The following is a 72,089-nucleotide window of genomic DNA, read 5'->3' as shown; positions in this document are numbered from 1 at the left end:
GTCTACACTGCTGTCATGTTTACCTGGAAGTCCAGCTAAGTAGTATTTAAAATTAAGAAGAACTTAAATAAGTTAAGAATACATGATTTCAAACCTAGCTTCAGAGACTTACTAAATCTATGACCCTGGGCAAATTACTTGAAATCAATATACCTTAGTTTATGTATTTATAAACTAAAAATAAGGATAGTATCTACCCCCAGAGTTGTTGTGATAAAATAAAGCAATACCTGTAAATCATTCTATAATACTTAAATAATTATATAGTGTAATATTTGCTGGGAAAGGAAATGAGATTGGAAAAATGAGGGATAATAGGAGGTTTGTATGGGGTATGGAGGAGTTAAGGGAGAGAGAGGGAATATTCGGTGAGGCAAGGGAGGGAGATGCCCCCTGATGAGAGGAAGCAGCAGGGGTTTGATAAGGACTGTTTGTTCTGGAATGACTGAACTGAAGTTCAGCTCCCTCTATGACCAGAAAAGATAGTCCACTTATCTGACTGCAAATTCAAATAATATAAAGTTTAATAACCAGTTGGAATTGGAGTTCTTTCCTCAGCTTCAGAGTTGAGGCCAGGCCAGAGGCTGGCAGACAGTTCTCCCACTCCCATCTACTCTATATCAGTCCAGTTTTGTCTTTTTTAGAATCTTAGCAGTAGACAGAAAGCAAACAAGAACAGATCTGACCTTCAGAAGCCTGTGTCTTCCAGCTGAACAAAGAAGAGGCTCACCACTCCAGACTAGGCTGAACAAGCTCCTCTCTCCCCCAACACCAGGAAGCAAGTCCCAACCCGGCAGCAAGGAAGTGCTAGTCACAAGACCCAACTGCCACTCCCAGCAGGAAGGAAGTACTAGTCACAAGATCCAATTGCCACTCCCAGTTTCCCCTTCCCCCACAAACTGTCAGTCTTGTTTCCTTTCCACAATCTCTATGGCCATTATTAAAAGGATTTTTTTTTTGGCTTTTACCATATCTAACACTAACCTTCCTAGAACAAACCAATCCAATGTAGAAATTTCAGAGTTGTTATCAGAATTGTACTATATAGCAGAAATCTTCCCCAGTATATAAATAGCTTCAAGGCAATTATAGGAACGTGACCAGTTTCCCCATCAATGCAAAGACGATTCCATAAAACAAGAAAGACAAATAAACCTCTCCCTTTATACATTGCTTATATTCTAGTCCAGGTTACCTATTCAGTATTGTAAACCTTAAAATTTCTTAGACTTATAAATGTTGGAAATTTCACCATTGGGAAATTTCATACTTGAAAATTTTCCTATTGATAGTGGGAACTCTATTGGAATGTGAACCCCATTGGCATAGGAGGTTCCTCCTCCTCCCTTCTTAAGAGTACTTTAGGACAGAAACCTTTTGCTGAACAATGGAAAGGGCTTTGACCTATGCTTAAGCATAGAACAGGGATTTCTTTGAGTCATAATTGATTTTAGAATTGATACAATAGAGATACTTGGAATGACAGAACCAGGTCTTGGAAAATACAATTTCCACCCCACTCAGTCCTAACAGGATTTAGGAAGGGCTGCAGCAAAGGATCAAGATTTAATTATTGAGAATATAACCTTCAACAGACATGTGCAAAGCCACAGACCTCTGGGCGGTCCTGGGTTAAGCTAGAGCCACCATTGGCACAGGGAAGACATGGACAGTGATTGGTAGATGTGAGAACTGAGGGGAGGGAACTTGGATGGTTTCCTAAAAGAGAGAGGGGTCTGAGGACTGTGGGTGGTTGGTTGGAGAGGTTTTTGGTCTGAGAGGTGGTGCTTTGAGGATTGGCTCTGAAGGAAGCTGGAGGTGGAGGCCCTGAGACTGTTTCTCCATTTTGGTCACATGAGTAATAGGGACTGATCTCCTTTGGAGACCTGGTTCTGTCATTCCAAGTATCTCTATTGTATCAATTCTAAAATCAATCATGACTCAAAGAAATTCCTGTTCTATGCTTAAGCATAGGTCAAAGCCCTTTCCATTGTTCAGCAAAAGGTTTCTGTCCTAAAGTAATCCTAAGAAGGGAGGAGGAGGAACCTCCCATGCCAATGGGGTTCACATTCCAATAGAGTTCCCACTATCAATAGGAAATTTTTCAAGTATGAAATTTCCCAATGGTGAAATTTCCAACATTTATAAGTCTAAGAAATGTTAAGGTTTACAGTATGCAGCTAATTCTGATTGAAAAAGCCACAGTAAGCCTAGCAATATTCTAAATTTGTAAATAAAGGATTGAAAAAAACATCTCTGAATTTCAATAAATAAAATATTTGGGATTAGGTTGCCTAGTAAGGAAATAAAGAAAAGAAAATGTGTGCTTGAACAAATGAATCATATTTGAAAAAATGGGTCAGATTTTACATATGCTGCGAAACCTCACAAGTCATATTTTCTCTCTGTGTAATAGCTTCAAATTGCAGACAAAAAAAATAGGCTAAATGACTTGTCTTTTTCCAAATCTGACTAGATAAGACACTATCCTTCAGGCTTTCAGATGCTATTGGTTGAAAGGAGTCCAAGGAGTTGAAATGACCTTTTTTTGTCATTATAGCCACAAGGATAAGCTTGTACTCTTAAATTGGGCAATGGACTACCTTTTCAAAGAAGGTAGAAAGGAAAGCTTGCCCAATACTGTTCTTTCATGATGAAAAGGACATTACGTCCACTTCCTCACCACTCAATCTCTTCTCAACCACTCTATAAATTATCTTCTGACACCACTGCTTAGCTAAAATTGCTTTCAAACATTCTGAAAGATATATGATTTCATTGGTATGGGTAATTTTTCCCTGATCCCAGATCACAACTCTACCACACCTTAAAAGATGGCTTTTATGTATTTTTCTGAATAAAAAACAAAATCACAAAGTGGCCAATTTTCTGTTGATGAATTTCTATATATTTTGCTAGGCAGCCTGGTGTGAAATATTTTGTTGGTCACTAGAACTATACTCATTACCTTCTAGCTTAGTAAAACCTATGAGAACTTGTACTCCACTAGGAAGAGAACTTCAATTTGCTTTCATACCACAGTAAGTCACTGCAGTTGGATTTTAGTGGAGGCTAACTTCTTCAGTACTTCAAAGTATGATATCAACAAGAACCTTGGATAGTTCCCTTTTGTGATAAAGGTTAGAAAGGTTTGCAATTTGAACACCTTTCCATCCTTTATCACACTTTGTAAGTCTATACAGGGGAATAAATGCATATTTCAGACAGGATAAGAAGGCATAACAAATAAAATCATGTATTCATAAAGATAAAGTACCATTAGAGAGTACTGGTCTAGGGGTCAAGATCAGGACTTAATCCAGGCTCTGTTACTAATTTCCTGGGTTATCTCTGAAAAGGCCTCTTCATATCACAGGGCCTCAGTATAGTTATCTGTAAAATGAAGGCACACTTGAGTTGTGCCTTGCTTATTAATTTGCAAATCCATCTTCAAAAACTTTTTGATGGTCTAAATAAAGCAAGAGGTATCAGGAAAATCTACATTTTTTTCTATATACTGTGGAGGAGAATAAATAGGAAAAGTCTGCAACAGAGCTGGAGTAGCTAGGACTGCTGAGCTGTCACTCAAGGAAAACATTCTAATTGGAATGGTGACCAGGAAAGACTGTTGAGGAGGATCTGACAAACTGAAAATCTTGGTCTCTTTGCCTGGGGTCAGAAAAAGGACAAAAGTCCAGCTCTCTAATTTATCTCTGCTGTACTACAGTAACTGAATTTCAAGATCTGCTAACCAATTTTCCCATATCTGAACTATATTCCACCATCCTCCACCTAGGAATTATTCTAGTATTAGGGAAACCCCAAACCCTCTTTCCTTCCATCTTCATATCTTTCCCTTTCTCCCCAATAAACCCCTTACTTAATCTTAGAGAAGAGAAAGGAGTGATTTATTTGATACACCATAATACTCACTCTGAGTTGATTTTAGAGAGACCAACAGAAGAATCAACTAGATGGGCAGGGAGGAGGGACAGGAAGTGAGGTAAACCAGGGAGGGTGAAAGGAGGAAGGAGGAAGGAAGGGAGGAAAGTGACAAATCTGCTCTTAAATTATCATTTCTACTTAAATAATTCCCTATTACCATACCTCTGAGCCCTCTAACATGTGTTCCAGTAATTTGGTACCTGCTGATAGTAAACACTTAACAAATACTTATTGACTTGACTCAATCTTTAGAAATACTCTTACTCTTTAAGTAAAGCAAGGGATTTCAAGAAAATCTAAGTTTCTTTCAAACCTTTAAGATTCCCAGGTGTGCCTGAGTTCCCAAAACACGTTGGGATTTCATCACTGAAGTCATAGCATTATAAAACAGCTATTACCGTTTTAGTCAGTGACCTTACATAATCAGATCCATTACCATCTTGTAAAATCTGACATTGATTCTCATTTGAGCACATAAGGATCCAGTGTGTGTCCCATGATAAATCATTCAAGAATCACCTGGACCAATAGAAGTAGGATGGATAAACTGGTTCACTAGTAGCAGAAGTGATAGCATCTGGAGCATCTGTTTGAACAGATTGCCCTAAGAGATTATACATGGGTAATATAGAGAGTCCTTTCACTGGGTCCTAGAAAAAACAGCTCATCTCTCTCTGGCATGTGACAAAAGAGGCCCTTTCTTTTATTGGCCCATTCTTGGAAATGACAGTCAGTGACCAACATGCCCAGAATTCTACTTTCCTATATCAGCATTTCCAACATATGCAAGGATACATTCATTAGAAATTTCCTGTGGAGACACATTATATTCCTCTAAAGTGGTTTCATAGCTTTGGAGATCAGATTTTTTTCCATTTATGGTTAACATGCCAATAATTGTAGCATCTTAAATTTTGAAGATTTTGCTGATATAACAAATGCTTTAACTTTCAAAATTCTTTTATTTATTTAACTGATTAAGTAATTTAGAATACTTTTCCCTGGTTACATGATTCATGTTCTTTCCCTCCCCTCCTCCCTTCCCCCTCTCATAGCCAACAAGCAATTCCACTAGGTTTTACATGTATCATAGTTCAAAACCTATTTCCATATTATTATTTGCAATAGAGTAATCATTTAAAGTTAACATCCCCAATCATATCTCCCTCGACCCATGTGATCAAGCAGTTGTTTTTCTTCTGTGTTTCTACTCCCACAAATCTTTCTCTGGATGTGGATATGCATATTTCTCATAAGTCTCTCAAAATTTTCCTGGATCATTGCATTGCTGCTAGTAGAGAAGTCCATTACATTCAATTGTGCTACAGTGAATCATTCTCTGTGTACAATGTTCTCTTGGTTCTGCTCTTTTCAATTCCTGGAGGTCTTTCCAGTTTACATAGAATTCCTTCAGTTCATTATTACTTTCAGCACAATGATATTCCATCACTATCAGATACCATGATTTGTTCAACCATTCCCCAATAAATGGACACCCCTTCATTTTCCTTTTTTTTTTGCCACCACAAAGAGCACAACTATAAATATTTTTGTACAAGTATTTTTCCTTATTATCTCTTTAGGGTAAAAATCCAGCAGTGGTATGGCTGGATCAAAAAAGCAAGTAGTCTTTTAAAGCCCTTGGTGCTTAGTTCCAAATTGCTGTCCAGAACAGTTGGATCAATTCACAACTCCACCAGCAATGCATTAGTGTTACAATTTTGCCACATCTCCTCCAACATTTATTATTTTCCTTTGCTGTCATATTCACCAATCTGCTAGTTGTGATACCTCAGAGTTGTTTTGATTTGCATTTCTCTAATTATGAGAGATCTAGAATACTTTTTCATGTGCTTATTGATAATTTTGATTTCTTCATCTGAAAACTGCCTATTCATGTCCCTTGCCCATTTATCAATCGGGGAATGGCTTGATTTTTTGTATAATTGATTTAGCTTAACTCTCAAAATTCTGAGAGAAAACATGTAAAGTCAAATAGAGCCCAAGCCTAAAGAATCAGAAAACAATGAGTTTCTGATTTTTCTACAGAACCTTAGTATCCATTTATAAACAACTGAGGCATTTTTTCAGATAATTTTAGTAAAAATGAAGATTGAGGAATAAAATATCCACACTGATTATCAAACAATCCTAAATTGTAGGATACTGGGTCAGCACTTGCATTTACTTGTATTTATTTTGCACAAAACTTGTATTAACTAGTATGTATACAAATTGTTCCCCTTCCCAATAAAATATATTTCTTGATGTCAAAAACCTATTTTAGTTCATCTTGATATTGTAAAGCCTAGGAGAATATCCTACAATAGAACATAAGCTTCTTGAGGACAAAGACTCTATCAGTTTCATCTAGTAACCTAGGAGAGTACCTGTCCTAGAAACTTACTAAATGCTTGTTGAGTTTAATTGAATTGAGTCTCATTAGAACTAGATAAAGTTGAGGGAAGGAACAAATGATTATGGATTGAAGCCAATAAAAACTGCTAAAGGTAAATTGAGTAATAAAATACTTATAAACATATGAACTCTTTCTCAGAATGTTTTGTATATACTATAGTAGTGGTAGTCTCTCGGTGATCGAGAATGACTATTGTCTTTGTGCAGTTTCATCTACGGTGTACCCTCATGTGGCTTTGAAGTCCAAAGGCTGAGGTGCACAGTTTGTGGCACACGGGGCATGGGACACCAGTTGTTACGGGAGGTGCGGTTGTGGCCTGGTGTCGGCGTTCACGCGCAGCAGCAAGACGTCGACGTTGCTCATCTTCAAAGGTGGCGGCGGCATGGTGAATGTGGGTTCGCCAGCTGCTTCTGTCAGAGGCAGCGAGTTCTAGTTGCCTTGGTGTAATGCCAGCCCACTTCAAGTTGGACTTTAGCTGATCCTTGAATCTTTTCTTTGGTCGACCTTGTTTCCCGAGTCCAGCTGACAGTTCACCATAGAATAAGAATAATAATATAATATAATAAGAAGAAGGTTCAACAGCTGAGAGGGCGATGCAGCAAAGCACTGTGGAGTGCTTAGGGCATGTTGGAGCACAAAGGACAACAGGGCCATCCAATGCAGCTGAGGAAGTCTCCAGACGTAACAATTTTTCGTACCACTGGACCCAGGCTTCCAACGCCGAGAGAGTGGGACTGTCACTGTGCATCGGCTTTTCCACTTAAATCTCCTCCACACACAAGTGTCTTTGTGCACACTCATCTATCCTAACCCCGTCCACCCTCTTCAAGACCTGCGGCGATGGGGGAGTGGCGACGCAACAGGTGGAGGTGACCACTGGCAGTTGTAGTCACGATCCTGCACGTAGGCGGCCCATGGACCAGTGGTCGCTCGGCCTTGTGGGCAGCAGGGATGTTCGGCAGCACCCTGGGCGACTGAGCAGCCCTCTCTAGGACAGCACATTTATATGTATATATGTATATACTATATATAAAACAAAACACATAGAAACCCACTATATCAAAATACAGTTATCAAAATAATTTTTTAAAAGAAAAAATTTCATGGATCTTCAGTTAAGAATCTCTAGCCTAAGGTCTTTTGGTTGATTGATCAAGAAGTATTTTTTTTTAATATGTTTTATTTGATCATTTCCAAGCATTATTCGTTAAAGACATAGATCATTTTCTTTTCCTCCCCCCCACCCCCCATAGCCAACGCGTAAGTCCACTGGGCATTAGATGTTTTCTTGATTTGAACCCATTGCTTTGTTGATAATATTTGCATTAGAGTGTTCATTTAGAGTCTATCCTCTGTCATGTCCCCTCAACCTCTGTATTCAGGCAGTTGCTTTTTCTCGGTGTTTCCACTCCCATAGTTTATCCTTTGCTTATGAATAGTGTTTTTTCTCCTGGATCCCTGCAAATTGTTCAGGGACATTACACCGCCACTAATGGAGAAGTCCATTACGTTCGATTATACCACAGTGTGTTAGTCTCTGTGTACAATGTTCTCCTGGTTCTGCTCCTCTCGCTCTGCATTACTTCCTGGAGGTTGTTCCAGTCTCCATGGAACTTCTCCACTTTATTATTCCTTTGAGCACAATAGTACTCCATCACCAACATATACCACAGTTTGTTCAGCCATTCCCCAATTGATGGGCATCCCCTCGTTTTCCAGTTTTGGGCCACCACAAAGAGCGCAGCTATGAATATTTTTGTACAAGTCTTTGTGTCCATTATCTCTTTGGGGTACAGACCCAGCAGTGCTATGGCTGGGTCAAAGGGTAGATATTCTTTTGTCGCCCTTTGGGCATAGTTCCAAATTGCCCTCCAGAATGGTTGGATCAGTTCACAGCTCAAGAAGTATTTTTTACCTAGTTAAAATATTAAAATTAAAGTGGATGAAGTTAGCTGCAATCAGTCCTACTCTAACAAATCTTTCAATCTTTTGCTTCACTTTACCTAAACAGAAGACTAATTTAGCAAGAGAATATGAGATTTTCCTAAAATTACATGAAGAATTCTTCAATATACCACTTCATTACACTGTTAGATAGAAGAACCATAGCAAAACTCTCTCACCAAGATGGAACTCCTGCCAGACAAGAAGGGAGTTTTGTCAAAAGTTTCTGAGATTTGTCAAAAGTCATCTTCAACTCTGAAGAAAAGATGCTTCCAATGGGAAAGGGTTAGATCCCCTTCTGAAAAAGCAGAACTTTTGGTTAGAGTAAAATTCTTTCTAATTAATTTTAAAAAAAAGAGCCTTCAGCTATTTATGATTACTTCTGTCCCTCAAACGGGCATACCTAGAATATAACAATTGTCAAGGGAGCAAAAAAGACAAAACAACTAATGTCAGATGCAGTTCAAAAGCATAATCTGATGGTAGATGCATAAAGAAGATTTTATTGATAACTGTGAACATTGCCCATGATCCAAGAGCAAGACAATGGGGCAATCTCATTTTAAAAAAAAAAGTGTCAATGTCACAAAAGACCAGAAGAGATCATCAGTTTAACCCTAATCTGACAGTTTGAAGAAACAAATGATTCTATTTAACTGAATAGGATAGTTTTAGCAGAACAGTGTAGGAACAGTTCAATCATCACAATGCTTGGCAGCAAATATAATGAGCCATTTTGGCAATTCCTTTTATCATATTTTATGAAAGTATAAATGTTATCCACAGACTCTAAACTTCTTTAATTGTCTTTTTAAGATGTAAGATAGACTTTTTTTAAAAGGGATTCATGTTTTTTAGGGGCACCTGGATAGCAGTGTATAGAGCACTAGGCCTAGAATCAGGAAGGCCCGAGTTCAAGTTCAGCCTCAGACACTTACTAGCTGTATGATCCTGAGCAAATTCCTTCTCCCTGTTTGCCTTAGTTCCCTCATTTGTAAAATGAGCTAGAAAAGAAAATGGAAAATCCTCCATTATCTTTGCCAAGAAAATCCCAAATGGGGTCATGATAACTCAGCAACAATAAAAACATATTTTTCATATTCACTTCTAAAATAGCAAGTTTTGAAGAAGTCCACTGTGAAGTAAGCATTGCTTTCATTGCACTTTGTGTCAGCAGCTATAATTGGTCTGAACTCCAAGAAATAAGATGCCCTTCTCAGGGTAATTTGATGACCTGAAATCTTAAAATGCTGTTTAATTTAGCTCTGAATTCTCAGCACCTTCACAAGTACCTCAACCTCCTCTCCCCTCTAATTGGAAGGCTGGTGGGTGGAGTACTAACATCCAGGTGATAGCTGACAGGACTTGAACTTTACAGCTCACTCTACTTCATATCTGCAGCTATGCTTAGTCTGAATTCCTCCAAACAAGGTGCTCCCTAATATTCTTTCCCCACCTCTACACTTCACCCTTTTCCCATTTGTGTGTGTTGAATTTAATTTGTGGTTGACTCTGAATATTTATATAGCTGGTCACCAGGGATTTAATTTCTAAATCCCAAAATGAATTACTAAAATAAATGGAATTTATAGTAGTTTATTTACAATAGACGGAAGATATTAAGGAAGAGAGAAAAGGAGGGAGAGAGGAAGGGAGAAAGAGAGAGAGAGAGAGAGAGAGAGAGAGAGAGAGAGAGAGAGAGAGAGAGAGAGAGAGAGAGAGAGAGAGAGAGAGAGAGAGAGAGAGAGAGAGAGAGAGAGAGAAATCTCTGACTTCTTCTAATATCAGTTAGAATTTCTAAGCGCCAGGGGGAAAAAAGTCTTAAGACAATGAGCCTTTCTGGGAGGTTTAGACCTCCAAGGAAGGGAGGGTCAACCTTTCACTCACCAATGGTGACTGTCTAAAATAGAAAGAAGTCTGGGTGTCTGTCTTCTGGTCACTTCTCAACTATCTGTCTTCCAGTCTCTACTCTGAGTCAGGGAGCTTTTCAATCTCCTCAAATGGAATATATTCTTCTGGCCTCTGGTCCTCTTTTTAAAGATCTTTTTCTCTTGTGTCACCCTCCCCTAAATTTCATGTCTACCAATCACAGCAGATGCTTTGCTCCAGGACTGCCCACTCTTTAGTTCACACCTTCTTTGGTTAGATTATACCTTTTTGGGTTACTTAACACCTTGTTTTTGGTTAGTTTACCTTTTGTAGTTACTTAAGACTTCTTTATAGTTAAAATGGGTAGATCTACTTAAAATACTGAGTTATCACCTTTTGGGGATTAAAATCTAAAAATAGATTGGGGATTACAATTCAATTTTCCCAATAAAGGAAAAGCTAAGTACCTTCATTGTTACAATCAGGGGATAGCTAAATCCAATCTTTGTGTGTGTGTGTGTGTGTGTGTGTGTGTGTGTGTGTGTGTGTGTGTTGTCCTCCATCAGTAGATTATAAACTTCTTAACTTCTTGAAGCTGTAGCTTTCTTTTCCTTATTTGTATCCACAACACTTAGCACACTGCCTGGTTCATAGTAGGCACTTAATAAATGTTTATTAACTTGAAATTGTGACTTGCCTAATGATACATGGGCTGCTTAAAAATTCCTTTGTCTCCTTAAATATATTCCCTACTTAACACTATCCCAAACCATAGTAACTCTAGTATATTTCCCTCATGCTGTTCTGATAAAAAAAAATGTGATAAAAAATGCCTATATCCTTTTTAAATAAAAAGAGTTGAAATAGTTGAAAGCTAAACTTGGATTTTTGGGATGCTCCATAAAATCCAAAGGAATGACAAGAATTCATAAAAACTTCCTTATGAGAGAATTCCCTGCCCAACTTGATCAGAGGACTTCTGTTAACATAGGATAACCCATCATTTGATTTGTTTTCACCATCTGGCTAATTCTTACAGGGAAAAGTAATGACCAGCTTCTCCTTTCACATGTTTCCCAAAGGACAGAGAAACAAATCAAATAGTGTCAGAATACCCATTTGACAGCTGTAATGAATTAAATTGCATTCAGCACTTTAGTACATTATATCCTCCATTAAAAAGTATATAAAATGAATGATTTAAAAAGACATTCTGAATCTCCATGAAGAGAGAGGCATGAAGTGCTCTCTTTCTACAGGAAAAAGCTAAATTTGCTGTTTCCAAACCTGAATGTCATTTGCTGAAACAGCCTGGTTCGCCCACTAAAAATAAAGAAATAATGTCAGGTTCAGGAAGGTGTCCCTGCATCTGACTGTCTTGGAAGCTATCAGTCTAAGAAAAATGGTTCATGAACCTGCCCCATCTGTACTGCTTCATTCTTTCGAATATGTAAATCAATTCTCCCTGGGTAGAGGAGTACTGTTGCTCACTGCTGCCACTTAATGGTCATCATATATACTGCCGAGGGTGGTTTTTCAAGTGTTTTGTTTTTCAAAAGCAGTCAGATTTCACCTCCTGTCTGTAGAAAGGGCTGCTGTAGAAAAGTTGAGCTGGTAGATAAGTTCAGTGTTTGTCCTTTCTCATTATTTAAAAGAAGTAGTGTGAATTTTTTTTAAAAGGACTAGCCTGAAGATCTGCATTCAAAATCTTGATTCTGCTACTTACAAACCATAAAACCAGGGGGATGTCAGCCCCTGAAAGCCTCAATTCTTTCATGGGGATTTTGAGAATAATAACAAATGCACTACTTGCCTTATTATGATTCAGCGAGATACTCTGTAGGGTGTAGCCAAAATCAACTAATCAAATTAAAGTTTAAAATTGCACTAAGACTTTGTGGACACCCTATATGTCTAGGGAGTTAACTGACAGAAGTTTGCTGATCAGTTTGAGGTCATATGGAGGAAACCTTTTGTTTAGGACTTCTGATTATATATACAGTGGTGTGTTCTATTTACAACCCCAGTAAAAGGATTATGGGGCAACTAATGAAAATTCCCATTAAAAGGGAAAATTCATTTTGGATAGGAACTTACTAATAAAACTTGCCTGAGAATGAATAATTGAGTTTCATTTGCTGGGGATAATGTATTTGGCTTGAGCATTTGTGGAAAAAACCAACCAGACGTGTGTCAAAGCCTGTTAGAGCTGGCTAGGAGTCCATTGTTAAATTTTCTTTTTTAATTTTTTTCTTTCTATTTATTTAGAATATTTTACCATGGTTACATGATGCATGATTTTTCTCAACCCTCTTCCCTCTCCCCTCCCAGAACTGACAAGAAATTCCACTGGGTTATACATGTATCATTGTTCAAAACCTATTTCCATGTTATTCATATTTGCAGTAATCTTTTAACATCAAAACCCCAATCATATCCCCTCAAACCATGTGATCAATCATATGTTTTTCTTCAGTGTTTCTGCTCCCACAGTTCTTTCTCTGGATGTTGATAATGTTCTTTCTCGTAAATCCCTCAGAATTGTCCTAGTCATTGCATTGCTGCTAGTAGAGAAGTCCATTACATTCAATTGTGCCACAGTGTATCAGTCTTTGTGTACAATGTTCTCCTGGTTCTGCTCCTTTCAATCTGCATCAATTCCTGGAGGCTGTTCCAGTTCACATGGAATTCCTCCAGTTTATTATTCCTTTGAGCACGATAGTATTCCATCACCACATATACCATAATTTGTTCAGCCATTCCCCAATTGAAGGGCATCCCCTCATTTTCCAATTTCTTGCCACCACAAAGAGCACAGCTATGAATATTCTTGCACAAGTCTTTTCCCTTATGATCTCTTTGGGGTATAAACCCAGCAGTGCTATGGCTGGATCAAAGGGTGGACAGTCTTTTAAAGCCCTTTGTGCCTAGTTCCAAATTGCCCTCCAGAATGGTTGGATTAATTCACAACTCCACCAGCAATGCATTAGTGTCCCAGTTTGCCACATCCCCTCCACATTGTTAAATTCTCAGTGAGCATTCACATTTAGAAATTCACACACTACAAATCAAGACTTGATCTATTGTTTCTTAGATTGTTTAGAATTAAAGTGATGGAGAAAGTGTTAATAATACAAATTACAACTGAAAATGTGGTTTACTTTTTTAATTGACTTAAATATTTACCTACATATTCTTACAGTCAATCCTTTGTACTATATAAAAGGATACATTCATTATAAATGTGTAATATATATAATGAAATTATCCTTTTACATATATATTACACATATTACATATATATAGTACACATTTATATACATATACATTTACCCATTTCCTTCAGAAGATCTAGAAAGAAGTGATACTTGAAAACAAACTTTGAGTTCTTGGGGGCACCTATATTGCTCTACAAAAATCAAGCAATTAATCTTTCTCAGCACCAAAGATAACAGAACTCTTTTTTTGTCCAATATGTGCTAGCATTTGGTTTCATGGGGGGTAAATAAGGGATTCTCTGAGGACTAAAGAGACTTAGATTACTTATTTATGAGTCACTGTGTTTCATGAAATTTACACTCTGTCTTTGGGGAAAAATAAGAGATTCCTGCTATCCAATATGTTTTATTACTTTAAGCCTTTTCATGAGAAACAGAGATATTTTTATCCACATCTGTGGAGACTAAGACAAAACTAGATTCTGAAATTTCTCAAAGGAAACTCAGGGTAGAGGAAAAATAAGTCAAATTATTTTTATTTGAAAGGAAGGGAGCCTAACAAATATTTAATTTGGTCTGTTTAAATCCAACAATATCTGATTGATAGAATTAGACTCTGTGATCAGAGAACCTGAGTTAAAATCTCTTTTGTGTTACTTCCTGGGTGACCTCAGAAAAGTCACTTAACTTCAGCAAGAGTTCATTTATGAGGCAACTAGATGGCTCAATGGATAGAGCTTCTGGCCTGGAGTTGAAAGGGCCTGGGTTTAATTTGACCTCAATACTGCCTAGCTGTGCAACCCTCCCCACATTACTTAACCGTGATTGCCTAGCCTTTATCCTTATGTTTTAGACTTGTTACTAAGATGGAAAGGAAGGATTAAAAAAAAAGAAAAAGAAAAAGAATTCAGTTCAGAGTCAGTCTCCTTAGCTGGAACATGAGGTGGTAAGACTAGATCAAACTTAAAAGTTTCTCCTAATTCTAAATCTCTGATGCTATGAGCCAAAATATCAGCTATCATTATTAGGAGATTTTGATACTAAACTCAAATAATTACAAATAGTAATGATAACAATAAAATAATATTAAAATAATATATGGTTTCATAATTTTATATATATATAATTTTATAATAAAATAATAGCTAGTATTTACATAGGACTTAAAAGTTTGCAAAGTGTTTTTTTACAAATATTATCTCATTTTATCCTCACATCAGCCTTGGGAAGCAGGTGCTATATCCCCAGTTTATAGATAAGGGAACTGAGGCAATCAGGTCATGACTTGCCTGAATTCCCCATTAGGTGTCTGAAACTAAATCTGAGCCCAGGTCTTCTTGACTTCAGTTCTTACACATCCACTGGGCCACTTGACTGCCTCAGTATTTCTGATTAGTCCAGTAAGTAACACAGAATAAGTGAGTGAATAGGTACACAGACAAAAATCAGAATTTAGTTCACTAACTTCTGACAAATTTTAATTCAAGCTTGAAATAGTGTTGAGGTCTGTGCTACCACTCGTGTGTTTATGCCAAAAAGGGCTGATCTTTGACAAATTCCCTACCTACTCCCAGCCCAGAAAGCTCAAAATGTAATCACTGAAAGACGATAGATAATGAGGTATTAATCTTCATGTTAAAATGTGACCATATCCAGAGATCACTTTACTGAATGTGACTATTTCTCCCTGATTGAATTAGGTGATAGCCATTGACTTTTTTCTCTCTCTGTCTCTCTGTCTCTCTTTCTCTCTTTCTTTCCTTCTTTCTTTCTTTCTTCCTTCCTTCCTTCCTTTCTTCCTTCCTTCCTTCCTTCCTTCCTTCCTTCCTTCCTTTCTTTCCCTTACTGTTGTGCAAATAGAAATTTGACACACCTAAACTACATTTACCCAGCATCCTTTTAAGTTATGTCCTCACTTTGCATCCTGACATTTGGGAGATAAATTTTGCTGAAACCCTCGCTTTAGGGTTTTTTGGGCTTGGGCTTTGGTAAAGCACTGCAGGTGTGGATCTCTGGTTCTGTGCTCTCTGCTCACTTGGCTGAAGGAACCCCTTTCTCATTCTGTTGTTATTAAATCCTATCAATTTAAATACTTGGAGTATTCATTCATTTTTACTCTCACACTGTCTATCTTAGTAGCAACTATAAGAAAGAATGGCAAGGGTTAGGCAAACAGGGTGAAATGACTTTGCCAGGGCCACAGAACTAGAAATGGTGGAGGGTAAAAAATTTGAACTCTAAGCCTGGCTCTTGATCCTCTGAGCCACCTACCTGGCCCTATCCCACCCCTACCCCCACCACTGACTTTCTAAAAAATTAGCCATGGCTCTAAGTGGCTCTTGGAAGACAGATTAAGGTTGGTCAGCCCAGATCCCAAGCAGCTTTGTGGAGTGGGGATGCCAGTGGGGATATCTGCATTTACACTAGAGGGCAGTGGGTAGAAGGGGGGATTTTCTTTCTGCCTTCCTGTAAGGGCCATGGGCATTGAGTAGCAGAACAAAGAACCTAATAGAAAATACTCTTTTTAGCATTTCCAGAGTGAGTCACGGAGAGAGTGCAAGGAAGAATTTTGACATGCATTCAGACAAGGACAGAGATATATGCTTTCCAGACAGACAAAACAGAAAAGCAGTTATCTGAGGGAGAAAGCAGTCTCAATGACAGTGACCCCTGGCAACAGAGAAAGGAGTTGACCATGGATTCAAGATAAAATTAGCTCTGGCAGCTTATAACTGAGCTTTGGTGCGGAGCAATCACTGAGTTAGCTAAGCAGTCCTCCCAGAAAAGAGGCTTTGTCTGGTAGGGAGCTCTGTGCAAAGACTAATGGAAGAAAGTACATTCAGCCCTCTAATACCAGAGGTTTGAGTAGCCATAGCCACATGCATTCCCTACATCTCTGCCTATTTATCATCTAACTCTAATTTTATGCTTTCTCTTCCTATGGATGCTATGAGTATTTCTTTTTTTAATTTAAATTAATTTATTTAGTCAATTTAGAACATTGCTATGAGTATTTCTGAGAGAACAACCCTTGGATTATGGAAGGAATGGTTTTTATTGTTCTAGTTCTCGTTTTAGAAAATACATTTATTTAGAGCTAGTTGTGACTTAATGTTGCTCAATCATGCCCATATGTTTGTTAATTTTCTTGGCAGAGATACTGGAATGGTTTTCTATTTCCTTTTCCAGTGAATTAAGGCAGAAGAGAGGTTAATGACTTGCCCAGGGTCACAGAGTAGTGTAGAAAACAAGTTTCGAATTCAGGTCCTCCTGACACGAGGCCTGGTGCTCTATCCACTGAGTCACCTAACTGCCTTCCAATTGGATGACAATTAATGGGAAACCTACCCAAAGTATAAGCTCCAATTATAGGAGCTCAGCTCCAGGGGACCCTAGAGTTTGTGAGAATATTCACATCTTGGAGATCCAACTTGAAAATCTGTAAATGCTGAACAGGGAAGGTAGTACGCAGAGAGGATGCTATATATAAAATAAACATAATAGTATTGATTTACTGGGCTGCAATTTGGGATGGATTTAATATCAAAGTAGTAAGAAAAAGAGTTGAAAAGTCTATGCTACATGAAAAGACTAAATACGTGTTTAAAAAGTAGGAAATGGCCTTTGATGCATATACTCTATTTACTTCTTATCCGAACTACTCCTCCCTAATTTTTTTTCAGATGGAAATGCAAAATTACTTTCCCTGTAAAGTTTCCCTGTGGACTTCCAGTTGTCAGCAGGGAAAGCTTAATTAAGCCCTGTTTGCTGACAATGAAAGAAGAGGCCATAACCTTTGCTCAGTACTCTTTAACTACTCCTGCCAAGCCTCCTGAGGCACCAATCTGAAGGGGACTCTCCTAATCATAACTGGGAAAAAATTATGTTCCCAGTGTAGCAATCCTGAGGGTTGCTCGGGTTCAGCCTTGTCAACTAAAGCCATGAAGGGCACTTTAGAGTCAAATCAAATAATGGATGGGAGGAGAGAATGCACCTTAGGGAGAAGTGAAGAGAAAAGGGGATCACAGCCACCTTCCAAATTATTGTAGTAGCAAAGGCACTGAACTGGGAATCAGGAGGCTTGTGTTTGAGTCATAGTGTTATAAGAATCAAAGAGAGAAGACAAATGAGCTGTGGGAATAAGAAGGTGGCAGCTGCCCTGGATGACCCTGATGGGGACATGAGCATCTCTCACATTCTGAGGCTGGCTGTAAGCAGCATTTAAAGAAGTAGAGGATGCCCTACTTTCTGGATTGGTGACCTTTCTTCTGTAGCCTTAGAATTAAAAGCAGACTTGGAGAAGAGGAAAAGGCGGCAGGGAATAAAGGTTGGAGCAGTACAAAGAGCACTGACTTATAGGAACTGAGTTTGAATCCCAGCTCTGCTTCTGACTATCTGGGTGACCTTGGACAAGCATTAATCTCTCTGTGCCTCAGTGTTTTAATCTATAAAACAGGAAATTAGAGAGGTGATATTTGGACTCTCTTTTGACTATATTTTTATGATCCTATGACCCCGCTTAGGAGTTTTCCTCAATTTGTCTGCTTGTATTCTCCCATGCAGTGTGTATTGCTAGGAGAGTTGTATATGTTGGGCTAAACTATAAGCAGTTTGATAAACTATAAGCAACAGTCACAGCAGCTTCATTTTGGACAATACTCTCTGCATCATTTTTTGATTCTCTTGGGTATCCCTGTGGGAACTTGCTATCTAGCTCTACCAAAAAGAATAATCAAAATTTTAGAATAGCACAGAACCTTAGAGATCTATTCCAGAGAAACTGAATCCCAGAGAGATTAAGTGGTTTGCCCAAGGTCCCACTAACACTAGAGAACTGAACCACTACTTGACTGGCACAAGTGAAAGGAAATTAATTTAGGAGTCAGAGGACCTGGGTTCATCTGGAAATTATTCATTCATCGTTATTTAGACTATCTCACTTAACTTCCCCAAACCTCAGTTTCTACATCTATAAAAGGGGCAGGTTGAATTAGATGATCTTTAAAGTCCCTCCAGGTTCAAATATGTAAGTTAATGATTTTATCCAGAGCCCAAGTGACCTAAGGGCAAATATATTGGGGAAAATAATTACTTAATGTCTCCAACCTCACCAGATGGTTGTGAGGATCAAATGAAAAGAAGGACATTCACCTATCGGCTGAGAACATCCAAAATAAAGCACCTATGATATGAAAGGAACTTTCAAGAATTTCAATCAGGGATTTTTGAGTCTCTAGAAGAGAAAACTTCAGGCAGATATGACAATGATTGTTCATGTACTTGAAGGGCTGTCATGTGGAAGAAGCATAGTTTGGCCATCAAAGCTAAATGGGTGGAAGATACAAAGAGAAGCATTAAAGCTTGATTTGAAGATAAGAACTTCCCAAAGATTATGGCTATCCATAAGTATAAGAGGGTGACTAGAGAAGGGGCAGATTCTTCTCCAATGGAGGTCCTCAAGGAAAAACTGAATGACTACTCATCAGGTACACTCTAGAAATTCTTTTTCAAATATAGTTTGAGCTAGATGACTGCTGAGATCCTATCAAGCACTGAAATTCCTTGATACAATGAGTTTGAAGCATTTTACTAACCTTAAAGTGCTATTTACACTTCATCTATTTTAATTAGCATTAAAATTCTTATCACAAGTCCAAAACTATAAATGAACATCATAATGTGGGAGTCTCTAAAAATATAATTTTAACCTTTCTGTTCCTTTTAAAAATTGGTAATACATGTCATACCAACTATTTTCCATCTAGTGATTTTAGGGATAGTCTCTCAACAGAAAGGATATTTAAGTTTGAAAGGGGAGTAAAGGTGGGGGGTTGTCTTCAGTTTGACAGGGTTGTTTGTGATGGATATGCTAATAAAACAGTAGGAAGCCATGCCTGCCAGTGTCTCTCACTTTCTTTTCCTTCATCTAAAGGCACAGCTGTCAATAGATGACTAACAGCTTCTCCTATGTCAGGGAAAGAATAGTGCCCCAGCTAGTCTGGCCATTTTCTCCCTTCCTGATTCATGGCAAAGATGTCTTCCTGCAATGTGAGGTGTGGGCACCACAGGCTTTCTGTCCCATTCTTCTGCTGCTTGAGGTCCCCAGTCACTCATTTAACCTTAGCAACTCTGAAAATGAGGAATTGTTGATTTGTATTCTTAAAAACCCAGAGAGGAGACTGGGCTTTGCTTAAACATCCAAATGTTCTCTTTCCAGAAACAGTGAGAGCTGTCTCTGTTTGATGGATTTTCAGAGCTGTCATCTCACGTCACATAAAATGTCTTACAGGGCTTTTAAATCCTAGGACTGAGTTATTTGGGGAGTAGAAAATACCTTCACAATAGGTTGGACTTCAATATGGCTAATGCACATGAAAGAAATTATACAGAAAAAAAATGTGTCTGACAAAAATATTCTTGTTAAAAAAAATGGAGTGAATTTCACCATTCCTACAAATATTAGAATTGTACTCTCTTCCTCCTGACCCTCAAGAATTCTAACTGTGCCTTCCTCCTTTTCTGACACCTATCCTCACTGCCTTGTATCAAGTCTCATAAATGAGGAAAAGATAGGACATAGAAAACTAAAAAAGCAAAAATGACAAAGAAAAGGAGTAAGGAGGTTAGAAGGTGAGAAGCATACGCTGGGGTTTCTTTCCAGTAAGTTATAGAAGTAAGGAACCAGATACCCCAAGGATGGCAAAACCAGGAAGAAAGACCCTATCTATGTCAAAATATTCATAGCAGTATTCTTTGTAGAAGTAGAGAAGTGGGGACAAAGTAGGTAGGCCCTGATTGACACATAAATGTAAAGGAATATGATTGTTCAATAAGAAGAAATTATAAGTAACATGGGAAGATTTATATGAAATGACTGCAAAGTTAAATTAAGCAGAATCAGAATAACAAAATGTACAATAAATATAATGATGGAAATATAAAGCAACATGAGAAGGAAGTTGAACTCAAAATAAATTAATGACTATCTTTAGTCCAAAATAACAGATAATGAAATATATCACTGTCATTTTGGAAAAGAGGTAGAGAATACAGAGGAAGCATTGAGTATATTGTTAGGCATAGTTATTTTTGTTTGACTTTTGTTTCTTTGTTTTCTTTGTAATAAGAAAAGGCTTAATATCTGGGAAGGAGAAAAAAGGATGGACTATATTCAGAAGTGACTGGGCTACAAAGACAAAAAGCCTCAACAGCACAATTCTAAATTTTATTTTTAATAGATTTTTTTTGTATCTTTCATTTTGCATACCCTAGATTTTCTCTGATTTTCCTCCTCATTTTTCAGAGAGCCATTCCTTACAACAAACAGTTTTATTTAGAAAAGAGAGGAAAAAATCAGCAAAACTGATAATTGCTTCTTAAAAATCTGACATGTTAATATTTTACGTGCATGCCACATTTTTCTGCAAAGGCATAGAAAAGGGAGAGTGATGTCTTATAATTTCCCAGGTCAGGAGTCCCCAAACTTTTTACACAGGGGGTCAGTTCACTGTCCCTCAGACCATTGGAGGACCGGACTATTAAAAAAAAAACAACTATAAACAAATCCCTATGCACACTGCACATATCTTATTTTAAAGTAAAAAAAAAATGGAAACAAATAGAATATTTAAAATAAAGAACAAGTAAATTTAAATCAACAAACTGACCAGTATTTCAGTAGAACGATGGGCCTGTTTTTGGCTAATGAGATGGTCAATGTCCGGTTCCATATTTGTCATTGCTAGCTGTAACAAGTGATGTGAGAGTGTATCAGTTAGTCTAGATTTGGTTGGAGATTTCAGATGTTTCATTCTGGAAAAAGTCTGTTCACAGACATAAGTGCTGCCAAAGATGTTTGCCATTTTGTGTGCATACTTCCTGAGATTAGGATATGTCTCAAAGGGGAGAGATGCATAGAAATTAGGCAAGCTGCTTGACTTGAATGCGTCTTTCAGAGTCACAATTCTTTTTTTTTTTAAACCTTTACCTTCCGTCTTGGAGTCAATACTGTGTATTGGCTCCAAAGCAGAAGAGTGGTAAGGGCTAGGCAATGGGGGTCAAGTGACTTGCCCAGGGTCACACAGCTGGGAAGTGTCTGAGGCCAAATTTGAACCTAGGACCTCCCGTCTCTAGGCCTGGTTCTCAATCCACTGAACTACCCAGGTGCCCCCCAGAGAGTCACAATTCTGAAGTTCAGAAAGTTCCATTTGGTAAATTGTATCCACATTTTCAATGTCAATAGAAAATGGATTATGGAAAAGCTGTATGCCCTGTTCATGGAGATAAAACTCTTTAAATCTGAATTGTAACTCCTTTTGCAACTTTTCCAGTGAATCCACACATGTTTCTTTTGGGAATGCAATCAAGGGTTTTTCAGCTAACAGAATTTGAGTTAAGGAGAGATGGCAGAAATGTTCCTCCTTAATTTGCTTGATAAGGAGACCTAATTTTACTTCAAGTGTTTTCACATGTGATTGCATATCACAGATGAGCTTTCCTTTTCCTTGATGTTGCACATTGAAAATGTTGAGTAGCTCTGTTACATCTGTCAGAAAGGTGAGGAGCCATTTCCATTCTGCATCATTGAGCTCTGGTACTTCTTTGTTTTTTGAAAGCATAAAAGCTGTAATCTGTGGAAGTAAGTCATAGAAATGTCTCAAAACTCTCCCTCGTCTCAGCCAATGGACTTCTGTGTGGTACAGAAGATCTTCAAAAGCAACATTTAGCTCAGATGGAAATTCCTGAAATTGTCTGAGGTTTAGTGCATTAGCTCTAATAAAGTTAACACAAGATACCACAATTTTCATTAGAGTCCCACTTTAGTGATTTACTACGTAGCCGCTCTTGTTGATGGATGAGGCAGTGTATGGCTATTGGATGAGAATGGTTATGTTTGTCAATCTCTTGGTTAATGTGAGCAATTACTCCTTTCTTATACCCCACCATGCTAGGAGCACCATCAATTGTCACACTGGCTAGTTTAGCCCAGTCCAGCTCCAAATCTTTCACAGTTTGGGAAATCTTTTCATAGATATCCTCTCCTGTAGTTGTTCCTTTGATGCTTTGCAGTATGACTTTGAAATTGTCTTTAGTCCCACAAATAAAAATTAGAAGTTTTGCAGAATCACAAACACCATTGCTCTCTTCAAGTGCCAAAGAAAAATAGAAAGTTTTTTTGTGGTGTTTTGCAAATGCTGATGCCAATTTTCTCCCATTTCTTCAATCCTTCATGTAATTGTAGATCCTGAAAGACTAACTGTACTAAATAAGTCAGCCTTTTCTGGACACATCTCTTTGGCAACAGAAAGAAGGTTCTCTTTAACAAATTCTCCCTCCACGAATGGTCTGCCAGTACATGCTATTAGCTTGGCAACTTGAAAACTTGCTTGCAGTGATGAAATATTTAGCTGCATCTGCTTCACAAAACTATTTTGCTGAGTTGTCAATGTATTTTTCAGTTTAAATATTTTATCTTTTCTCACATTTCCAACCAAACAATCATATTTATCTTTATGTTGAGTTTAATAGTATGGATGCAAATTGTACTCTTTGAACACAGGCATTATATTCTGGCATTTCAAACACACAGCTATTTCCTTGTACTGCATGAAAAAGTAATCATAAGTCCACTGTTCTTTAAATATCCTACACTCTAAGTCAATTTTTCTCTTTCTTGACGTCATTGTTTCCTAGGATTCCAAATTGCTATTAGTAAAATACATACATATATATATATATGTATATATATATATATATATGTGCACACACAGATATATTTGCATGTATATACAGACCTACAAAAACAATATACCAAGAATAATTTTGCCCACACAGTGGCATACAGACTGCACTGCCCATCGATGCAGTCTGATCTGTGTCCATCAATGCAGCCTTCCCAGCCCACATCATTTCAGTCTCACCAGTGGCCATATTGGTGGAACTCCATTTTTACCTCAGGCTCACACTGGCGCGATGCAGAAACCAGCAGGATTACAGAGCCGGTTCCTCCACCACCTTTCCAGTTCATACTACCTTGTGCGAACCGCACTGTGATCCGTGAACTCTCACAGGAATTTGATCGCATGGGATTTTTACCTAAGCAATCAGATTCCATGGCAGGAAAAAGGAAGGCACGACACTAGGGTGTGTCCTCTTGTGGTCAGTATTTATGGATCTGTAATTATAGACCATAATATGAAAAACACATGTCTCACTTCCCCTACATAGTACAATGGCAACTATAACCCCCCAGATTCACAATGATAGGGGCCCCTATGATAGGGGCCCTTATGTTGTGCATCTAGGAGAGTATGAGAATCATTGTACTACTGTGTTTCCCCAAAAATAACACTGTCTTATATTAATTTGACCCCAAAAAACAGGGGGTGTCTTATAAAACACCCAGTGGCAGTGGTGGGCTTCTCAAACCCAGTGGCAGTGGTGGGCTTCTCACAGTAGAGGCACACTGCTGATGTCATAGGCCAGATCACCACTATCTGATGCCTGTATACAGTACTGGAGGTGGTGCTGGGCCTGTGACACTGTATACCACTGTCTGGGATAGTAGAGGCTGCAGTGCTGGCTGTGATGGGCCTGTCACACCTTGCATAGGCCCATCACTGCCACCACTATATCGGGCAGCAGTATACAGAGAGTGGAATCCCCTCCCCCAGATTGCCACTCACTATGCTGACATCTTCCATTGTGTAGCCACATGATCCTTTGTGTGGCGCCTCGTTCTCATTCAGTTACTCTCAGAATAAGGCACCACACAAATGATTATATCATTAGTAATAGTACTGTACATGAGTGATACCACGTTTTGCGGCACTACCACATACAGTACTCCAGAAGCACAGGATCTTGTGCTCTTCTCACTGACTACCAATAAAAGAGTTGCACCTTTTGTAAGTCAGTGGGGACCAGATAAATGGCCTCAGGGGGCCACATGTGGCCTGCGGACCCATAGTTTGGGGATGTCCCAGGGGCTAAGATTATGAGCAAGCTTTTTAAAAATATTTTTACAATATTGAGTTTTGAATGTTTTGTGGTTGTTATTCTTTCTGTTGATATTGTTGGAGTCATTGAGTATATTGTTTTCCTGGCTTTCTTCACTTCTCATCAGTTCATGTAAATCATACTACTTATACTATTATATCCATTTACCATAACTTGATGAGTTATTCTCCTATCACTGGGCATTCAATTTCTTTCCAGTTCTTTTCTACCTTCTATAAATATTGTGGTAAATAAGAAGCCTTTTTTTTAATGACCTCTTTGGAATGTATGCCTAGATATGGAATCTCTGGATCAAGGAATATGGACTAATGTTTTAGTCACTTTATACCAATAACACTAAATTTCTTTCCAGAATGGTTAAACCAATTCACAATTATACCAGTACATTAGTATTCCCATCCTTCCAAAACCCTACAACATTTACCATTCCCTTCTTTTGTTACCTTTGTCAGCTTGCAAGATGTGAAGTGAAACCTCAGAGTTGTTTTGCTTTGAAATTCTCTTGTTAGTGATTTGGAATTTCGTTTCCCATGGTTATTAATAGCTGGCAACTCTTTTGAAAACTATTTTGATCCTTTGATCATTTCTCTGTTAAGGAATTATTCTTGGGAGCCAAGGTAGAATATTTTTATTATTATTGTTATTATTATTATTACTGCTGGGGAAATTGGACAGCTGACTAGCAGAGATTAGTCTCAGACCTTAGTTGATAATAATAATAATAATAATAATATCATTTAGATAGCACTTTTAAAAGGTATTGAACCTTAGTTATCTCATTCAATCTTAAATAGTTTCTTTCCAAGGTAATTTGTGTTTTCTGGTTAACCAAATACTGACTTATTTAGTTTAATTATTTCTGATTCTTCCTTATCTGTTGCTTCAATTGATCTACTTTTCAATTTTTAACCAAACCAAATGGTTTTGATTCAATTTTTAAAATTCCAAATAAAGGAACAAATTAGAATATAGACAGGAAGGAAGAAAAAGAGAAAAGCAGGAGAATCATTTAAAACTTCCAAGAGAATAACCCAAATAAAATCTGTGCAATGTTAAAAGCTAAAAAGGAAGAGAAACTAAATTTCCTAGCAGATATTTTCAAGTAGAATGATAAAATTCTCTGCCCCTGTCCCTTTCTCTCTCTCTCTCTCTCTCTCTCTCTGTCTCTCTCTCTCTCTCTCTGTCTCTCTCTCTCTCTCTCTCTCTCTCTCTTTGTCAGTGTCTCTATTTCTTTCTCCCACACAGTTATTTTTTCTGTTGTTCTCAGCTAATTTTATTGTGCTTTCATTTAAAAAGTCAGAAGCAAAGTGGTTTTCTTGATAGTATCAACCCATTTTGTTCAAGATATCGCCTACTATTTGAGAACATTTCTTAAGCATGAGGCAAATGCCCATTCCCAGAATCCAGCATTGTTTCAATACTATATTAGAGAAATTTAATCAGCAGTGAAAATAATATTTTTAAGAATAAATTCCTAATTTATCCTGCTAGATGTGAAGTAATCCTGAGGGGTCTCAAGTGTTTTACAGTGTTCTCACATGCATAAGGAAAAAGTTTTTCAACAGTGAAAGAATTCAGAAGAAATTATTAGTAGTAAAGGGGAGAAAATGGCTAATAGTCAGAGATTTCTCATCCATTCTGTGTTTAATCCAGAATGGTTTGAAACAATCCTGATGCATTGAGCTTTAAGTTTCTGATAACAGGAGTAGCAGCCATTAGTTTTTTGTCCATGCCTGGCTCAGTCATATAGTTCTCAAACCGAGAAATTCTGTTTGGATCAGAAATTTAAACCACTTGAAAGAAAAGCAATTATCTGAGCGTTATCATGGTAACAAAGAAGGGCAGTGTGCCCCAGCTCTAAAAACATTAGGTATTAAAACAATAATCCCTATGCAATCTATAATAGTCCTCCAGTGGTCAAGTTATTCTACTATTTAAAGCTTCCTTACATTGACTTTGGGAAGTGATAAGACCACAGAACTGGGATTAGAATAGATTTAGAATTTTCAGTCCTTAGAGAGTTGGGAACAGGCAAAATTGTTCACTTGGAGTTGTGATTGTTATATAAACTTTCTCTTGCTGAAGTTTATTGATATTATATTCCTAGTAAGAAAACCTCCTCTTTCTCAACATGATACTAGGTCTCCTCCAGCACATACTTTCTCTGTGTGTATCATTTGGATATTTGGAGTAATCCATCTGCTTTAACTAATTTTGTTTTCTTTAGTTCCATTTCTGCATCTTGTATAAGAGTATCTAGGGCTGTAGGTATTACCAAAAAAATGTATGATGGGAAAAATATTATGGTCGTGTGGTAAAAGTGAGAAATAATAAATAAGATAATCAATAGGTCGTCCAGGTGTTCCACTGGTATCCTTATCATGTTCAGAAAAAGTAAGGAAAGCTGTCCATCTGTCCCCACCCTAAAAATTAGGTAGAAGAACCTCAGTAGTAGATTTACAGAAGGATGCAGGGAAGAGTGGGTATTTTCCATTAGGTTGCATCTCCATTATTAGAAGGAATATCTACATTGATGTGATCACAGATTTCTGAGTATTTGCATATGACAAGACCATATGCTAAATTCTGTTTATGTCAGAAATTTTAACCACTTGAAATAGTAGTAAGAATACATAGGAGGATTACAAAGTTTATCTGGAAGAACAAAAGATAAAGAATATTAAGGGAACTAATGAAAGAAAAATGTGAAGAATGGGGGTCTAGCAGTACCAGCTCTTAAATTGTACTACAAAGTATATACAAAATGGGAAAAAAATTTTTATAACAAAACTCTCTGACAAGGGCCCAATTTCCTAAATATATAAGGAACTAAGTTAAATGTAAAAGAAATCAAGCCTTTCCCCAGTTGACAAATGGTCAAAGAATATGAATAGGTAGTTTTCAGATGAAGAAATCAAAACTATCAAGAATCACTTGAAAAAGTGTTCTAAATCCCTCCTAATTAGAGAGATGCACAACAAAACAACTCTGAGGTATCACCTCACACCTAGCAGATTGGCTAACATGACAGTAGAGGAAAGTAATGAATGCTGGAGTGGATGTGGCAAAATTGGGACACTAATACACTGCTGGTGGAGTTGTGAATTGATCCAACCATTCTGGAGGGCAATTTGTAAGTATGCCCAAGGAATGCACACCCTTTGATCCATCAATACCACTACTAGGTTTGTACCTCAAAGAGACAATAAGTAAAAATACTTGTACAAAATATTCATAGCTATGCTCTTTTTGGTGGTAAAAAAATTGGAAAATGAGAGGGTGTTCCTCATTTGGGGAATGGTTGAACAAATTGTGGTATATGATGATGATGGAACACTATTTTGCTATAAGGAATGATAAACTGCTTGATTTCCATACTAGCTGGAAAGACCTCCATGAACTGATGCAGAGTGAAATGAGCAGAACCAGGAAATCTTTGTACACAGAGACTGAAACATTGTGGGACAATCCTATTTAATCGACTTTGCTACTGACCAGAATGCAATGATCCAGGACAATCCCGAGGGATTTATGAGAAGGAATGCTATTCCACATCGAGAGAAAAAACTATGGGAATAGAAATGCAGGAAGAAAGCATTTGATTTTTTTATTTGTTTATATGGGTTTTAGATGTGGGGTTTTGGTTTTTAAAAGATTATTACAAAATTGTTAATATGGAAATAGGTATTGAGTATTATACATGTATAATCTAGTGAAATTACTTGTTAGCTCTGGGGAGCGTGAGTGGAAAAGAAGAGGGAAAGTATATGAATCATGTAACTATGGAAAAATTCTTAAATATTTTTTTAATGAAGCCAATTGGACATAATTTTAAAAAAAAGAATGCACAGGAAACATGAGTATTATGGCAACAAAGAAGAGCAGTGTGCCCCACTTTCAAAAACAATAAGAATTAAAACAACAAAACTATTTTTCATCCCTTCTCTGTCATAGAAAGGCACCTAGGTAACACAAAGAATAGAGTGCTTGGACTAGAAACTATAGTTATGTAACTCTAGGCAAATCACTTCACCTTGTTTGCCTCAGTTTCCTCATTTATTAGGAATGAACTTGAGAAGAAATGGCAAACCATTTTAATATTTTGCCAAGAGAACCCCAAAAAAAGAGATCACAAAAAGTTTGACACCACTGAAAACAACTAAACAGCACTATTATAGAAATACAGAGTGGGTTAACATGAGGGGGAAATGATGATTACTTTGTCAGTCTGCTTGCAGATTGGGAAATTTACCAAACTCCAAACAAATGGCCTTGAACACTAAACCAAATGGAATTCATTCTAATGGGCTAGTCAAGATTGAGGAATATCTCCCAGGCCTTTGGGAAATAATGGAATTCAGAGCATTGCTAAACCAATAAGGGCTTTCAAGAGTCGACATCAACCACTTAACATGGTGATAGCAGCACAACTATTACTGTTAACTCCACTTTGGTTTCTCAGAAGAATTGCTTTGCTATTAAACTTGGCTTTGGGCAATATTTAGTACCCCTCTCCCCCTCCTCCCCCAGTATCATTTGTAATTTATTCCATCTGGAAGTTGTAGATCAAGCTTAATCTAAAATGTACACTATCTCTTTCCCAGTGCATAAACATAACTCCCATTAGTAATAATGAAAGCTACTCGTTCATCTCAAAGCAAGGCATCTAAGCATTAGTGTTTAAGGACAGCGATGTTTTATGTCCTGTGTGAGAAGAAGCAGTAGACAGAATTTTGATATAGTCTAACAAGGTTAAAAATGCAAAGCATAATTTGTTTTCCATGTAATGTTGTACTAGTGCCTGTTGTGTTTCTGTCAAGAAACAGCATGAGACTCACATATTTGCTTGGATAAAAAGGATTCCTACCTTTGCAAATCCACATTCCAAAGACGGAGGAAATAAGTGTATGTGAGAAAATCCTCGGGGCTTAGTTCGTCTTAGGTTTCAGTGGTTGGTGTGGTGTTGACTTTCTGTTCTTTGGGACCAGGGGGAGGAGGGCATGAGGAATGGATGAGCAGTTTTACACTTTCTCACACATACCGCCAAGGTCTAGGAACTCTTGATTTATAAGAATTACAGCCAATCTCAGGATCTTCTCAAAAATGACTCCTTTGCCTTGTTCTGTTCCTGGTTAGCTTTCCCTGAGAACCTCAAAATTTGATTACTGTGCCCCTACGCAGAGTTTCCTCTGGGAGTTTCAGAATAGAATTCATATCTAGGTTTCTATCCCCAAAATGTCCTCAAATATTCAAGGTACAATGCAAATCTGAAGCAAGACAATTTTTACTTCATCCCCTAGAAATAACTGGGAAAAAAAAAAGCAGCCCTGTAAGAGCACAAAGACCTCATAAACAATGCCCAAAAGCACTAACTACTTACAATGGCTCAGAACAATCAAGATACCCCTAGCCCTCCAATGAGTCTCACTGTTTACTCCATGGAACTATATAGGTCTCCAGCCTCCTGGGGCCACACTAAGAGACTGTGATGCTCTTGAATGCAGGTGTCTCAAGAGTCAGCTCCTCAGATTCTGGTGAACCTTACTTTCTACTCCCAAGGACTCAGCTATAAAAATCTCCTCATCTTGTTAAAGAACCCAGGCTTGCTCCTGGACAACCCTAAGAGCAAGGTCAGAAGCAATCCACTACTATTTTCACCTCATCCACTAGACTTGGACTCAGCCATTGTTAGTTGGAATCCCTTTCTCCATCTCCATTTCCTCATCTCTAAAATGAGGTTATTGGACTAGACCAATGAGATATTATCCAGTTCTTAATCCGCGATGGTTTAAGGAGATACTTTGTTAAGTAGAAAAAGCAAAAGCCAAGAGTCAGAAGAAGACAAATTCCAAACCAGCCTCAGATTTTTATTAGCTGTAGGTGACCCTAGATAAATCACCTAACCTTACAGTTTCCTCAACTGTAAAATGAGGATAATAATTGCAATTATTTCTCAGCATTATAAGAATAAAATAATATGTATAAAGTGCTTAGCACAATGCTAACACATAGTAGGCACTTAGTTTTTGTGCCTTCCCTACTTTACTTTCTTTTATAACTCTGGTTCCAAGTGAACAAGTATGAATATTTTGTTTACATATATTCACAGTAATAATTATTAAAATTAATTTAATAATTGGGATTTCAATAATTATAATTCATATTATATAATAGAAATTTGTGTATATGTTATATATATCATTTAGAGTTATTATAATTGATATGTGTTTAATACATAATCTAGAATATATTTTAATATTAATATATAAAATATAATTGTTTTAATATATAGTTAATAATACTCTTTGCAGAGTATTTCACAGGGCAGCTAGGCAGTGGATAAAGTTCCAGGCCTGGAGTCAGGAGGACCTGGGTTCAAATCCTGCCTCAGTCACTTTTCAGCTGTGTGACACTGGGCAAGTCATTTGATCCTAATTGCTTAGCCCTTACCTACCACTCTTCTTAGAATTGATACTTAGAATCAATTCTAAGACAGAAGGAAAAGGTGGTCTTTTTAAGAGTACATCAGGGAGCAGTTGGGTGGCTCAGTGGATGGAGAGTCAGACCTAGAGACTAGAGGTCCTGGGTTCAGATCTAACCTCAGACACTTCCTAGCTATGTGACCCTGGGCAAGTCACTTAACCCTATTGCCTAGCCCTTAACACGCTTCTGCCTTGGAACCAAGGCTATGTATTGTTTTCAAGGCAGAAATTAAGGTTTGTTTATTTTTTAAGATAATAATATAATTAAAATAAAATAATAAATAATACAATACAATAAATAATATGAAAATAAATAAATAAAAAATATTTCACTTGATCCTCACAACTTTGAGAAACCAATGCTGTTACCTTCTTCATTTTTACAATTGAGGAAACTGAGGCAAATAAAAGCCAAGTGACTTGCCAAGGTTATTTAGCTAGTGTCACAGGCTGAATTGGAACCTGTGCTCCTGCCTCTAGACCCAATGCTCTGTCTACTGTGTGCCACCTAGACCAGACCCTTTTTATCCATATTCCCAATATAACTGAGGCCACATTTTCCCCCCAGGATAGCATGCCTTCTGAAGCTTGACTGAGCCTCTCTCCCTACGATAACCCCGAAATCAGACTCCCGAGTAGCCTTCAGCAGATTTTTCTTCCTATAGCATTGCCAATCAGACTTTCTTAGAGCCTCTTCCTGCTGTTCCACCCAGACAGCCTGCAATGACTGACTGCAAGCACTGATTAGAATACCAATGCCCCATGCAGGCACACTGGCCAGCAAGCTCTAAGGCAGCCCTATTGGAGATAAAGGTAGTATTTAACATCTCCTGAAAACTCAGAAATAATCCTGAGGTAGATTATAGGATTTCTATCATCTTTTGGAATCAAATGACTGTTGCAAGAGCCGGGACACTTGCCAACTGCTGATGTGTGAAAAACATGGGGATGGCCTCTTATCACGGCGGCCGGGAGCTGCACAAAGCATTAATATAAAGTAATGTTGTTGCTGATTAAACATTATTAGGATATTCAGTTGGATACAGAAATGCAAGCACAGATTTTAAATATTGGCAACACTTTCCAATGCAACATATTTATATTCCGAAATAAATGTTTCCAGAGAAAGAAGTGGATGAAACTAAGGAAGAGATATCTCTTAAAGCAGTCTCAAATTACATGAGTGCTATGAGAGGTTTCTCAGATCTTATTTAGCCTTTTTTATGGTTTTAGGGTAGTCAAAAAACCACCCATTCTTTCTTTACATTTTGAAGTCTTTATGAGCTGGAAAATTGGGATATACAACGTTGTGACTAAAGAAAGGACCACTCCCTCCCTAAAATATTGTATGCTAAGGCTCTTTATATTTACTGATGGGCACAAGGGAATCTGGAGGTATAGGCTCTAAATCCATTAGTACTCACTCCATTATACCCTGACTCCTGGTGCCTGAGAACATTATAGCAAGGGAATAAAATTTCTTGCTTTCCGGGCAGCAGAGTTAGTTAGAGGTACTCAGGCTACCATGGCTGAAGATAGTTTAACTCCCCAAATATTTTGTTTTTGTTGTTTATGTTGTTTTGGTCAAATCCAAATTCTTTGTGACCCCATTTGGGGTTTTCTTGGCAAAGATACTGCAATAGTTTACCATTTCCTTCTCCAACTCTTTTACAGATGAGTAAACTGAGGCAAACACGGTTAAATGACTTACCCAGAGTCACACAGCTAGTGTCTGAGACCAGATTTGAACTCAGGAAAATAAGTCTTCCTAACTCCAGGCCCAGCATTCTATCCACTGTGCCACCTGTCTATACATAAATATTTATTTAGCATCTATTATGAATCAAGCACTAGTCAGCATTGAAGGCACAAGGGGGAAGGAAGGTGATAGGAAAAAAGCATCTGTGTCAGGCATTGTGCTAGGCAATTTACAAATATCATCTCATCTGATCCTAACAATAACTCTGGAAGGTAGCTGCTATTATTATCCCTATTTTACAATTGGAAAAGTTGAGGCACACAGAGGCTATGTGTCTTGCCCGGGGTTACACAGTTAGTGTCTGAGGTCAGGTCTTCTGGACTCCAGGCTCAGGACTCTACTTCATCACAAGAAGATTACAAATCTACTGAGAGGAGATGATTTGTATACAAATGAATAAACACGAAGCAGCAGACTAAAAGATTAAATGTTGTGCCCATCATCACAGGACTAATAAGTAGCTGAGGTGAGAATTGAATATTCAAGAGAATAAAAGCTATAACAACCAAGACATTTTGTGGGGAGGGGGTGGCTGGTAGGAAAGGGTGTTTTGGGGATGGGTCATACACACCATCAGCTTGCCCTGCAATCACAATTTTATGGCTTATTACATTAATTACATGACTGTTATTTAAGGGCAGCAAGGTAGCACAGCACATAGAGTGCTTAGAGTCAAGAATAATGATAAAATGTTTGAAAAACCCTTTGCAAACTTTAAGTGCTATATAAATGGTAGCTATTATTATTATATCCATTTCAACAATGCCATACCATGAATGCCACACACAAATCTACTGTGAACAGAGATCAAATGGACCAGCACAATATAGCATGTTTTTCTGTGACTAATCAATATTTCTTTGGGTTATTGTTCTCTATCTTTTTAGCTCTGTCTTTTTCAATCATGCCTATTTTACAACAATGCTGACTTCAGTGCCCATTTGCCAAAATATTAGAGTACTGATACTCTCCTATCCATCTCTTCCTAAGCCAGCTGCTCAGCCAGACCACAAGTGCACCAACACTCTTTGCCACCTTTTCTGTCTTCCATTCCAAGGAAGCAAGAAACCCCTACTTCTTTCCCCTACTCCAATTAATGCTCCCTGTGCCATCTCTTCCCCGAGCTCCTCTGATTTAGAGTACTCCTACCTCAATATGGACAAGATGTGGGTCTTCCAGATGCCAGGGGTCACTACATAGTCTTTAGGATGGTTGTACAGTACCAGTATACTGCCTCCTCATATGATAGACAAGAAGAGAAAGGACTCCACCCATCACCTCAGAGAGATATGGTTCAAAAGTTCCATACCAATGGCTTTTGACTATGATGGCAAACCAATGGCACACATGCCAAAGATGGCATGCAGAGACCTCTCCATGGACATGCATCATCCACCAGAGTTGGTTACTACAGAGTCAGAGCTACTTTATGGAGCTGCTCCCTTCCCCCTCTCCACCATGCCTCCCAGCTTCTCTTCCTAGCAGCCCAATTGAATAGCTTACTCTCTCCCCTGAGTAGAACACCTGGACCACTTTCCTCCCTTTCTTCCTCCCCTGTCTGGGGTAGGGGGGGGGGGGGAGCCAGGGCAGGGGCAAGGGCCACGGGAGGCAGAGCATAGCACACAGTCTAGGTGGACAAGACTTAGCATGCAGTCTCTAAAAGGTTCTAAAAGGTTTGCCATCACTGGCTTATGAGAACATCCCCAAAATTGTTCCCTACCCAAGTAGCCTTCTCAACACACTGCTATGATTATGGCATTCTTCTTCTCAACACCTTCAATGCCTTACCTATGATTTGCCAAATAAAGCTTAAATACCCAACCTTGTCTTTCAAGACCATTCATGGTTTGGTGCCAGACTATCATGCCATCCTTATCCCATACTATTCATTTTCATATAATCTATATTCAAGGGCTCATGGACTCCATTCCATATCCTATTCTTACCATTCCCTGCCATATCTCTATTTTTATTTATCCCTGGAGATCACATTTTAATTTATAATTATTTATTAAATAATAAAAAGTGGAGCAAAGGAGGAAAAAGGCATCAACCAAGTGTGACCAACTGTTCCTTTAGCAACCTCCTCCCCAAGCTGACCAGCACTTAGCCAGACCTCAATGCAACAGTGTGTCCTTAGCCAACATCGAGTCAGACTGTGTATGCTGGCACTCCCTTAACCAGACACAATCCAGACCACCTGTGCTAGTACTCTCCTAGTCACTTTCCCCCAAGCCAGCTGCCTAGCCAGATCTTGGGTACCATATACCCTGCACCAGCATTCTCTTAGCCACTTTCTCTGCCCATGATTCCAAAGGGGGAAAAAAAAAACATACTTCCTTCTCCTACTCCAATTTATGCTCCTTTTGACATCCCTTTTCCAAGTCCCTCTGATTTGGAGTATTCTGACCTCAGACTGGACAAGAGGCAGATCTTCCAGATACCTGGACTAACTATGCAATCTTTAGAATGGCTACACAATGCCAGTTCATTGTCTTTTTATATGGTAGGCAAATAGAGGAAAGACTCCACCCATCACCTCAGAGAGATATGGTTCATGGGTTCAGAAGCAAGATTTTTTTTTTTTGCTTTAAAATCAAAAGGTTGTCTCAGGATACCAAAAAAGGGGTATAGGCTAGTGTTAAATTCCCATATATTCATGCCATTCCCCAATCATGTGAAGAGAAACAGAACTCCACAACCACCACTGCCACAGTCTACAGACATTAAAGTAACTTCCCTTTACTCCGGACTCTCGGACAATTTCTTCTCTGCTGTCTTATCTTCCAGTTTGGGAAAAAAAAAAAACTTTGGCCCATGCATTTACTGTCCTAATTGATCTCTCCTCCACAATTGTTTCAGGAAAATCCCCTCCGATGTCCTCCACTTGATTCCTAACTTTCTGATCATGTCTTTTATAACCTTGATGGCACCCATTTCTCACTCTCTCTTCTCTCACAATTCCGGAATCATCAACTATGATCAAATCTTGTCTTTGTTCATGGATGAGACGTATCAATTAATTCCCTTCGGCAGCACTCCCAATTTCTGAAACTTTCTAATCCAAACTTCCCTAAAGTATCTTGAGGGCAGGAATTATCTTTGTTTTGTAATTATAACCCAGGGGTCTAGCATAGTGCTTGGCACCGTGTAAGTGTCTAGTAATTTTTTTTTTCATTCCTTCATTTATTCTTTCATTCCTCTCCTAAAAAGTCAACATAAGGTGCCACTAATGCTAGGAAGGCATTCTGGCTCCTTCTAGACCAAATTGGATTTTTTCCCTCAAACTTCTTATAGCACTTTGCCTGGCTCTTCTTAACCCTTATTACATCCTATTGTTCAATTTTTCAGTCACATCCAGCAATTTGTGACCCCATGAGCCATAGCATGCCAATGTTGTCCATGGCATTTTCTTGGCAAAGATCCTAGAATGGTTTGCCCTTTCTTTCTCTAATGTCATTACATCCTACCTGATAATAAAAACAACAACTACTTTTAAATTTATATAGCGCTTTGATTTCTGCCCAGAACTTTTCTTATAAACACCTTGGAAAGTAAGTAGTACTAGTATTATTACCTTTATCTTAAAGAAACTAGACTGAGATTCTAAAAGATTAAATAACTTGTCCATGATCATATAAGTAATGTTTTAGTGGGAATTAAATATAGGGTTTCTATGTCCAACTCTTTTCCCACTTCTTTATATATCATTTATCATATATGTCTTCTTCCAAATATCATATACCCCACTGTTTTACTATAAACTCTTTGTGGGCATAGACTGTGCCATCATTCTACTTCATTTCTCCTGGTTCTAGCACACTGTTTAAAAGCAGTGGGGGCTGAATTAAATTTAATAATTTGTTGTTCTGTCATTTCAACCTTGTCTGACTCTTCATGACCCATTTTGGGTTTTCTTGGCAAAGATATCGAAATAGTTCACCATTTTCTTCTCCAGCTCATTTTCACAGGAGAAAGCGAGATAAACAGGATTTACTTGATTTGCCCAGGGTCAAATATCTAGTAAGTATGAGGCCAAATTTGAACTCAGGAACTAGAACCAATGTTCCCACTGTGCCACCTAGCTACCAAAGTTAATAATAGGATATGATCATTTAAAATCAGAACTTTGCTGGAAAATTGAGTATTATGATCACTATGCCTATAAACTATCTGCTATACCAATGTAGAGGCAGCATTTCATGGATGAAGTTGGGGGTTCAAACTAAGACAATATGGCTTTAAATCTTGCCTGTGATGCTTAGCTATGTTACCTGAGGTGACACCCTTAACCTGTCTGAGATCTAGCTTCCTTCTCTGTAAAATGGAGATAGTAATAGCAGGGATATATAACCTGAGGACAGAACAAGTCTAGAAACAAGATGTCTATATAAGGAGTATTCTGGCCTCATTTTATCAGAGTGAGATCTGCTATATCTTCCCTTCTGGGTTCTGGAGGTACCCCTAAGGATTGGGGTTTCTCTTTTCTAATTCCATGAGATCAAGTTCTCATTCTAGGTGTGTACTTCAAGATATAAACTACACTCCAGTTCCATCTAATTAATTAACATCAATTAGCATTTAGGAAGGAATATTTTTTTCAAAGAAGAAGCAAGAACAAAGGTATAAACATTATTCTCCAGTACCTGGGACTACACTCTTCCCTATACCACCGCAGTCTTGTGGGAGAGTGTATTCACACTTAACTCAGTTTCGATTTAGTGAGTTCCACCAAGTTCACTTCAAAAAGTGGTATTGCTAGTGGAGGAGCCCTTGTCTCAGATTCTTCTAGTCTGAGTCCCAAAGAGCTTCCTTCTGCTGAGCTAGACCTGCTGGCTACAAAAATTGGCATAGACTAGATGTTGACATCTTTCAAAACTCAAAAGTGGGGGAATCAGACAAAACCCAACAAGGACTTGACTCGTGGATACTCCCTCCCCACTATGATTTTGGGTGGCTGACTCATCTGAGCTTTTAAAACTCACAAAGTCATAATCTTCTAATACTTTTAGCTAAATCAAAAGAACCAATGTGGAGGGCTCTAGAAATGGCCCCTTATAGCACTGTCACTGGAACTTGTTAACCAGAAAGAAAATCACTGGAGGAGTAAAGGTCAAACCAAGAGAAGGAATTAGGTCAATGAGTGTCCTTTCAATGCAGCCCTGGTCGAGCTCTGCAGCCACAAATGGTCAATGAAGTTCCTCTTTATCACGTGGTAAATGTGCTGGAACCAATTACAGAATTTCTATGAACATGCTCCAAAGTTTTTCCAAAGCACTTCTATCATGTAGATTATACTCTCCTGGACCCATGAATCTGAGACTCTTCCAAGTGGGTAATTGCATCAGTGCTATTGGATAGATGCTCATAAAGACTGACATGAATGGGCAGTACCCAACATATATGTATTTATGTACACATCTATATACACATGAATATTTATGGACACATGTATTAAAGTATGCATGCATACCACACACATCATGTATGTATATATACATAGTAAACTGATACAGAGTTATTATTGCACCTCTTCTGAAGTTTTAGTTGCATTAAAGGTGATTGTTGCTTTGTTTTGTTATTCAAAGTGGAATAGGGTAAAATAAGATAAAGTATATCACAGTTTATAACTCAAAGAGGTTTTGGTTTTGTTGTTCCTAATTTGTAGTCAAGCCAAAGTCACAAAATGCTCCTCTAAAACTCAACAGGATGTGATTTTATCCCCGAGTTCTCAAAAGTTATGAGCAGCAAAATGAAGTGACTTGCCCAAGGTCACACAAGGTAATAGAATCCAATTCAATCCTTGAGCTCCTGATTTCCAGTCAATAGTTCTTTCCATTACTTGATATAGAACAGTGATAGTGAACCTATGCCATCTTTGGCATACAGAGCACTCTCTGTGGGCACAAGTGCTGCCCTTCCTCCCCACCCCCTCAAGTTCATAACTAGAGAGGCAGAAGGACTTGGGTGGAGCTACTCCCTTCTCCCTCTCCACTATGTCTGATAACATCTTTTCACATCCCCCAAATAGAGGAGCTTGGGCCACTCCCCTCCTCCTCTCTACACTAGCTGAGGACATTCCTCACTTCACCCACCTGTCCACACAGAAGTCCAAAAGGAGAGCTTCCTCCCTCCCCTGTCTGGGGCAAGGTGGGGGCAGGATACACCTGGCACTTGGAGGGAGTAGTATGGCACACAGTCTCTGAAGGGGTGGGCATTGCACAAGATCTCTAAAAGGTTTGCCATCACTGGTATAAACTATTTGCATGTGGTTTTGTTCTATATCAAGGAGGGCATCTTGCACATAATGGGGGCTTAATCAATGTTTATTGAATTAACATGAAAATATTCAAAGGAGAAAGCTAGATGGTACAGTGGATAGAGTGCTGGGCTTGGAGTCAAGAAGATGAGTGCAGATCCAACCTTAAATACTAGCTATGTGATTCTAGGCAAAACATTTTTGTGCCTCAGTTCCTCATCTGTAAAATAAGAACACAATGAAAAAGGAAAAGTCAAGCTATTTACATATTTTTGCTCAGAAAAACTATAGACATATCCCTGGGATCACAAAGAGTTATATGAGACTGAACAGCAACAACATCTCAAAGAAGGTAGCATGGTACCATGGAATGAACACTGAAAGCTGAGCTATGGGACCTGAGGTCAAGTCCCAGCTTTGCTATTTACCTTTTGATCTCTGAAAAGGAATGTAATCTCTCTGATTCTCAGATTTTCCATTGTAAATTGGAGTTGTACTGGATAACATAAAAGATTACTTGTAGCCTTAGCTCTATGATCCAATTCATGAACAAAAGGTTCAATACACCATCATTTTTGATGACTTCCTTTCTCCTTACTTCTCTAATCTAATAAAGGTGTGCCTAATTTTTCCTGGGTATATTTGCATCAAGAGGTGGGGAACAGACTAAATTCTGCCTAATGCAGTTTGAGTATACATTTTCTATTAAGTTTTCTGTTTATATTCATAGCAATTCTCCCAGTAGAAGGCAGCTAGGTGGCTCAGTAGATAGAGTGGTAGATCTAGAGTCAAGAAGAGATGCATTCAAATATAATCTGAGGCATTTACTAGCTGTGTGACCCAGGGTAAATTAGACACTTTTGCTTTGTCAACCTCAGTTTTCTCAAGTGTAAAATGGGTATAAGAATAGCACCTACCTCCCAGGGTTGTTTTGAGGATCAAATAAAGATTATATTTGGAAAGCCTTATATAGTTGAAAGCCTGGCACTTAATAGGCACATAATAAATGCTTGTTCCCTTCCTCCTTCCGAAGGTGAATTTCTTAAGGGTAAAGACAGTTTAGAATTATGTGTTGGAGGTAGAAGGGAAGGTAGGTTGTCTTTGTATCCAGGGAACATTGTCAAATATCTTGGGTATAGAAGGATTTACTAAATGTCTATTGAATTAAATGACATTTCTGAATTGGTACTATAGAAAGGGTAAGACTATGCAGTCAGAGAACCAAAATCCTCATGTGATGCTTTAAAACTTGCATGACCCTAGGCAAATCATTTGACTGTACTTAGCCTCAGTTTCCACATATGTAAAATGTATGGACTAGGTGATCTCTGAGGTCCCTTCTAGCTTTTGATATATGATTGTAAGGGTGTATATGTACATGTAGATCGATAGATACATATGTATGTATCTCCTTCATATTTGTTTTGCTTAATGATGAATTCTTTTTCATTTATTTCTTTTTATTTTATTAACCTTTTTTGAAGTTTCACTACCTAGGAAACATTTCCCCCCATGGTTTTGCCTTGTCTTTTCTTCTGTTTGGAAGATGATTTTTTTAACCTTAAAAAAACCTTCTGAAAACATTAAAATTTGGTAGCTTTCATGAAAGCTAAACTTAGAATCGAAGAAAATCAGGAGACTGTTAGAATCCATAGTCCAACAGGCTCAGTACTCCTGCCAAATCAAAGCCAATGGAGCCCCAGGTCATCATGGGTCATTAGTGAAAAGGAATGGAATTGATTAAACCAGAGTATAAACACAGTCTGGTGGGGATAACTTAACTAAGGTCAGAGAGGGTCAATAGCAACAGAGGTGAGAACTAGATAAGCAGGATGAGTCAATAAAAACAGGCAAGGTCAGGTTCTCTGGGAACCTCTTGGAAAATGAATAGGGGAAATAATCTTGCCAGAGGGTCAGCAAGGTTTCTCATTAGGCTGTTAGAGGCCATGAATAGTTTTTAATCTGCCAGCTCTGTCCTGGAGAGAATATCAGTAAACCTTAGAATGACATATTGATGCTTATTTTATTTGCTTTGTTGGTGTTTACATGGTGTAATATTATGCCTTGGCGATTGTCAAATGACCTTGAGAGAAGGAGGGCCATGACGGATGTCATGAGGAAATGTAAGGCTTAAAAAGATGGCCCACCCACTCTGGCAAGAGCCAAAGATGAGAGACAGATGAGCAGCCCAAGCATTGCAGTAGAAGCCACAAGATATTTAAAAAAAAAAAAAAAACCTGGAGGAAGGGCTGTCATGCTCTGGTGAGGCACTCTGGATGATCTCTGGGGGGAAAAAAAAATAAGGTTTATACCAAATGGGTGAAGTGGGGCACTTCATAACGTGAGTCCAAACACCCAAAAATTCAATTATTGTAACCATTATTTATTGATTAATAAAGAATCCACCAGCTGGGACAGACTTCCCTAGTGGAAGCTGCATCAGACTGACATTACAGGATAGTTTATATAGGTAACACAATACAAAGTTATTTCCTTTCATATACAAGTTCTTATTTGACAAACAAACCTTATCACAAACACAGGTATGTGCAGTCAATGATGGGTGGACAATCCTCAGGTTATTCAGGGGTTGTTTATTTTCACATTTACTTAATCACGCATCCCTAGTTAGCTATCTGTTACCTTGCATTCCATCCTGACCTTTGATATTCCCGATGTTCCTTTGTTTTCTGACCTTCCTAATTCTCATCCTTAGGATAATTATGGTCTAGTCTGCAGCCTGCATAAGCTTCTTGACCTGAGGGGACTGGGTCTGTTTGCTAAAAAATGCAGGAAGGGATTGATCTGCTTTATCTACTTCAATTTCATTATCTTCTCTTATTGGGACTACTTCATTCCCTCCTCTTCTTGACTCATCATCAGATAAAGGAGAGTAATGTGATCCCAGGAATGAAAGCTTAACAGCTTGGAGACACTGCCTGATATAGGTCATGAGACAGTTGATCAGGCAAGGTCCTATTAAAAGGTCCACTATTACTAATATGAGTGGTCCTGCCGGGGCCATGATCAGGGTGGTCAACCACAGAGACCAAGAGAAAAGACTAGAATACTAATTGGTGGGCTGAATAATGCTTGGTTCCCTCTCTTGTATCCTTCACAACCCCAGAATGGGTTGGCATAAAAAAAAAAAGTAGGATTCTCCCAATGTCATACAGAGTCCACCCTCCTTAAAGAAAAAGGAATTCCAATCTCCGCCTATTTTGGAGAACCATCTCTGCCAGAGAGGACAGTGATTTTTCCAAGAAATTATAGAGGTTTCCAATTCACTGATGTCAATATGGTGAGAGAAGGACTGGAGATTTTGGCTTCCCTGAACCAGGGCTGCAGTGCTTAAAGCCGAAGTTTCTCCTATATTCAGCCCTACCAAAATTGGCATAAGAATGGGTGCTCTACATGCCGGACAAGGCCTACCAGGTATTCACCAGTCTGCATCCCTTCAAAATGTTCTCTACCACCTTCTCCTGAATAATAGCAAACCTGGGGAAAAATAATTATGGGGTTACCTGCAGCATCCTTTGTTCTTAAGGTATGAGGGGATAGACAAGGCATGAGACCCATGGTATGGACCAATCATGTACCAGGAGGGGCTTTCCAGTACCAGATCTCACAGGGGTCAGAGTTAGGTGCAGTGACAATGCTGAACGGAGTTAAACCTTTGACTCGGTGTCAAGAGTATATAGTAGGAGCAAAGGAATTTTCCTGCCTATATTTTGCCTGAAAAACTTCTACACTATGGGGGTACAATGTCCCATGCCATCCTATTCCTCCTCCACATATTTAAGGGAAAAGGGGTGATGGTCTCAGTCTTCTGTAGCTTCTTCATAGCTGATAAGGGGTGTAGAGTCCCTGGGAGGAGGAGGAAGGGGCTGTGGGCATGGAGTCTTCAGGGGCATGTCCAAAGCAGTGCTGAAGTCCTGAAGGCTTGAAGACCTCCCTTGATTGGCAGACTGCTCAGGAGGGAGGAGCAGAAGTATAGAAACCAGTACTGGGGCAAAAACTAAAATACCAGATAGAAACAGAGGAAATTAGTACAAGAGAAATTTATATTAAACATTAACATTTGGGTATCTTAGCCAGCAGACTTCATCTCCAGAAATCATCCTCTGACAGGAATGTGACATTTCTGTTAAACAATATCCTTTTGCAAAGCCCCCATTTACAGAGCAGCTATAACCACCTGAATAACAATATTTCAAAAATTAATTTCTTTACACCATATCCTGAAGGAAATCTAGAAAACTTTGAGTTATTTCTGAACTAAAATCCAAACTTCAATTTGGGCATTAATAACTCTACCTCATTCTCAAAGTATGTTAACAATTTGATAATTTTAATTATTAACCTAATAGGTTGTTTGGGGAAATGGAAACTTTAATTTTACAATTTGCATTATGTGCTGATTATGGGATTTTGTCACAAAAGAGAAGGCAGACAGGGAAAACATTTCCTCACATCCCAAGGGACATATAGTGAGGGCTTCATGTACAGGCCAAAGCTATCATTGGTTCACGTCATCATTGTATCACTCAAGGACTAACAGCCTAGATGGCCAGAAAAGGTCCATTCCCAGGTGAGCCCAGAATATGCCTCTGTAACCATCCCAGGACGTTCTCTGTCCTTTGTGTACTTTGTCACCATTAGATCCCAGAAGCCTTCTTTTTCCTTAAAATACAAGTCTCACCCATTTCAGCTGAGAGAAATTCTGCTCATCAGCAATCCAGAAACAAATTTCCATACCCTCAAACAAGCCTTTCATATGCCTACAAGACTGATCACTCAATTATTCTTATGTATTTTGGCAATAATTTTCATATCACACTTTAGTCACAAAACCTTAAATAAAGAACATGAGTGCTGAATTGAGTAGCTCCATAGTAATATAAATCAGAGCTGTAACATCTCTTGGACCTAGGCCATCTGAAAGACTAAGACAAGGCCATACAGGAATCTCTTCGGGGTAACAATTGTTTTGCTAAAATGGGCACCCAAACTGAACCCAATATTTTAAATGTGGCCTGATCAGAGTAGCTTTCTTCCTTCTATACTAAACACTTGGATAACATTAGCCTTTGAGCCTTTTTACTGTCATGCAGTTGACTTATTTTGAGCTTGAAGTTTACTATGACTCCCACATCTTTTTCTCAGATGAAGCTTTGTTTTGTATCATGGACTTGTAATGTTTCTTTGAACTGAAGAATAGAACGTTACATTTAACCCTATTCAATTTTAAATGATTAGAGTTTGTCCATCTTTCCTTTCCTTTCAGGATCTCTTTCTTTTGGATTCTCTCATCCAAAATGTTTATCCTTTTTAATTTCTAATATCTTTTCTAATGTCTTTTGTATGCCAGCTTTACCTTCATTAAAAGCATAAATAAAAATTCTGAATGACACAGAGTTAAAGACAGATCCCTAAAATATTGCACCAGAAATCAACTCCCCAGTAATATCTACCCATTATGACTCTTTTATATTGACTTTTAACAAGTTTACTTATAACCCTACAATTCTTCCTTTTGTTCAAAGGAATAATTCAAAAGAGTTTGTAAAATATTTCATAGCCATCTAGTTCTACTATATTTACAATATTCAGTTGATCTACTAGTTTTTTAACTTTTTTGTATATTTTTTCTTTTCAGATCTTTGTTTGGTCAGTGAAAAGAATAGTCAATGAGATATTCCCAATGAGACCACAAATGTGGGTCATGCAATGTATATTGTCTATAACAGTGATCCTTTTAGAGACCAAGTGCCCAAACTGCTCCCTCATTCCTCATATGAGCCACCCCCTCCCTTACCCCTGCTAGGCAGAAAGGTGGGTAATATAAAAAAATATCATCAGGTATGGTAGAGAGGGGGAAGAGGGGATCACCCCCTCCAGCAGTCATGCCATAGATTCGCCAACACAGGTCTACAGTATAGTTTCCTGGGGCATAGGTATCTTCTGAGTCACAGTGACACAGCCAGTATATGGCAGTGGCTGAACCTGAATCCACATCTTCTTGATCTAGCAATCAGTTTTCTGTTCGCCATACCATAATAACCTCTCGCCAATCTAATAACCTGTCATCTTTCTAAAAAAGAAATCTTTTTAATCTGTTATGAGTCATTCTGGATAAAGACAGGCTGATTCTCAACAATAATACTATCGCTGTCCTCGTTAGTATAGTGGCAAGTATCCCCACCTGTCACGCGAGAGACCAGGGTTCGATTCCCCGACGGGGAGGTGCTTGTCTCTTTTGCTCACCCAGCATGTGAAGACTGCTTCGGCCAAACACATGGAAGAAACCAATAAGAAGGTTCAACGGCTGAGAGGGCAACTCAGCAAAGCACTGTGGAGTGCTTAGGGCGTGTTGGAGCACAAAAGACAACACAGTCATCCAATGCAGCTGAGGAAGTCTCCAGGTGTAATGATTTTTCGTGCCACTGGACCCAGGCTTCCAATGCCGAGAGAGTGGGACCGTCCCTGTGCATCGACTTTTCCACTTAAATCTCCTTCACGCACAAGTGTCTTTGTGCACACTTATCTACATCACAAATGAAAGCGCACAAAGACAATCGTCATCCTAAGTTACCGAGAGACTACTACTACTATTTCCCTTCCTAAATACTCACAAAACATCTCTTTAATGCTATATATAACCAATATTCCAACAGGTAGCCCAATGCTATATGCTGTGAATGGAAGAAGTCATGAGTCCTGAATGGGTGATTGACACTTTCGCCTCATTCAGGAAGAACACTTAGTAATTTAAGTGGAATAGAATGCCTGGATTGATTTACTCAATCAATCTTAGCCTAACATTCTTCCTCCAGTTTGGGGAAGATGGGTTACAAATATCCAGTAATAGAAATCAGATCCACCCTATTCCATTCCCTTTTTTGAAAATTTGAATATATGACTTTTTACAATCCTTCATTCCTCTCACTCTCTAAAATCTTTCAAAACTCCATGATATCTGTGTAGCAATCAATTAGTTCTTTTCACAGCCCAGAAATTAAGTAATCTAGACTTGATGATTTGAATTTGGTATGTGGGCAGGGGGGGAGCATCTCAATGCTCTTTTACCTTCTCCCCACTTATCTTGTTTTTTTGACTGCCAATAAAATATTTGTTCTGGCCTCATCATTCGCCTTGGGAAAGGAAGAAAAGGGAGGAGAGGAGAAAGGAAGAGAGAGAGGAGGAGAGGAAAAAGAAAAGCAAGATTTGAGTGAATCATTCTATCTTCTCAGTGTCATCCATTATTAATAGCTAGCATTTATATAGCACTTTAAGGTTGGCAAGGCACTTACATGTATTATCTCATTTTATCCCATCAACAAAGGTGGAGTGCTATTATTATTCTCCGTTTTATAAATGAGAAAACAGAGAAAGATAGAGGCTAAGTGATTAAATGACTAAACTCCTCTCAATGCCTTCCTTTATAGAGGGCTTCAGAATTTGTAGAACTTTCCAAGTATCTCTCCACTTTCCATCAGCAGCTTAGCTTGATTTACAACAGAGGATATCATGTTCCTGGCTCCAGGTACCTCCTGGGAATTACCACCCTTTCAACTTCATTTTGTATGTGTAATTCTCCCATTAGATGGTAAGTTCCTTGAGGTCAGGGGTTGTCTCTCTTTCTTATTTGTATCCCCAGCACTTAGCACAATGTCTGGCACATATCAATTACTTCATAAATGCTTATTGAATTGAATTGAATTACCCAGGTTCACACCGCTAGGAAGTATCTATGGCTATATTTGAAGTCAGGTTCAGCACTCTATCCATTTTATCACCCTGATGCCCATCATTGGTTCATCTTCCTGAAATAGTGATGTTATTCCTTCTTTGACCTTCCTCTATCCTCCAATTCAGTTGGGGGTGGGGTTAGTCCTTTTTATTATATGGGTGAAAAAATAAGTTGGTTCATCCTATTCTACTGTGCATCATACCTTTCAGTATCTTGCCATATTCCTTCCTTTTAGACTTGGAGACACAAACTAAAACATGCTTCAATCTTTGTATCATAAGCATCTGTACAAAGTAGGCACTTAATAAATGTTTACTGAATTGAGTTGATGGTACCAGTCACCAAAAAAGCAAATAGTTCTGATCATTAATATTAGCACACATGTTAAGACTGGGTGAGTCATTCATTTCCACTCTAATTGCATCTGGCCAATTTATTACGTTAGCATTCACCAATGTTTCCAATAGGAAGCAAAGAATGAGAAGAATTAGCATAAAAGAGCCAGTTAGGTCCATTACTACAGTTTGGCGTTTGGCTTCCCAAAGAGTATACGTGATATACAATGTGGGAGACTGACAGTGGGAAGGAGTTTCTCTTATGTAACACTGGACCTTTTAATGGCCATAGGCTCCTCTATTACATCCAAAGCTGTTTATAAGCTTGGGGATGCTAGGAGCAATGGCATGTAACTGTCATCTTCAAAATTCTTCCACCAATGTTCAAGCAGAATTTCTAAACCAACAGAAAGTAATCCCATGCTACGCTCACTCTTGACAAAGAATAGGGCAGCAACTTATGTTCACTTATCAAGAAAGGGGAGGAATATGATATTCACTGCATATCTGAGTCAGTTATGACTGGCTTTGAAATGGCAGTGGGCCAAGCCATCAGAATTGCCTTTCCAACAGTTCACTGAGGATGCTTCTTTCCTCTTCCAGGGCATTTGTAAATATAAAAAAGTATAAAAACCAGTGGCCTGAAACAGCTCTCTGGGAAAAATGGCCACTTGTCTTTTAAGCATCATCTGCTTCTTGCCCTGGCCTACTTCCCAGCCAGAACAGTACTTGTTATTTTTAATACTTTTTTTTTGCAATAGCAATGTTTTCTAAAGGCCTTCTTGTGGTAGGGAGAAAAGATATTCCAGGGTTTGTATCCTGATTGAGGCACTTTCTAGCTACGTGACATTAAGCAAATTTCTTGACTTCTCTGAGGCTCAAGTTTTTATTAATCTTTAAAAGGAGGTAATAAGTGTTGTTTTAACAACCTCACAGGTTTCTTGTATGGAAAGTGCTTTGTCAACCTTTGAAAACTCTTCATGAGTTATTATTATTACTATATAAGTGCAAACTATAACTACTTCAAGGGGATGAGAATTGGACATACTCACTGTCATCTTGTTTGACACTATTAAAAAGAGATCTCTGAGAGCAGGCACTGCTTTTTGCCTTTCTTTGCATTTGTCTGAAAAATAGTAGGGGCTTAATAACTGTTGTTGACTGACTACTCAAAAAATGTGGAACTTAAATGTTGGTTGCTCCATAGACTGGGAAAAAATAAATATAATAATGTAAAGGTTAAACCTTGGAATTTAGTGTATGATATGCCCTAGTTATTCAACTTTTATGATTTGATCAATAACTTCAAGAAACAAGGAAGGAGGAAGAGCTACAACCTTTCCAAGGCAGTAGTAAGCAGGTAACTGAGTCCTATAGAACAAAAAAGAATTGACTCCAATACCACCTATCCTCCATAGAGGGGAGAAAGATTTGAGGCTACTAAAACTCCAGTGGAGAGGAACCAGATAGAAAACATGGTGCTGGGTCATAGGATCACAAATCTTTAGCTAGAAGTGACCTTTGGGACCATCTAGTCTTATACCTTTACTTTACAGGTAAAGAAACAAACCTACAGCAATTTGCCCAAGATCACACAGAGATCAAAGAACAAAGAGCCTCTGAAAGATGGAAGGGATATAAATGGAGAAATGTAGGTAAAACAAAAGATATCCTTCCTGAATTTTTAAAAAGATGGAAGTGAGGTCAGCTATCAGGGAATAAGGCTACAAAAGGTATCACGTCCTGTAAGCAATATCAGATATGTGTATCAACGCTCAAAATAAACTCAGGTAGGAAAAGTAAGGACAAAAAGGAAAGGTTGTAGTTGCTATTGTCTGGGTTGGAGGGGTAGTTATATTGAAGAAAAGAATATCAAAATATAGAACTACTGCTCACAATGGATAACATGATAACAGTTGCTGTCTTTCATAGTTGAAGAGGACCAAAATAACATCATGGTGTCAGGGCCAACATACCTTGTGTCCAACTGTGACTGTTCAAAAGTCTTTGCAACAGGTCAGGTGCAAATGGTCCATATGAACATTTGGAATGGACACCTCTCTCAACTTGTTTATCTCACATTTCTTTTGACCTATAGCAATTCTGCTTTGTTCATAGAACATAGCATCTTCTGTGATACAGGCACACCGTGCTGATGGTCCTGCAGCAGCATCTCCTGTGTCTCACGACTGATATCAAAGTTCTTCAGAGAGATTTTAGAGTGCACACCAGCAGTACTGGGAGATAATTAGATATCACTTACTGTAGCTGCCCTTTATGAGTTCAAGTGACCAGGAGTAGAGAAAAGTTCTGGCAGATAGAATTGCTGATCCACTATCAGGAATTTTTGAAAGAGCATGAAGAATGGAAGAGATACCAAATCCTGGAGAAGAAGAAAAGTTATTATAAAATCAAAGAGAATAGAATGCATATTCTATGGTCTAGGGACATAGACATTAACTTCTTATACAATTCTAAAAGGTATTATCAAAGGGATGGTTGGTAAACATTTAGAAAAGGAAGCAGTAATTACAAAGAGACAATATATTTATATAAAGAGCAGGTCTACCAAAGAGTCATTAAAGTAGAAGACTAGAGAATAATGTAGTTATCAATTACTTAGACTTCAGCAAGATGTTTGATAAAGTCTCATTCTCTTTCCATGAAAAAAAAAATGAAGTTACAGTCTATATAACAGTTTAATTAGTTGGATTCAACTAAATAGCACAATACATGGAGTTCTGGGCTGAAGTCAGGAAGACTTGAGTTCCAACACAGCCTCAGACATTTACTGTGTGACTTTAGTTAGTCATTTAACTTCTGTCTGCCCAAGTTTTCTTTACTGCAAAATGGAGATAATAATAGCACCTGTCCCCCAGGGCTGATGTGAAGATCAAATGATGTAAAATTTATAAAGCACTTTGTAAACCTAACATTGCTTTATAAATACTATTCTATCAGATTGTGAGATCCCTAAGATCAGTACTGTCTTTTGCTTTTCTTTATATGCCTAGCACTTAGCACAATGACTGGCACATAGGCACTTAAATATTTATTGAATGTCTAGGAACACAAGGTGAAATATCCTGCTCTCCTCTCTATAGAGAGATAAGGACTCAGAGTGTAGATAGGAACATTTTTTTTGAGATGGGCAATAGAGGAAATTATTATCCTTGCCTATCTATGTCTGCAACAGGGATTTAAAGGCATGTTTTTGCTTTCTCAAGGTGAGGTTAGGAAAGGAGCAAGGAAATGGGAAAGAGATAAAGTTTAATTTTTTAAAAGTCAGTGAGATCTCTCTCCTACAAGATCTTTGATCAGATGTTGAACAGTTGCTTGTTGGATTATGGTATAGAGCGAATTCTTATAGTATACATGTGAGACTAGATGGTTTCTGAGGTCCCTTTCAATTTTCAAATCTATATTTATGTAACTTTGGGAAATAAGGACCTACTGCTACCATAGACAGAGGAAAAATATATTGGGACTCCTTTGTTTGTTTTCTGCATTGTTCAATGGATTTTCTGAATCCTTTGCATATCATGCTTTTTCTACGAGATGAAATAAAGGTTTTCCTATATTTTACATATGTATAATATTTTATATTATGTATAATTTTTATATATGTAAAAATATTCATGATATCTTTTCAGGGTTTTCTTGGCAAATATACTGGGGTAGTCAGCCATTACCTTCTCTAGTTCATTTTACAGAAGAGGAACTGAAGCAAACAGGGTTGTATCCTGCCCAGGATCACTTACCTAGTAAGCATCTGAGGTCATATTTGAACTCAGGTATTCCTACTCCAGGTCCAGCACTTGATTCACTGTATCACCAAGCTATCTGTATCTATGTATAGATATAATGGCTAGATTTCCCTCTGGAAACCTAGATATAAACCATATTGAGATTTCTTAGAATGAATGCTGGGTAATGAATATAATCCAAAGAGAAAATGAAACTTTGGAAATGGTCTTATAATTGAATATAGTCTGAATTAGACAAAAGTTTAGAATACTAGTGCACAGCTTACAAGTCTTTCCTGTGCCATAATAGTCTTCTATGTATCTTCATTGTCCACCTTCAGCAAATTCTGTTAGTAGGGTAACTAAATGAGAATGGATAAGGAGCTGAAGCTCCTGTTAAGAAGGTCCGAGTTCAAATTCAGTCTCAGACACGTTAGCTGTGTGATGCTGGGCAAGTTATTGTCTCAATCACTTCATCTGTAAAATTAGGATAATAATAATAATAATAATAATAATAATACCTAAGTCCCAGGATTGTTGTAAGGATAAAACAAGCTAACATTTGTAAATCACTTTGTAATCCTTAAAGCATTTTTAAAATGTTAACTATCATTTTTATCATAAGTCATTTTTATTCCAAACCCTATTTATCATTGTTGTCTTAGGAGCCAACTAGCATGAAAAATCTGTGGAATCAACTTATGTGAATTCCATGTATTACGTACATTCTTAGAAATGACATAACACTGTGGTACAATCAAACATAATGGACTTCTCCATTAGTGGCAATGCAATGTCCCTGAACAATCTGCAGGGATCTAAAAAACACTATCCACAAGCAGAAGATAAACTGTGGGAGTAAAAACACCGAGGAAAACCAACTGCTAGACTACAGGGGTTGAGGGGATATGACTGAGGAGAGACTCTAAATGAACACTCTGGTGCAAACACCAACAACATGGAAATGGGTTCGAATCAAGAACACTTGTGATACCCAGTGGAATCACGGGTCGGCTATGGAATAGGTTGGGGGGTGGGGCAGGGGGGAGAAAATAATCTTTGTCTCCAATGAATAATGCTTGGAAATGATCAAATAAAATAATGTTTAAAAAAAAAGAAATGACATAATCAAGGACTACCTACTCTTGAAGCATATGGGAGGAAAGTATTTGTTGAAAAGAGTAATGTGGAATCCTATCTGGTATCAAAGATGCTGGGTTCTAAGATCACTTCCCAGTGATATGATCTTAGACAAATCATCTACCCACTCTGGGATTCAATTTCCTCAAATGTAAGATTAGTGGATCAGATTAGATAGTATCAGGAGCCCCTCTGCATTCTAGAGCTATGATCACATGATATTAAGGTCCTTCATTTTTTATTTTAGAATCCCATGATCTCACTATTGACATAGTGATGCCTCCACTACCAACAATGGAAACAAGCAAGGTCATCAATATCTGAGCAATAGAGATGAGTATAGGAGGACAACAAATGATTTATATCTTACAGTATCATAAAAGATTGCAACATAATAAAATTAGCAAACAGTTTTTAAATGCCTACTATTTTTGCCAAATATCAAAACAGACCATTGTAATTTGCCACTCAGTTGTCTTAATTTTCTTCAGAAAATAGATGCAGAGCATCCTTTCTATCAGTTCCCTCAGGTTCTACTTGAGAGGGAGATAAATAAACTCATAGAAAGGCTCATTTGGTGAAGGAATTTCAAACATGTGAATGGTGTAACTGCCTGATGCCCAAGTATCTTAGACATAAACTCATGAAATTTCCATCAGAAAAAAGGCAATGGAAGGCAGGATGACAGACGGAGATCCTATGATTATCATCAGCACCTTCTGTGCTGGTATTTGGAACAGACCAAATATTCCTAATAACTACAGATTGCTAGTTAGGGCAAGGATTAATGGGAATCATATTTCCAGCTGATTGTGAGCAAGGTTGCTCTGTTCTAAGCTATTGTCCTTGTTCCCTCAGAGCTTCGCAGCAGTGACCGTGAAGGTTAGTTGGCAATGGCTAGTTGTTGTTCATAGATCCCACCAAATGAAGTCAGTATGTTTCTGTCCTGCTATACCCACTATCTTGAAGTTCAGGGTAATTCTGTTGAGAAGTTGTCAGTTATCTACACCCTGAACTGCTAACAAAGAGAAATGGTAACCCTACTCTACTCTGTTGCTCAGCATGCACTTCAAGGATTCATTCCATTCTGGGCATATTAATTAAGAAGAAAGGGTTAAGGAATGGACCTATGATTTCACCAAAGGAAACTCCCTCTACCAAGGCAGGTCAGCTCCTCCATAACTTCTAAAGTTGCCTACAGCACTAAGAAATTACAGGACTTCCTCAAGGTCACATAGTCAGTGTATGTCAAAGGAAAGATTTGAACTTAATTTTTCTGCCCCTAAGGCCACCTCTTTTTCCACTATGAAATGCTACCTCTCACATTAGGAGATTTAAAACATAGTGATTATCCACCTAAGGAAGACCAGAATGTCCAAGGAATCTGAACCCATTCATTCATTCATTCAAGAAGCATTTACTAGACCCCCTACTATACTCCAGGAATCATTATTCTAGGTCCTTGGGATAAAAAGACAAAAGTAAAACAGTCTTCATCCTCAAAGAGCATAAAGTGAATTCTCTTTAGTGAAATAAATATGTAAATATACATATACACATAAACATGTATAGGAACAACAATGAAAGGGGAGACACTGGCAACTGGGGAAATCAGGAAGGACTTTGGGTAGTAGGTGTCACTTTAGAAGAGCTTTGGAAGGAAGGAAGGGATTCTAAAAGGCTGTAGTAAGTAGAGAGTGTATTCCAGTCATGATGGACAATCTAGGGAAGGTACAGAGATAGATGAGACTTGTGCAGAAAGAACAGCAAAAATCTAGCTTGGCTAGTACATAAAGTATATAAGAAAAGGAGTAATATACAATAAATCTGGAAAGGTAGGTAGATTTCAGGCATGTAGTGAAAAACTTTAAATACCATACAGAAGAGTTTTTCTTTCATCCCAGAACTAAAAGGAAATCTATCTGACCTATTTGAGTAGGAAAATGACATCCTCATCTATGTCTCAGAAATATATGAAAATTCATTTGGAGAAATGAGAATTGTTAAGAGGCATTTGCAATTGTCCAAATGAGAAATAATATGGGCTTCAGTTAGGCTAGTAGGATATGAATAGAGAGAAGGAAATAGATGTAAGATGTATTGTGGAAGTAAAGCAAGGCTTAGAAAATAACTGGATCCTCATGGGGTGGTTAGGATCCGTGGAAGAAATGAAAAATATTTAGCCTGGAGCAGAAATTTAGAGGAGACATGATCAGCCCATAATTATTTGAAAGACTGTCATAAGGAGAAGAGTTAGATCTTCTTGGTATCTTTACAGGAAAGAACAAGGACTAATAGGGGAAGTTACAGGAGGCAAATATCATAGTTTTATAGAATCTCAGAGGTAAAACAAACTTGAGAAATTATTTAATTTTCTGCCCTAAGAATTGTATACCTAAATAAGTGGTCATATTTTCTATGCTAAAAAACCTCTAGGGAGACGACTTATACTATTTGACTGTTGTAATGATGATGAAAGTAATGATAGTCAGCATTTAAATAGTCAGCATTTAAATTACATTCTATAGCCTTTCAAAGCATTTCAAAAATATAATTTAACTGATTTCAGAAAAACATAAGAAGACTTATACGAAGTGATACAGAGTGAAATGAAAAAACCAGTAGAGCAATTTACAACATGACAACAAAATGGTAAAGATGAACAACTTTGAAAGAATTATGGACTCTGATCATAATGTTGCATAATATCTGAGCATAATTCTGACCATGATTCCAGAAGACTAATGATGATATATGCTCCTCATTTTCCTAAAAGTGAAGGTCTCAGAAGGCAGAATGACCTAGACATTTTAAAATTATTATTATTTTTGGACATGGTCAATCAATTTTGTCCATATATGTTTGAAATAGAGGGCTTTTTCCATTTAAATTGGGGTGTAGAGAGAAGGTACATTTTTTGATCATTGAAGTTTATCTTATTTTATTATGTTAATCCTGCAGTGTGGTTATCATTATTCCCATTTTTGTAGATGAAGAAACTGATACAGAGTTTATGTTTATTGGAAATTTCTTTAATATCCTAAGTGAAAATCCTTCTCCCTATAACTTCTTGGTTTCCTAGCTATAAAGGAAAATATGAAAAGAGTTGCTCAAAAACTTTCACTGGCTCCCTATGGGCTTTGGGATGAAACTCATCCTCATTAGTCTGCCAAATGAGGTCACACATTTACCTTTCTAGCCTTATTTCACATTGTTTTTCTTTTTCACATAATCTTCATTCCAGCTGAACTGAGCTACCAGGATCATGGGATTTAAAATTAGAAAACGGTTTAGAGGCATCTAACCTAACTCTTTCACTTTACAGGTGAGCAAATTAAGTCCCAGACAGGCTGTGATTTGCTTTATGTGACATTGATAATAAATAGAAAAGTCAGAATTCAAATATGTCATCTGACTTCAAATCCAATGTTCTTTCCAATATACCATGATATCTCTTTTCCATCCCCCATGTTTGCAATGAACTTCATCAACATTACTATTTATTGAAATCCTTCTCTTGTCCTCCAGGAAGATTTCTTTGATACCAGCAGCAGAAAGTGAATTGTCCCTTCTCCAATTTTCTTAAAGCCCTTTGTAGAACAATTACATATTTATGTATATGTATATTATACATGTGTATAATATATTTGTATATACATATAATATCATATTTCCTTTTTTAGATTGTAAGCTTCATAAGATCATGGAATATGTTGATTTCATCTTTATATCCCCAGCATCTAGCAGTGCCATACAGATAATATGTGATAAATATTTGCTAAATTGAAATGAACTACAACTAGGCAACAAATCCTGAAGAATAAAAAGAAGCTAATGATGAAGAAAAAATTGTAGGAACTATGAGTGAAATGACCTAAATATTCTGAGCTCATAAGAACCAAGGAGATAAATGATGGTTTCAGGTATATTCAAGACAACCTAAAAGTGGATTTTGAAAAGTTTAATAGGAGAAAGGAATGATCCCAGAGCCTTTGTGTCTAAGAGAAAAAGCAGTCCAGAAGGGATGAGAGATTCCCAGCAGTCAAATTCCAAGGACAACATAGCCAGTTATCCTGATGAGAAAAAAAAAAACAATACAGAAGGTATCTAAAGAGACTGGCGTGGCTGCATATGAAATTACCAGAGGACCTCAGATTTTAAAAGACATATATACAATGTGGAAACCCAGGTACATAATCTAGAATAAATAGGGAAGTTACAGCATGAACTTGTAAAAAATAGTGACCAGAAACTGAAAGCTCAAAATGAGCTCAAGCTTGAAAAGAAAATGGTAAAGACAACAACAACAAAAAAAAAGTGGTGCTTGGCCCTTGTTATCTGCAGGTCAAGAAACTTAAAGAGAAAGGCTTTCTATTTGGAGCAGATGGCTGAGTGTTAAAGAAGTAAAATAAAGTAAAACTGACTGGTTACTTTGATTCCATCTTATCCATCAAGAACTATTTTCAGATTGTAAAAGGTAGAACAAAAATGTTTTAAAGGAAATTGAAAACAAAGAGAAAGTCAACAAGTATTCATCAGATCCTTACTTTGTTTCAGGAATAATTCTCAGGTCTGAGAATACAAACACCAGTAGAAAAACAATCTCTCTCCTCACTAACGGTGAATGTAGTATAAAATGTATATGATGTATACTATGATGTAGTAGAGAATGTTGTACAAGATGTAGTATAAAAAAGAAACTGCAAATGGAGATTAGGATACCCAGGGCAAAGTAATCCCGAGTACAAGAAAGTAATGAAATATGGCTGGCTTAGGCACCATCTTGAAATAGAGTTTCAATTCCATCCAATGAGAGGGACAGAATATACTTTAAATGTCTGAATTCCAGGGTTAGCCTGAGATTTCAGGATAAAGATTAGGAAGATAGTAGAAGAATGAAGAAATAGTCAGACACCAAATACAGGACTTTAGCTGAACAGAAAGAACACATTATTAATTTAGGCTCTCTAAAAAAATCAAAATGGTAATCAATTTCCTGCCATCAGAATTGTTCAGGCAAAACCTGGACCCACTAGCTGTTAAGGATATTATAGAAGTAATTTAGACTTCAAGGAGGGGAATTTAGGAGATGCCCTCAAATCTACCCTTCAAACATTGGATTTTAAAAATGCCACCAACAATGCCATTTTTATGATCACAGCACAAAATGTCATTTAAATTGAGAGTTTAAACATGAAGCCAAGTTAATGCCTTACAAGTCTTCAAAAACACCATATTTCAAGATTAAAATTTAGGTAAGAGAATAATTAAACAAGTAATTTTGGTTCTGATACTTATACTGATCCTAGTGGGGTATGGTGGAAAGAACATTGAATTTGGAATTAGAAGATCTGCACTCAAACCCTGACTTTTGCCCCTTCTTTCCTCTGTGTAGCACTGGGCAAATCACTCAAACTTTCAGAGCCTCAGTTTCTTCCTTTGTAAAATTAGGGACTTGGACTGGATGACCTCTAAAGTGCCTTCCAGATCTAAATCCATGACTTTGAGGACTCCCTAATGCCTATTGATGTTCTTTTTCATCTCTTGCATTAACAAATATAAGAGTTATAAAACAGTTAGTTAATTACTCATTGTCAATTAAAAGTAAAGCTACATCCCATTCTTAAATTCCATTTACAAATGTAGACATTACATCCAGAAAAAGGCACTTTTCCTTCCCGGGATATATTTGTTATTTTTGTGGAAAGCTTCTCCTAGATTGTTTAGTGCTCTCCATTTTCTATCAATAAATAGGAAAAACACCATCTATTCAATTTTGGGATGTTTTCGGTATGTATGTACTATGAGAGAAAAAAATGAATCTTAAATGTTGTGAGATTGCCTAGTTCTCTGTGGGCATTTTAAAAACAATATTTTTATATAGTGCTTAAAAAAAAAAAAAGATCATTACTTAAGAAGGGAATGACATTCCCAATACTTTGTTATTGCTGGACATCAGTATATGCTTTAGTGCCATCTAGCTGTCTTTTGGAGTAACATCCTCATTCTCAAATGAACAATCTGGATACATCCTATAAATTGCATATTTGAATACTGTCAGTGGTCTGGCTTGGGAATTACATCGTCATACTTCTTTGCTCTTACATGCTCTAAAATATACAGAAATGCCCAAACAGCAGAAAGAAAATATTTTTCTATCATATTGTGCCCATCCAAATATCACTTGACAAATCCAGTACTGCTCTTTGCAAATCTACTAATTCATAAATAATATTTGTCCACATATAACAATTAATATCCTATTTTTAGTATATAAATATTTGATTGGGGAGCATGATAGTCTAGTATGGAATCTAAAATTCTTCTATTGCAAGAAAAGTTAGTTGGCATTCGTTCCCTGTTGTTTTTTCCCCACTTTTGCTTTCTTAATACTTGCAGTACAGTTACAGATGAGTTTTGGATGCATCCAGACCTGGACCTGGTAATCACCATGATCCAAAGCATTTATCTGAGTCCTTAAGTGCCCACAATGCAAAGTTTATTTACATACAAATCGAGTCAGATGTGTCCTAGTCCCTTGAATTTGATTAGATGACCTTTAAAGTCCCGTAAAGCGCTAAATTTATAATCCCATCATCCTATGATGTTACTATAGAGAACATTAAAAAGCAGAAGGAAATGAGGAACCTGGAACCCCAAATGGAATCCCTCATCTGGGAGGAAGAGGGCCACTTTGCTTTTGATTTTCAGATAGAAGTGATAAGAAATCTCAAGTGAGATTATCCCAGAACTATAAGGATGACACAACAAGGATGAGGTCTGACAGCAGAAATCTGCACTATTACTTTCCTATCAATCATAGAAAAGATCTTTCACAAACCTTTTTGATCTTACAACTCTTTCTGCTTATTGAAAATGTTCTTTCTGAATCATTATGCTTTTTTTTTTATAAAGCTGATAACATTACACTTAGTATTTTAGGGAATATGTAGGTAATAAGGCTGCAAACTTCTCTGACTACATCTCTCCGTGTTTCACTACAACCAAGAAGTACTTTAGAAGATTCATTGTGAATTCCAAAACAATTACTATTAGCATCCCATAGGAGAATTCACCATTCTTTTCTAGCACATAGTTACACAAGAGAAGGTTTTATTAAGGTAGCTTTTGTAGCCCTTTGATTGTTCTCAGTGTCAAATAAAATCATTCAATAAGCTGCATCTTATCTACCTCGTCAGTCCTATTTCATGAAACTCCCTTCCTGAAATCTGGGTGACAGCCACAAGCTATTTTCCATGTCTGGAATCTATCACTTTCTCATCTCAACCTTTCAGAATCCTTGTCTTCTTTCAAGGCTCACCACCCACTCCATGAAGCTTTCCCTGATTATTCCATAATTTATTTTCTGCCTTCAATTTTTCTTGTATTATACTTTTTTGTGTACACGTTGTTTCTCTCCAGTAGAATAAAAATTCCTTGAGGGCAAGGACTATCTTTTTTTTTGTTTTTGTATCCTCAAGGCCTAACATAGTACCTTGCATATAAAAAGCATTTTATTGAGCTGAAATTATTTGAATTTATTACTGTGATGGATTCCTTTTCATCCTGGCTGCTTCCAAGATTTTAAACTCGGGTACAAAGTGTCTCTTATGTGCATGTTAAAATCCTAGAATATTCCTTGATGAATACAACACCAACATACCGTCATTCAGTGATGCTCAAGTCACTCAACATCTAAATAGGAAACACAAAGATGTATGCTAGTCAAACATTTTACAAAGGTGCCACTGGAGGGTGCTCTGTGCAGAATCCAAATATGAGGAATTTCCCATACACAGATGGTCAATGGATGACACTGTGCTCATTACATCAAACCACAGATTATAGGGTCTCCTCAATGAAAGCCATGACTATTCAAAAGAGATCAACCTCGATATAGTCAAACATAAATATCTAAGTGTTTGAAGAATGCTTACTGCCCTGACTACTTTATGTAGATGGATGAGCAGCTTATTGAGTCAGTCAATCTTGCTCAGGCACTTAAAGATGGGCAATGGGCTGGACCAAGAATGAAATAGGAGGGGGACAGGCTAGCTTGCCATTTGAGAAAAGTTACAGAACTTCCAACTATAACTCCTTGACACCCCCCAAGAAACTATTTTCAACAGTTATATTCTATAAGTGATAGTAAATTTACTCATTCAATAAATATTTATTGAGCATCAAAGTATATGGCATTATGTTAGAAATGTTAGTATTTCTTCTTGCCCTCTAGTCCTGTTTACTGTAGGCAAATTAGAAATGTCTAAAACACTACTTTCATCCTGTCTTGACCCAGATAAAAATCCCTCAGTGGCTCCTATGATAAGAATGCTATTCTGACTCTCTCATGTAAGTCAGGCTAGTTTTTCCTTACAAGAAAGCCCTGCTTGAGACTAGACTAACTCAGAAAACTTAAGATTTAGACAGTTGATATCACTTCATGCCCTAGAATATCAATCAACAGGCACCCATTAACCCATATGTGAGACAATGGGCTACAAAGGCAAAATATAAAGTCATATCTTCCCTTAAAAAGCTTATATTATCTTGGGGAACCTTATGCACTTATACAAGGTATCCCAACACTCCAAGTGTAATGTTAAGCTTAATTGCATTAAAACTTTTGGGTTACCCTAGATAAATATATGAAATAAAAACATAAGATAAGCAAGTAATTATGGAAAGAGGGTACCAGGAAAGTCTTCATGTAAGATATGGCACTTAAGCTATATTTTGAAAGAAGTAAAGGATTTGCAGCCTAAGGTGAATGGGGAGCCCCTGAAGTTCACTGAAGTGTGGATGGTGGGATCATGACATAATCTGACTTGCATTTTAGGAAGAGCAGTTTGACAGATGAGTGGAGAATGAACTGGAATGGGGAGAGATGAGGTAGAGAAACCATCCAGTAGGCTTTTACAAAAGTACAAGAATCAGGTTGAGAGAATCTGCCCCAAGGTAGGGGCTATGTCAGAAAAGATTTTGGAAGGTAGGTAAACAAGAGCTGTTCCAAAGAGACTTGGCAAGATTTGGCAACTGATTGGATTTGGAAGGTGAGAAAAAGTGAGGCATAGAAGATGACACCTATATAGTAAACCTGAGTAACTAGGAGGAGTATAGTGCCCTGGACAGTTTTAGGAAAGTTAGGAAGAGAGTAGATCTTGGGACAGAAGATTATGCAGTCGCTCAGCAAGTTTTATGGTACTCACTGAAGTTTTGCTGACTTGAGAGATTGGGGATTTAAATGGCTCAATTGGTAAGGTCCTGGACAAGTAGATGTCAGAATTATCATTAAGCTTCAAAATTCTGTTGCAGGCTATTATGCTTTGAGCACTTTTAATTATTTTGTGCTTTGCCCTATTTTGCATTAGTAGAATTGCTTGCACAGCCCAGGGGTAAGGATACTTGATTCCCCTATGACAATTGGTTTCCTTCATTATAATACTTGTTCCCTATTGGGCTTTACCATTGTGCTGTCATTGATTAATCTGACTATGCTAAGTCATTATACTTACTGTATAAAAAGCTTGACTCTCTCTCTTTGGGTTGGCCCAGCCAGGATAGCCATCGTCAAACAGAGTCTGTGAATTTCCCAGTTGGTTAATAACCCCACAAGATCAGTGCAACTGTGCACTCCAGCCGTTAGGAGGGGGAGTATGTCAGAATCAGCTGCCCCAGGTAGGGATGACATGTTTCTATGTGTGCCTTCAACCCAATAAATAACTAATTTGTTTCACTAGCAAGTGAACTTCCCTGCTGGTCTGATGCTGGCTCACATTGAAAGATTCTATTCATTCATTTGGCTGTATAACAAAGCCCATGTATAGTCAACCCATGTGGTCATCTAACTAATGTGGAAAACAATTAATCCTGATAACAGCTCATGCTGTTAAAAGGTCCAAGATGGAAGACGGGGTCTGGAACAGAAGCAGAGTCAAAAAAACTAAGATCAATAGCTTCTAAGGATGAGAATCAATGACTGGATTCAGGCTGTATAGGGATACCAATATAGACAATGAGAGTTAGAACTAGGCAAAAAGTTGTCTTAGTCAACTGTGTTTATCCTTCAGTGGGCATTTGCACATTTTTAGCATTGATGACCTGGATATAGACTCATGCTCCATCTAGCTTCTTCCAAAAAGCTGAATGTCTCCTACTAAAGGACTACCACCTTCAGTGTGTCATAGGCAGGGGATTAGATCTTAGTTCATATTTGTATCTCTCCTTTGAATTTGGAGATGGCCATGTGGTACAGTGAATAGTGTTCTGATCTTTGAACCAGTAAAACCTTAGTTCAAATTTATCCTCATACAATTACTAGGCTGTATGACCCTGGATAAGTCATTTTATTTCTATTTGCTTCAGGTTCCTCACCTGTAAAGTTGAGATAATAATACCATTTACCACCCAGAACTGTTGTGAGGATCGAATGAGAAAATATTAGTAAAGCACTTATCAGAGTAGATGACACCCAAGTAGGTGCTTAATAAATGTTTGTTTCCTTTTTTTCCTTCCCCTAATACTTAATACAGAGCTCTGCACCTAGTGGCACTTAGTTTGTTTCAGAGTTGAAATTAAAATTGTATTTGGCATTTGCTGCCCACTCTGCCATAAGGTTATAGATTTAGAATCGAAAGAAACCTTAGAGGCCGAATTGAAACCTTTCATTTTATAGATGAGGAAACCATGGCACAGAGAGTCTGAGCAAATGATAGAAACACTGAGATGAGATTTGAACAGAAGTCTTCCTGGCCATGTCCAGTGACCTATGTGTTCAGTTCAATAACTAACCATAATTATACCTAAGGAAAAGCAAGTTTGAGGGTAGGGCAAAGGATGGTATAGATAAGCAAGAGGTCCATCCCCCAGAGAGTAGAGTTGCTCTGAGGGTTGGGCATCCCAGAAATAAGAAGGGGACCACCACAATGACAATAATCTGGGAGTGAGAGTTCAGGGATGATTTCATTTAATTCCATCAGAAGACTAAGAGGCAAAGAAAAGAGCTAGTAGTCTTTACAGGGAGAAAAATAGAACCCTTAAAGAAGCTACACACTCTCTTTCACTAGATGCCAATTCCATTGGACAAAATTTCATTTGCCCTGTGCTAGTTTAAGGCCCAGCAAATGTTTATGCTTTTACTATACATCTTTATTATTCATTTCTTCAGAGCTTGTCCTGCCTTATACTTCCTTTTATCACAACAGAACCTAGTCAGGAAATATGAACACAGTGGTATCTCAATAAATATTCATTTGATTGAGTTTCCTACAGGAGTCAATATTCTATCAGTGATTGGATAGGGTAGTCATTTTGGAGCTGGCTGAGTAAACGTTTAACATGGCTAACCCACTATTTAGAGTTTCAAAGAAGTCAATTTTGAAATTATCTTTCCCCACCTTATCAAATAAAATTCCATGCTGAGTAAATTGATCACTATATTCATCCCATAGCATCTAAAACAATTTTCTAGACTGGGGTGAGCTTGCAGGGACTATGATCCCTGCTTCCCTTTCTTTCCTACTTCTCCATAATCTAATTCTTCCAGTAAAGTCCTTTATTTCAGTATATTTGTGTTCCTATTCAGTTATTCTCTTCATTCCTGTGGATTCAAGTTCTACCATTCAGCTAGTTATTTCTGGGGAACAAGCCACTAATTCTACCATTTCTTCCCTTTTGACTTCATTCAAGATCCTGATTCCTCTCTTGAACCAAATTCCTTTATCTTGCAATTTTTATTCAGGGAAGTTTGCAACTTTTTAGATGTCTTGGTAGCCATGTTACCTTCTGATTTTAGTATGTTTCTCATTGATTTTTCTGGTTGTGCTCTGAGTTTTTAACAGAATTTTCTTTCTCCTGCAATTTTTGATGGTTTTAGACATTTCCACCCTCATGTTCTCTATCTGCTCACTGTCTGACTCCTCAGAGTTTGTCCTCAGAGCTGAGCCTCAAAGATTTTTTCCATGTTGAAGAATTCACTTTTCACCAGCTTTGGGACTAACCCTAAGTGACTTCTGGAAGGGCAGGACTTCTAGATAGCAGTACCTTTTACTTTAGTCCAGGTACAGCCCGTGTGTTGGAATCTTCACCCACTTCCCTCCATTCCTTAGTTCTCTAGTGAGTCAGACTGCCATAAATAGACTGTAATCTACCCCATTCTATACCTCTTCTTCCTCAAAAAGCTGGGCAAAATTGAAGCCTACTCTCATTGCCACAAAATGGCGGAGGTAAGGTCAGAAGGAGAGTAGGCAAACAGAAACTATAGCTTCAGCAAGGAAATTGCTGAACAGGTCCCAAAACACAAGTCAGGTTGTGTTCCCAGGCAGACTGTGGAAGCTGGTGGGGTAAGGGAGTATTGAATAAACAATTCACTGTTAATTCATAAAGCTGTTACCTTATAAGTCTTGTTGGTTTATAGAGATAACTGTATAAATAATTTCTTGGTGGAAGGGGCAGGAAGGAAAGAGAGTTTAAAATTAGTGAGGAATAGAAAAAAAAAGTTTCATCTTCTATCTTGTTGGCAATGTTAGCCCAACTTTTCCTAATTAAATTCAACATTTTTAACATCCACTCTGTGCACATCAATATATTAGAATTTGTTATTCTCTTCCAGTTCCCTTCCCAGCTTCCCTGTCTTCCCAAGATCCTCTCTCTCTTCCACTTTCTTCCTTTCCTCCCATCCCATATATGATTACATTTCCTTAGTCCCTAAACCACTTTCCCCAGCTCATGCAAAGGAAATAGTCTCATTTTTGGAACTTATGTGAAATTATAATAATCGACATTTTTTATTGAAAGTGTGTAAATTCCATAGGCTCGAATGTAGGTATTAGTTGTGAGGAGGAGAAAAGTGCAACTCATAAGACTAGTGTTTTGGTAACATATTCAATCCCACCTCTCATCCAAATACACAGATTTTTCAGTCTCCTTTGCTGATTTGCTACCTTTCAAAGAGGCCAGTCTAAAGAAATCTTCTTAGTTGACACAAAATCCTTTTTTGTCTCTGTTATTATTTCACCTGGGTAGCTAATTTGCCAGTCTGATATCTTCTAATCTAGAAGTATTTTGAAGACAAAATTATCCTAGTAAAGCTAGCTCTGCTTTCTTTTCCAGAGACAAAGCTTTGATCATTACCATCATCTCACAAACTCAGCGAAAAACAAAGTCTCCTTTCTGTCTGGAGACAGAGGAGGTAAATATATATATATATATATACTATACAGTATAAAGACAAACAGCTCTTTCCTCACAGATACACTAAACCTTTTTTGTATGTTGAAATGTTATATGCAGCCTTGGACCACTGAATTTTCCAAACTGTTAAAGTGCTGGGGAAATTACTACCTCCCTTCCTACCCACCCACCCCCCAAACTGCAATGCTTAAATCCAGCATTGATTCTCAGAGAGAAAATAGTATCAGTAAACAAAGGTTGCTATGCTTTAATAATAGAAATGTAGCAAAGAATAAGAGGAACATTTTCCAGCCTTCAATGTCCATTATCTACTATCTTTGATCTCAAGAAGGCCATGACTTTTTTGGTCTCCTTTATTTGTCAGCTTCCTCCATGACAAATGACCAATGACAGTGAAGTAAGGCAGGCTGAAAGAGGATAAGCTTTAAGGTTGCACAAAGTGAAAATGTAGGCCTGAGGCCTTAACCAAAGTTCTACATGGTATACATTTAAAAGAGGTACCAAATGGTATCCTTCTAAGTTATTCTAGAGTAGCTCTGAAGTCCAGGTTAATAACAGACTGTTAAAATTTTAAAATAGAGTTTGCCAATATCAGGAAAGGAAGATATAGACTTCCTCAAGCAGTAAAAGACAGGAAGAAAAGTTGCAAGGTATTGGAAGGTATCAGACAATGCCACCTATCCTTCAGTAGACCAAAAGACCTAAGGCACCTAATAGCTCCCTGGGAAGAAGCAAGAAAGGAAGGGGAGGGGGAAAACTGTCTTTCCTAGAGGTTCCCTAAAGAAGTCAGGGTGCTAGGTCTCTGGAGGAGAGAAAAAAGAGAAATTATAAAAAGTAGGAATTGTTAAAACAAAAGATTTTTTTTAATTTAAGGTATTCAGAGAAGGTGGGAAAAAAAGGAGATATGGCTACAAAATGGCACCATGTGCTACGAGGAATGTCAGAGACAGGAGCTCAGAATGGAATAAAACTGGAAAGCTAAGGAAGACAAGAAAGAGGTTGTTTCTGCTGTGTTTAAGATGGAGAAGCTGAGTTGAAGAAAACAAGATGAAAGAAAGTAAAGAATCACTAAATGGCAAGATCACAAGTTTGGACAGAAAAAAAGGCAGTCATTCTATGTTCATTTTGTTTCTCTTTTCCAAGAAAAAATGTTCTTTGACTGGAAAGAATAGAACAAAAGTGACTAATACTGACCTAACACGCAAGATAACTAAGAAGATGGTAAGGTATTGCTCACTATCCTTTATGAGTTCAAGTGACCAGGCCTGAATGAAAAAACTGACAGAGAATTGCTGATCCTGTCAATGATTTTTGAAACACAGTGATGAAAAAGATTCATAGGGTTAGAGAAGGAACAATATTTTTTAAAGGCAGAATTATAAAGGTTGCAAACTACAGGTTAAGGAGTTTGACTCCAATTTCTTATACAGTTCTAAAAGATTATTATCAAAGGGGACGGTCAGTAAATATTTAGAAAAGTAAGCAGTCATTAAAAAGAGCCAGCATAGCTGAATCAAAAATATTATGCCTGAGACGGCCAGGTGGCTCAGTGGACAAAGCACCAGGCCTGGAATCAGGAGGACTTGGGTTCAAATGTGGCCTCATATACTTCCTAGCTGTGTGACCCCGAGTAATTCACTTCACCCCCATTGCCTAGCCCTAGCCCTTCTGCCTCAGAGTTATTACTAAGAGAGAAATGAAGGGTTTTAAAAAATGTCAAGGCAAAGTGACTAAAATGGTAGGTTGGATAAGGCTGTTGATATAGCTTACCTAGATTTCAGCGAAGTGTTTGATAATATCACTCTTCTCCTCTTGTAGAAAAGATGTAGAGCTATGGGCTATATAACAGTTCAGTGAGTTGGCTTCAGATAGTTTCCAGCTGAATGGCACAATGAATAGAGTGCTAGATCTGGAATGTGAGGTCAAATCCAGCTTTATTCATTTACTAGCTTACATAGTAACAGTGATTGCAAGACATTGTTTCCCCTTCTGCTGCTGCAACAGCAGAAAACCTGTGAAAGAATTTTGACTCAGACATAAATTAGTTATACATTCATGGGGAAGCCACTTAACCTATTAAAGGCTCAATTTCCTTATCTACAAAATGAGGGCAACGGCGATCATTCAATGAGCACCTATTAAGCTCAAATTTCATTTTTGAACCAACTAAAGTTCAAATCCCATCCCCAACATTTACTAAGTGACTCTGGATGAGTCACCTACCCTGGGCCTCAGTTTCCTTACCTATAAAATTAGAGGATTAGACTACATGACCTCTTAGATCCCTTCCAGCCCTCCCTCTATAATTCTATGACCCTAACTGTCTTTTACACATAGGATACTATGGAGAAATTATAATATTTGGAATCAAAGGACCTGGTTTCAAATCTTAACTCTGCCATTTATCATTTCTTTCCCCTAAGTAAGGTATTTAATCTTCCTAGGTCTTAGTTTCTTCATATCTATGATGAAGTAGTTTGGCTAAATCATGTCTATAAAGATCCTTCCAACTTTGCAACTATATTAACCATAACCTTAAGGAGTTATAAAAATGTAAGTTATTGTTGCTAATAAATTAAAATGAACAATAATCACAAGATGGTGACAGAACTCGACTAGAATAGCTTAATTATAACATAACCGGATACAGATCCAAGAATTCAGGGGATATAAACAAGGGAGTAATTGTCCATTGACTAGGTCCCATTTGGGATTGAACTTAGTGGAGTAAAAGCTTTGTAGTGAGGAAAACTAATTTTGATGTATCATTTGATATTTAATATTAACCCTGTGGCATTGCTTTTTCTGACTAAGCTTAAAAGAACTTTCCCTACTTAGCAGTTTCATATCTGAAACTGTATTATAAAGCAGAAATCATCAAAACAGTCTGGTACTAGCTAAGAAATAGAATGGTGGATCAAAGGGATAGATTAGACATACATATTATACAGGGCAAATTACCTTAGCAACCTAGTGATTGATGAACCAAAAGACACCAGCTTTTAGGATAGGACCACACTTTTAATAAAAACTGCTGGAAAAAAATGGAAAACAATATGGCACGAGATAACAAAATGGGTTATGATTTAGATATAAAGAGTGATATCATAAATAAATTAGGGGAATACAGAATGGTTTACCTGGAAGATCTATATAGAAGGGAATAATTTCTAACCAAATAAGAGTTAGAGAGCATTATAAGATGTAAAAGGAATAAATTTGACATTAAATTAAAAAGATTTTGTATAATCAAAACCAGTGTAACCAAGATTACAAAGAAAACAACAAACTGGGGAAAAGTTGATAACAAATTTCTCTGATACAAGTGTAATTTCTCAAATTTATAGAGAACGGTCAGATTTTTAAGAATACAAGTCATTCCCCAATTGACAAGTGTCAAAAATATGAATAAGAAATTTTCAGATGAAGAAATCAAAGGCATCAAGAATCATTTGAAAAATATCCTGAATAACTCTTTATTAGAGAAATGCTAATTTAAACGACTCTGAGATACCTCACTTTATACATCTCAGATGGTCCAATATGACAGTAAAAGAAACTGATAAATATTGTAGGGGATGGGGCAAAACTGGGACACTAATGCATTGCTAATAGAGTTGTGAATTGATCCAAACATTCTGGAAGGCAATTTGGAACTATGACCAAAAAACTATAAAACTGTGTGTATACCTTTCAATTCTATAATACCACTACTGGGTTGGTATACCAAAGAGATCTTTAAAAAGGAGAAAAGTCCTATCTGTACAAAAAATAAGCTCTTTTTGTGGTAGCAAAGAATTGGAAATTTAGAAAAAGACCATCACTTGGGAGTGGTTAACAACTTGAGGTGTATGTTGGTGATGAAATACTATTGTGCTATAAGAAATATAAGCAGAAATGATTTCAGAAAAAGCTTGAAATATTTGTATGAATTTATGCAGAGAGAAATAAGCAGAACCAAGAGAACACTGTACACAGTAATCTCAATATTGTAGAATGATAAACTCTGAACGACATAGCAATTCTCAGCAATACAGCAATCTGGAACAATCTGAAGGACAAAGGATGCTACCCACCTCCAGAGAAAGTATTTTGTGAGCTGTATCTGACTCCAACAATTCTATCTTCCACATTATTTACAGTTTTATTTTGGGATTTTGCTTTTATATGAGTATTCTCTTACAACAATGACCAGTATAGAAGAACATTTTGCATATGTGTATAATCCAGATCAAATTGCTTACTATCTCTGATACGGGAAAGGAGGGAGGGAAGCAATTTGGATTCTCATAATTTTGGAAAACATGTTAAAAAAGTGTTTACATGTAATTAGGAAAATAAAATACCTTTGAATAAAAAAAAAAAGGATTTTTCCTGGAAGTGCTAGAGATGTCCTTATATTCCTTGCTCTGGAGCATCTTTTAAACTGGGATGTGTCCAATCCAAACTGAGAATCTGAGCTTGCTGTCTCTGTAAATAGAACCGACCTGAAGTAGATGTTAACCAGAGGTGACTTGTGTTCTTAGTCTCCCTCCATTGACATGGCTCATGGTGGTGAAGGTTGACTAGAAGGAGCTGGATTTTTGCGCCTAGATAACTAAGGGCTATTAAGATCTCATAATCAGGCCTCACGCCTCATATGACTCTTCTTGCTACCATGAAGTAATCTGGGAGAGGCTGGAAATATTAACCTACCTCCTCATAAGGTATCCAACAATTAGAGATAAATTTGCTATCCAGGGGAAGGCTGAATATTGAGCTTCCAGAGTTACATAAATCATCCAAGACCTTGAATTTCTTGTCTCTGATTACAAGGAGACTCATTGGCCATTCATTTATTGATTATTACTAGCACTGTCAATAAACTTATTTTTCATACCTGAAACCCAGTTTTTAACATTTTATTCATCACAGTTTAAACCCATTCTTCCAAGGATTTAGGTGATCTAAGGGAAAATATACCCTTGAGTATTTGGGGAAAATGTTTATAATTTTCATTCTTGTTATACATTCTCAGTAAATATATATTTTGTGGAAGCTAGTTGATGTTAATAGATTAAATGAAACTTGGACACTAATAAATGATGATTAACATGGAAGGGACACGGGAAGGGAACTTAAACCAATAATATTGGTGAAAGACATCTCCAAACAAATAAAAATGCCTTTAAATCCCAAAAGGGAAGATGAAGCCTTGGTAGGGAACACATCTCAACTATGAGCTTATACTCTATGCCTAAATTGATCCTGTGTCTCTGTCTGTCTATCCTGCCTCCAAATGCATTCATAAACACACACTCAAATTAAATATTGATTCCTTATAAAGGCAGGGATTGCTTTGTTTTTATATTTTAATTCCCAACATTGTCATGCTTGTTCTTATAAGGCACTGAATTTTTAAAATTAAGTTGAATCAAATAAATGTAATGTATGTCTTGTTTGATGTGCTTCCTGTTTCTTACAAAGGTTTTAAGTAGAAAACACATGAATTCTGCCCTTGAAATTTCTGTTCAAGTTTCCATTTTTTATGGTTAGCCTCTGCTTGAAGGCTCACTTAACTCCCTGTTGTCACTACATCAATCCTAAACTGAACCAGAGACATTATCAAATGATGGTGCTGTCTCTGTGAAAGACAGATTGGAGGTCACAACTACAAAAGTATCATTAACCCATCTCAAGGAATTAAATTAAGTAAATTGTTATCTATGGTAGCATGATGAATGTCAAGATAATTTTTAACTTAACTTTCACAAGACTTCACCTTTCTCTATTTATTTGGTGTGATTTGAGGTAAGTTTCTCTTGGGTCTATTTTTTTTCTAGATCTAAAACCAGTGGTTGTGAACCATTGCTAATATTTTCTTGGAAGACCTCATCTATATCCTTTGAATAAGTTAGGAAAGTCTGCAACATCTGCAGAATCAAAACTGTGGCTCACTTAAAGGCCAGCAAAGAAATGAATGGTAGACATAGTATACATCATCTTATAAATAAAAAATTAGGTCCAAGATATGACCTTAAAAAAATCAGAAAGATCTATAGCTGCAACAAAATAGGTTAATAAGTCATGCAGCAAGAGTGTGAGAAAACAATAATTGTCATAATGGTATCCAGGGTAGAGAACTGCAGAAAGATCTTCAACATGTTGGGCAGACTCCCAGTGGAGCATATAGGAGAAGACATATCCATAGGCAGTTAGGAGGCATAGTGAATAGAGCCCAAGACCTGAATTCAAATCCAACCTCAAACACTTATTTGCGTGACTGTTGGTAAGTCATTCAACATGTTTGCCTCAGTTTCCTCATCTGTAAAATGGAGATAATACCTCTCTTAGAATTGTTGAAAAGTGGTTGATCAAATAAGACAATTATTGTGTTTAGTATAAAGACCTGACAAAGAATAAGCACTATATAAATGTTATCTATTTTTATTATTATAATATCACTAGATTAAAAGGTGTTTGTAATTGGGTGGAAAGTATACTAGATTTGGAATCAAGGGACTGAATTCAAATCCCAGTTTTATTGCTTAATGCTTATATGACCTTGGGTAAGTCACCCTGTCTGAGGTAATTTCCTTATCTGTAAAGTTAGGGTGTTGAACTAGTTAACCTCTAATATTCCTCCTAGGTCTAAATCTATAAAATGGTTGTGATTTGGTCAATGGAAGGAAGTAATAACAACTCATATTTAATGTTTTATGTGATCCTTACAAAAACCTTATAATCATTACCATCTATGTATGTGCTATAGCTAATGCTATCTATACTCAGAGTTAAATGACTTAGCTAGAGTCACACAGCTAGTGTTTGTGGACAGATTTATGTTTCGAGGCCAGATCTTTATCAATTATGCTACATTACCTCTTGGGTACATATATGAATAAGAAAACTATTCCCTTGAAGTATTAAAGAAGGCCTAAATTTACTCTATTCACACTAGTCTTTAATTATTATCTACTAACATCTGTATAGATTTTATCTACATAGACTGATAATTATAGCGCGATTAT

General features: G+C 37.6%; 1 long non-coding RNA gene across 1 annotated transcript; it reads right to left on the bottom strand.

Moving 5' to 3' along the window:
• Positions 1-41,143: 41,143 nt before the first annotated feature.
• On the bottom strand, positions 41,144-67,134 carry LOC103100010 (uncharacterized). Its single transcript, XR_463273.2, has 3 exons — positions 66,850-67,134; positions 48,979-49,385; positions 41,144-45,461 (listed from the first exon to the last, which is right to left on the bottom strand). It is a non-coding gene; the product is annotated as an uncharacterized LOC103100010 (long non-coding RNA).
• Positions 67,135-72,089: the final 4,955 nt, after the last annotated feature.

Source organism: Monodelphis domestica, chromosome 2 (genome assembly GCF_027887165.1).
Source record: "Monodelphis domestica isolate mMonDom1 chromosome 2, mMonDom1.pri, whole genome shotgun sequence".
Classification (NCBI taxonomy): Eukaryota; Metazoa; Chordata; class Mammalia; order Didelphimorphia; family Didelphidae; genus Monodelphis; species Monodelphis domestica.
This window is presented reverse-complemented; position numbering and strand designations above follow the sequence as displayed.